Raw genomic sequence first — 72,089 nt, forward strand, 5'->3', positions numbered from 1 at the left:
ATGAGGGTGGAGCCCTGATGAATGAGATTAATGCCCTTCTAAAAAGAGAGATGATTATTCTCTTCACCATGTGAGGATGCAGCAAGAAGGTGGCTGTCTGTAAAGCAGGAAGAGAACCCTCACCAAGAAGCTGACCATGCTGGCACCCTAGGCTTGGACTTCCTGCCTCCAGAACTGTGAAAAAAAACTGTTGTTCAATCCCCCCAGTTTATGGTACCTTGTGCTAGCAGCCCAAATGGATAAAGACACCCCTGTAACTGCTTGTCTACAGTTCACACTGGCTACTCTAGGAGAAAGGTAAAAACAAGTAGGCTAGAGACAGGAAACGTGTTTACCATATTAGGAGGGTCTACAGTGTGCCAAGAACCGTGACTCCCAATTTGTAAACATTGTTCACTTTTCTTTCCAAGAGCTCAGTCTGTAGAGTCGGCCAGATGGAGATTGGAAGCCCAGCCCTGCCTTTTGCTAGGGTGACGGGCAAGTGACTCAGCACTACTAGACCCCTGCTCCTGGGAGAGCCAGCGGGGCCCAGCACACACCCTGTGTCCAAACACCAGGGCTGCGCTCATAAAACCATGTGACCTCGGCGGGCTGCTTCTGGACATGATAAAAGCAGTACTCACAACAATCTGATGGTTGTGAAGCTCAACTGACTTCATATAAGTAAGAGACTTAGAGTAGTAACCAGCTTGAGGTAAAAGCAAGCTATTATTTCACATCTAATTGAAGATTTTTTAAAAATAAATGTGATTTCAGCACAGTGTTCAACAAGAAGCACACAACAAAGTCTAGCTATTATTGAAGTTATTATTATTACTTATTTTGTATTACTTTAATAATATTATTCATTACTATTATTACTTTCAGACATAGAGGTGACAGACTTGGGGTTGTCCCTGCTAAAGTGTTGAAAGGAGAATGACAAAAGAAAAGGCTATAGCTTCTTCTTTTTTTTAAAATTTTTATTTTATATTGGAGTATAAGTGATTAACAATGTTGTGTTAGTTTCAGGGGCACAGCAAAGTGATTCGGTTATACATATACCTGTATCTATTCTTTTTCAAATTCTTTTCCCATTTAGGTTGTTAGGTAATATTGAGCAGAGTTCCCTGTGCTATGCAATTAAGTCCTTGTTGGTTATCCATTTAAAATATAGCGGTGTGTACATGTTAATCCCAAACTCCCTAAATAGCCCTTCCCACCTTCCCACCGGTAACCGTAAGTTTGTTCTCTAAGTCTAAGTCTAAGTGAGTCTGTTTCTGTTTTGTAAATATGTTCATATGTAACATTATTTTTAGATCCCACATATAAGCGATATCATACAATACTTGTCTTTGTCTGACTTACTTCACTCAGTATGATAATCTCTACGTCCACCCATGTTGCTGCAAATGGCATTATTTCATTCTTTTTAATGGCTGAGTAATATTCCATTGTATATATTTACCACATCTTCTTTAGCAATGCCCCTGTCGATGGACATTTAGGTTGCTTCCATGTCTTGGCTATTGTAAACTGTGTTGCAATGAACATTGGGGTGCATGTATCCTTTCAGACCATGTTTTTCTCCGGATATATGCCCAGTACTGTGATTGTGGGATCAGAGGGGAGCTCTATTTTTAGTTTTTTAAGGAACCTCCATACTGTTCTCCACAGTGGCTATACCAATTTACTTTCCCACCAACAGTGTAGGAGAATTCCCTTTTCTCCACACCCTCTCCAGCATTTATTCATTGTGGATTTTTTGATGATAGACTTTCTGACTGGTGTGATGTCATATCTCACTGCAGTTTTGATTTGCATTTCTCTAATAATTAGCAATGTGGAACATCTTTTCCTGTGCCTCTTGGAAAAGGCTGTAGCTTCCTATCACCCAAAGCGTGGACAAGATCCACAGCACGGACATCGCCTTTGACTTTGGTGAAGTTCAGGAGCTCAGACTTCGGCCGCAGACCTACGACTCAGAATCTGCATTTGAAACTAGATCCCAGGTGAGTCAGGGGCATGTTCAAGGTGGAGAGGCACCGCTCCAGTGCGCTGGTCCTCGACTCACTGGAATCACATTTGAAACACACTGCTGTGTAGACCCTCCCCCCAACCTCTCACCACCTCAAAATTGCAGCTCCATTGGCTGCAGTACAAATGCTAAAACTGTTGTGCAGTCATGGTTGACGCCCACTCATCTATCTTCTGGTCCATGGAGAGTTAGTCTGCAGGGATGGATGGGAGCTTAGTTTCTTCAGCAAGTGCCAGTGAGAGGGTTTGTATTTTTTCTCGTCAGGCCCAGTGGAAGGATGGAGGGACATGGAGAGAACACATTCTTCTCTCCCGCCCCTGCCATTCCCCGTCTTCATTCCAACTGTGGACACGTGACAAGGCTCTGTGCAGGCTTCTTGGCCAATGTTTGTTTCTCTGGTTGTGGGTCACAGTGTCCAGGCTGGGCTGGCTGGCAGTCTCTCTGTCAGGCCCGTGTACCTGGGGCTTGGCTTTTGGGCGCTGGGAGTTTGTATTTCCTTGAGATGGGGTTCATCTCCTTCCTTCATCCACTCCTGCCCACTGCTCACAGCACCCAGAGCCTGCTGACATTTCCTGCGAGACCCTTGACCCCTGGTAGAAAATTCCCTTTCCCACCCAGCTCAGGCTGGTTATCTAAGTGACTGTTGCTGTGAGGAGAATGGCTCATGCCCCATCGTAAGGCCAAGGACTCTCCTGGGGGCCAGGCTACTATTGTTTTGTGGGAATGAGCGTCATGGGGTTGTCATTTTCTGAATTTTCCAGAGAAGCTAACAACTTGGGGTTTTATGGGAAAAAAAAATGTAAATGTTGACAGCTAGTTAACAAAAAACTTCCAAGTTCTGATAGGCAAATAAAACATTTCCTCAGCTCAGACTTGCCCCTTGTTCTAAACAGCCCATTGGGATTGCAGAGATTCCACAAGCCATGGAGGCTAATCCAAATGATCTCGCTGGACCTTTGGAGCTGCTAGAAAATGGGAGACACCTGGCATCCCCTAAGCCACATGGCCAAGGGTTTTTAATCCAATGACTTGTTAGTTTGGTAGCCCCTCTGCTGAAGGCACACCTTCCAGAGGCCTAAGCATGGCTGTTTCTGACACTCACCACCTAAGACCTCTGGATGTCCTCCTAGGGGGACAGGGGACCTCTCTGCCTGACCTGGGGCCAGATATGGTAGGACTTGTGCAGGGCAGTCGTATTTCCCTAGGACAGCAGAACGGAAGGAAAGAAAGGACGGTTTACACTCTCCAATCTTCTCCCTCCCCTCTTTTGTGCCCTCCCTGAATGACAGACAGCCCCAGCGTTAGACACAGCCCCTTGTTTAATGGTGCCACGTCTCTGCTAGTGACCGAATGTTTCTCCCTCATTATTTTCTTTATGCAAGAGGACGTGACTTGTGTTTGTTGCTAATATTAGATCTGTAACAGATGCCCTCATTGTTGGGCCAGGGGTCCATGGGCAGCAGGTTAATAAAGCAAAGACAAAGGCCTCAAATACTCAGTGACTTGAAGAGCACAATTTGCTGCAAGGGAAAGGGGCCTTATACTGTGTTGGGCAAGGTGAGGGGACAGGCCTGTGAGAGAGCAGGAATTGAGACCACAGTCTAAATGCCATTGGAATTGTAGGCAGAGCTCTTGGGGTAAATGGGCATGGAGCATAAAGCATCAAGAAGAAGCATCTTCATGTGGAGACAAACAGTAATGTGGTTAAAATGACAGGTCATCTAGTCACCGCTGGTGGAAAAAATTAGGAGACAGGGGAACCAGGTAGCAAGTCTAGGGAGACAGTAGATAGTTCAGTGAACATGGCCAATGTCGTGGTTCTTTATGCTCCTTTCCATTTTTCTCAATAAAGCCTTTGAAGACAGATCAGAGGAGGGTGGTCACCTACCATGTACCTCCTGGGTCTTAGCATGGACCACTGGGACTTTCTTTGCCCCTCCCTCATCTTCTTATTGCAAGATAATTTGTGTTTGTGTTTTATCTTTAATTTATTTTATTGAAGTATAGTGGATTTATTTATTTATTTATTTTTGCTGTGTTGGGTCTTCGTTTCTGTGCGAGGGCTTTCTTTAGTTGTGGCATCGGGGGCCTCTCTTCATTGCGGTGAGTGGGTGTCTCACTATCGCAGCCTCTCTTGCTGTGGAGCACAGGCTCCAGACGTGCAGGCTCAGTAACTGTGGCTCACAGGCCCAGTTGCTCCGTGGCGTGTGGGATCTTCCCTGACCAGGGCTCGAACCCGTGTCCCCTGCATTGGCAGGCAGATTCTCAACCGCTGCGCTACCAGGGAAGCCCAGTATAGTGGATTTATCAATACAATGTTGCATTAATTTTTGCGGTACAAAAAGGTGATTCATTTATATATATATATATATATATATATATATATATATATATATACACACACACACACACATATATATATACATATATATATATATATATATATATGTGTATATATATATATATATATATACATTCTTTTTCATGTTCTTTTCCATTATGGTTTATCCCAGGATATTGAATACGGATCCCTGTGCTGTACAGCAGGACCTTGTTGTTGATCCATTCTATATATAACAGTCAGCATCTGCTAATCCCAAACTCCCAATCCATCCCTCCCTCACCCTGTGTTGTGTTTTTCAATATCTGCTCAACGTGTTTTTTTTTTTTTTCGATATTTTTATTTAGTTGCCTGAACCTTTACGAAGTTACTGCTGCACAGCGAGGTGGAGATCGCGTCTGACTGTCTCGCCTGCTACGTGGACCCACACACAGCAGGCTTTGTCCTAATGAGCACTTTCTGCCCACAGTGATCCCAGCGCTAGTGCCTCGGAAGGCTACCTGAGACTTGGTCAAGGCCAGTGGATCAAGGGATTTTTTGGTCTCTGGAGGGTTGTGCTGCAAAGGTTCTGTGCTGTCTGGATTAGGAATTGGATTGTCAAGGTGAATCCTGCAGCTAACCTGTTTATAATCTGAGTTTAATATTTTTGAAAAGAAAACCAGAGCCCAAAAAATACCTGTCTTATAAATTCCAGATTTTTGTAATTGCATTTTTTTCCCCCTAAAGGAAAGACTGGCCACCTACCTACAGTGAAACTATATGGAAGAAACAAACTAGCGTTTGTTCAGTTTTGCTATAGGTTAAGTGCTTCACATTGTTTAGTTCATTTCATTCTCATGTCAAAAATGTGAGGTAGGTCTTATTATTCCCATTTTACAAATGAGGGATTTAAGGCTCAGAGAGCTCCAAAAGCTGATAAATGGCAGAGCTTAGATATAAATCAAAGTCTCCTGATACCCAAACCTCTGCTTTTCCCATTTATCTGCACTTCTGGAGTTCTTTTGCAATAGCCAGATGCTGTTCTATTCAGACTAAGACAGACACATATAGACAGAGATAAGACTGAATGTTTTCCTTAATATATTTTGCAGTGATAAAAATAAACAGCAATTATTTTAAATTCATAAGTAGTTATAATGGAATAGATACGTAGGCAAATAGATTTCTGAAATAAACGTTTAAGGTTCCGTGTTGAAAATCAAGACGACCTGGTAGAAAGCTGAGATTGTGAGTTCCAGGACAGCTGAGACCATGTTTTACAGACTCTGTGTCTCCAGCAATTAGCACTGAGCCTAGCCCACAGTGGCGAGGAAGGCACTCAGTGTTTGCTGAATGAATAAGTAAGTGTCTGCTCTATCCACATCAATATTTGCAAAAAAAGAGACCATCTACTTAATTTAAATGGTCCTCCTTCACCCACTGAACAGACTGTTGTCTTCAACATTACTGCCATAGACTGAATGTTTGTCTCCCTCCAAAGTTCATGCGTTGAAACTTAACTGATGGTATTTGGAAGTAGAACTTTTGGAAGGTGATTAGGTCATGAGAGTAGAGCCCTGATGAAAGGGATTAGTGCCTCTAGAAAGAGACCAGAGAGAGCTTGCTTGCCCCTTCTGCCATGTGGGTATACAGCAAAAAGACGGCCATCTATGAACCAGGAAGTTGGTTCTCACCAGACACTGACTCTGCTGGCCCCTGGATCTTAGACTTTCCGGCCTCCAGAACAGTGAGAAATAAATGCTTGTTTCTAAGCCACTATGATATTTTGTTATATCATCCTGAAAGGACTCTGAAAATACTAAATAATATTAACAGGGGTTAGGCAAGAGAGCCAAGCCAAGCAGTTTATCCATATCTGGAGAAAGTGGATTTTGGTCACCTTGCTTCATCAGAACCTCCATTTCCTGTTTGTATTATAAAATGACTCAGTGCCTTGGTGATCTATGAACAGCTAGTGAAAATGATATACTCCTGTGAGTTTTTTTAAAATGTATATTTACGAAAGCTACAGTGGTTTCCAAACTTCAACTGAATTTAACACTCTTTGCTTTGAAAAAGAATTTCATTTTTTCTCTTATAAGACAGTTTTTCTGTATAAAATTTTAAATACAGAAAAATAAAACAAAATAATTTTACTTACCTATCGTGCAAAGGCAATATTGAGCTTTTCTCAGTCTTTCATTATCCTTTGCGTATGTTCACACACTGTGACCAAACCATGCATAAGTTTTGTATTCTACTTTTCTAATTATACTTTCTATTATAAACATATTGATAGAATTTTATTTTCCTTTTTTCCTGGAAAGTAAACAAAACTTTCATAATACAAAGGCAATATATGTTTGTTTTAGTTAAATTAAACAATACAGATGAAAGATACACAGATTATTCAAAATGAAGAAAATTTTTAACGTGGGAGTTTAGAACAGAAAGTTCTGCTTTCTCTGGTTGACAGTCGAATATATTTGAAAAGGGAACACGCAATCAGCAAGAAACAAAAGGCCAGGGAAGCTCCTTTTGATCCCCTGTCTAAATACATAACATTCACTCATGTCTGCGTGTCTGCCGTCTGAATAAACGCCTTTTGGGGTCCAGAGTGGAGCTGAATTAAAGTTGGTAGGGGAGGCTTAGGAGTTGTTTATAGAACCAGTCTCCAAGGTTCACTAGAGCATCACAGGAAACTTGCTGGTATTTAGAAAATGTGTTTATTGCATCTTCTCTTAGGGATAGCGGGTTCTGTAATTGGAAAACAAGACTCTCATTAGTCATTTGGGGAATGGCAGTCCAATGATCACTATCCTCCTAAGAAGAGCAGTTGGGTAACTTAGGGCTTTGGATTTGTTCCCTGGTGTGTGCAGCTTTGGGGTGAGAGCTGGATTTCTGAGCCGCACTGTCAGAGATTCTACTTCTCTGCTGGGTCTCACAGGACCAGTCGCTCTAATAAATGATTAGGAAAAGAATGTTGATCTAAAGAGGCATCAAATTTTTCATGTCCAAGGTATCCACATCTCAGTGGGTCTCAGTTCTATCACCTTTCTGAGATCTTGGCTAAGATAAAGGGATGGGTACCAGATGCTTCCACCAACTCCAGGCCAAGTATGAAGAGCAGCTTCTCTCTTTCCTGGGAAATGGGTCAGTCATGTTATCATTTGCCATTGCTATCTTGGACATTTGTTTAAAAATGAGCTATATAGGTTGGCTCTGATGAAGTTAGAAGAGCTATATATATTTTATATCTATATCGTCTATTAAATATTCATTTAGTACTGTTTATGTGCTATGTATTTTTCTAAGCTCTTTGTATCCTGAATTTCATCACATCTAAGATTCCACTGAACATAAGCTACACCATTATTTTTCATATCACTGAGGCAACTAAACTATGCTATTCTCTTGACTGTAAATTGCACCTCAATTTCAGACATGTTAAAATGTGAAAAATGCATGTCTCAGAATCAATGAAACCTGGTATATTAATGCACGTTGTCATAATTAAAAGAACTCTAGGAGGTAGGTTCTATCCTTATCCTCATTTTGTAGATGAGAAAACCGAGACATAGGGAGGTCCCACAATGCACCCAGGATCACACAGCATTTGCACCCAGACAGTCGAACGCCAGGGCCCAGCTCATAACCACCACACTCTTCTCCCTGCAGATAAGGAAAGCCAAAAAAAAAAGTTTCAGAAAAGTTATTTTAAATGTTTCTCTGCATGAGGAGACTCAAAGTTACTCCTGTCTGCAGTTGTCCCCTAACATCTGGACCAATATCCCAAAGCTGAGCACTCCGGAAGTGCTCAGGAGTTCTATGGACCATGTGTCTGTTTTAGTGCAAGCTCATGGGGTGAGAGTGCGCCTGTGGACACATGGCTCCTTCTATGAGGACTGCGGTTGTCTAGCGTTACTTCTAGACACCATCCAAGGTGTAGCTTTGCTAGAAAGAAGACAGTTCTGTCCACAGTTTCAGGACAGCGTGATTCAGCCTCCTGTGGGCTTGGGTGTCAACCACCACTTTGGACTCTGAGGCCTTCTGCTTCTCACTTGAGGGTTGAGCCTGGTATGCTTTCTTAGGTTTAGTCATGATTAGGAAAATAAATCAGGCATCCTCACCCAAATAGGAGCTACTCCTCAGCCTCCTTGCCTCTCCTCATAATCCAAATAGGGTTAATTCCTCCTTACCTGTCAATTTCATACAAGTGTTTGACAATCAACAGAGAGGAGTGACTAAGAAGTAGCTTCAGGGACCTAGAAATTGAATCATTATTGCAGCTTACAAGCCACAATTTCAACATATCTCATCATTAAGTATGATTTTACCCCATTGCTACTGTCTTTCCAGAGCTACTTCTCCCTAGATTAGCTTCAGCGACCCTTCTCTGCCCTCATAGCACGTAGCTCTCTTAAAGAGCACTTCTCACACTGTATCGGAACTCCTTTGTCTGGTCTGTCTGTCTGTCTTCCCTACTACTTCAAGTTCTGTGGTACAAAGTTCTGTATCTGTCTTGCCCTGGGCTAGAGGTGACACAGCATGAAATCTACGTTACAGAACTCACTCGTGGCGTGAAAGTTCCCCAGCGTTGCCCTTCCCGGTCTAAGGCAGAGCATCAGTTGACTTCTGCTTTCTTTTCTGGTTACCCATGGAGCCCTGTGAGGTGCTGGCATGAGAGAGGGACCAAGTCTAACCTTGTTCCTCCCTGAACACTCGGCATCTAGCCAGTGCTAATGGTAGATGTTTTTAAAACATTTTGAAAATGAATGAATGAACTAGAGCCATGAGACTCCAAATGAAATTTCATGGAAGGGATTTTTTCCCTTTCTTTTATTCATTTATTTACTCACTGTATTGAATACTTACTGTATAGCAGGCACTATGTTTATGTCTGAGGAGGAAGGTAGCAATTAGGTACAGGGGAAATACTGGGATTAATATGAACAATCAGGGAATTCTCTTGTGGTCCAGTGATTAGGACTCCATGCTTCCACTGTAGGGGGACTGGGTTCGATCCCTGGTCAGGGAACTAAGATCCCACAAGCTGCAAAAAAGAAAAGGCACAATCAGAAAGGGCCCTTAAGCTCACGTAGAGCAGGAGGAGGGCAAGTGGTGAGTGAGGACATGCTTGTTAGGAAGATGGATACCTGAGGAACTAATGTTTAGCTGGATTGTGTTTAAGAAAAAGAAAAAAAAAAAAGCTCAATGAAAGAGATGAAGGGATGGGAATACATGGTGAGAATTCCAGGCCAAGGGAAGTATTTTATGATGCAAAGTCTCAGGGACACGAGAGAGCACTGTCTGTGGTAGAAAGTGCAAGAAGTTGAATAGTACTGCTCAGAGCATAGACAGCCAGGTAGCACAGGCCACAGGTGAGGCCCAAGAGGGAGGGATCAGATCTCAGTGGTTTTGGGGGTCAGGTAGGGAGCAGGGTTTCATCCTAAGGCAAATGGAGAGCGATTGACGGGCTGTAAGAGTAGGATGATGTCATCAGATTTATTTTAGGAAGTCACTCCAGCAGCAGAATGGATTGGCAAGGATGAAGGGATGAAAAACTGGGTATGAGAGATGAGGACTGCAGGGCTGGAGAAGGGTCGATTTTGACTCATGTCTTCAAACAGCTTGGAACAGAATCAACCAAACCACTGAAATCCAAGTAGAGTGTCATTTTATTCCACATCAGCCATTATTCTTCCCCTTCAGGTCTTTGCTGACAGCTACCGACAGATGTTGGATTGGCATGGGTGTGAGTGCAGAGGCCTAAGAGGATCCGGTTTGAAACCTCGTCCCCAGGAGAAGAGCATCAGTGGCAAAGAAAAGGGACCAGAGGTGATCAAACGGAGACAGTGAATGATCGCTCATAAAGATGCTGTAAAAGACAGGCTTCCCCTGGAATGAGCTGTCAGTAAAAACTTTGATTAGATCAAGGTACTCCCATGACATATTGTGTTCTACAATCTTGGGGTGAGGACCTTTGTAATTTGCAAAAGTAAACTCAGTATCATCATATAACTTATCTTTGGAAAGCAGGGAAACAAAAAGAAACTCTCTTGTCTGTACTATAAACTAAAAGGATCTAAAGTAGACAATATCGCCCTGGCTGTGGGATGTGCAAATGTTCTGTGCTATGTGCGTGTTGGTCACTGACAGGATTCTGGGGAAAAACTAGAATTTGCCGAAGGAGGTGGGAGAGTATTGGCAGAGATAGTTATGCTTATCAAAGGGGGGGGGCAGGGATCAAGAAAGTTTGAAAAACAGTGAATAAAAATCATATAAATGCTTTACTCATAAAAACTGAAAATTTATTTTTATATTCTGCATTTTTTCAAACACAACAGAATCCTCAAATTTGACATCTATTATTCCAGATGCTGTGGTAGCCAATGGGACCCAGAGACTAAGAAGGGACCACCCTGTTTCCTGAAGTACAAGATCTAGTAGAGAAGACAGACAGAGGAATGATTAATACCCTTACATGACAAGTAGCATAATAGAGCATGTATAAAGAACATGAGAAAGAGAGGGATTGATTTCTAGTTGTTTAATTGTGTTTAGAGTTGACAACATGAATCGACATTGGGGAACATGTATAATCCCAGATAGTAAGATAAATATTAAAAAATCCCATGAAAACCATAATCCTCACAGCCTCCCATGGAGGACGTGGCAGAGGTGTACAAGGGTAAGGATAACCTGGCTGAGGGACAAGTACCACGTGACCAGGGTCATCAACTCCAGATCAAAGGGGACTCCAAGTCTAGTTGTTACTGTGACATCACACTGTATGTGTCTTGTTTTTTTTTTTTTTAATTAAGAAATAAATTTAGGTTTCATTTCAGAGGCCAAACGTAGTCAAACTTTTCAGGTATTGAAGCCTCCAAGGAATTGGTTATTAGGCTCCAGAATGTGCTCTTCTGACAATTTCTCTCCTATTTTATAGGCTCACCTCATGGATTTGCTGTGACTTAGAGGAAAGGCCAGGCCTAGGAAGCAGACGGGCCTGCCTCAAATCTGGCTCAGGACTCACTGATTATGCCATCTTGGACAAGCATCTGAATGCTCTGGTCCAGTTCCCCACGTGGCACACTGAGGAAATAAGATTAAATAATAAGATGTGAGTGAAGGCACCCTAGTAGGCACTCTTCTTCTGGCTCAACCACCACCCCACTCCAAGCTACCATCTCTCATCTGGATCTTTATACATGTTTTTCTTCATTCATTCTCGGCCACTCCAGTCTGCCCATTTCTGCCCAGAAAGCAAATGTGATTGTGTCTCCGCCATTGAAAGATCAAAAGCCTCAACATGATTTATAGAATATATCTTTCCAAACTGCAGGACATGAGCGATTCGTGGGTCATAGACACAACTTTTTGGGGTACCAGCAGCGTATTTTTTAAAGGGGAACAAAATAGAACACAACAGAAATACTAGATTGCAATGGCAATTTTAAGCATAAGGATTATTACATGAAGCTTGCTTTCTCAATATGGGTCCGGGTTTTAGTATTTTCTGAGAGATGAAAGAAGTGCACCTGTGAAACAAAAATAAGACAATGGTGGGGGGCAGGGAAGGAAGCTATATACACTTGAAAAAGCTAAGGGGACAGAAATGAGCTGTTAAAAATTAGAAGTTTGATAGGAGAAATGAAAAAGACAATAGAAGCAGGTTTACAAGATAAAGATAAGAAAAAATTTCAGAAGGTAAAGCACAGTCATAAAGGGATATAAAATTGGAAGAAGAAAAGACACAAAAATTGGAGGTCCGGTCCATGAGGTTTGATATCCAAATACAGGAGTTAATGTACAGAGGGAAAAACTAGAGGAAGCTGTCAAAGAAGTAACTAAAAAGCTTTCATAAAACTAAAGAACCAGAATTTTGAGACAGAAAAAATTTAAGAGCACTGGGACAAAGAAAAGCTTTTATAAACTATTAGAGAGGAACACAGCACACTAGGACTAGGAATCATATTTACATCTCCCTTATTCCTCGTACCATACTCACAAAACAATAAAAAAGTTAATAAAACAAACCCAAAACCCCAGTTAGAATTAAAGGTATAATTAAAATCAAAATTAAAAGTACAATTAACCTATAAAAAGGAAAATCCCCATAAGTTAATATTTATCTGTCTCTGGATGGGAAAATAACTTTCTCACTTTCTAAACATAAAGGCCATGAAAGGTATTACAAAGGAAAAGACCGACTCAACATTTTAATATATTAAACGGATATATATATATGAAAAACATTTAAAATTAAAATTAAATATAAATAAAAGAAATGGTAAACTGGGAAAAATCTATGAACAGATTAAACACAGGGTTTAATATGGAAAATATTCACATGAGCAAGTAAAATGTTCATATACTGTATAAAATATGCAGAATACTCACATAATACATAAAATGTTCATGTAAGTAGATGAGAAAAAACACTAGAACCATATTAGAGAAAAATGGGCAAAGGATATGAAGCAATACAAATGGCTAGCATTCATTGAAGAAAAACAAGTCAATCTTAGTTGTAATCTAAGAAGTATAGATTAAACCTGGAGCTACACTTTTTCACCAAAATTTTTCACAATAATTTTCTTACCAAATTATTAAAGATATTTTTTCAGAGTAACGTTAATGGTGAGGATGTAAAGTGATATGTTTCTGGAAAGTTTTGGAAATACATGTTAAGGATTTTAAATGTTTAAATCTTGCAATGCAGTAATTCCATTTCTAGTTATCTAATCCAAGGAATTTCATTATTTAACTAATATGTTACCAAATATACTGATCTAGGTACTGAAATATAGGATATTTTTAAGGGATTAGTAATACTTGTGGAAAAGTAAAAAACAAAATAACTGTCCAATAATAGGGGGAAAGTTGTGTCACGTATCTCCATCCAATAGAATTTATTTAGCCATCAAATATGATGGTTATAATTATTTTCAATAAACGGTAAGTAGACTTTCTAACGTGAGAAGAAATTTATTAAACACAGCATTTAGATATTGGCTGTCAGCAGAAACAATGGCTAACGTCTGAGGCATTCTGTCAACAATCCTCATTTGAAAGAATAGCTTTGAAATATGCACGGAGCATGAAAGACAAGAAGGCTTTCCTGCTGTCCTGAAATTGCTGAGCAATCTGTACAATAAGCAATCGGGACAATGGCCACACTGAGAGGACTTATTACACTTACTTCACTTCTTACCTTCCCCAGTTTAAAACACAGACACACACACACACACACACACACACACACACACACACACACACCAGGAAAGCTTAAAGGAATTATTTTTGAAAGACTCCTAATTTCCAGAAATCCATCAAGTCTAATCATTCTGATAAAAATACTTTTCTTCAATTGTCAGAATTGTCAAGTTTCCTTAGAGGAAGAATTTCTGTGTTACTGGGGATACCAAGAATAAGGGTAAAATGGAAGAGTAACTGAAATGTAAGGGTACTTATTCTCAACTAGTACCTGTGGCTCCAATTGAAAGAAACATGTAGGCAGTTTCACAGTAAAAGCAACCATCTGAGACCCATAGAGAAGACATTTGCCTGGAGCACTGAAGGTTCACCGTAATTGTACCCGGCAAATTCTGAGTTTTGATTTGAGCACAGAGTTACACTTACAAAATCAGAGTGTTTCCTTTGGATGCTCAATATCAGAAGACTAATGTGTATCTAGATTATTTATTTTATATAGATGGTAGCCCGGCCGCATACCTCCTAGGATCCTTAGAAATGTAAAAAGGAAATCATTTAGTTTATAAAACAAATATAGGGGACTTCCCTGGCAGTCCAGTGGTTAGGACTCTGTGCTTCCACTGCAGAGGGACGGGTTTGATCCCTAGTCAGGGAACGAAGATCCCACATGCCACGTGGCAAAGCCAACAAAAACAAAAACAAAAACAAATACTCAACTCAAGGCTTGTTTTAGTTGTTTATTAAGAATTCAATAAGAAATGAGGACCTCTGACAAAGGATTAATCTCCAAGATTTATAAGCAGCTCATGCAGCTCAATAACAAAAAAACAAACAGCCCAATCCAAATATGGGCAGAAAACCTAAATAGACATTTCTCCAAAGAAGATATACAGATTGCCAACAGACACATGAAAGAATGCTCAACATCATTAATCATTAGAGAAATGCAAATCAAAACTACAATGAGATATCATCTCACACCGGTCACAATGGCCATCATCAAAAAATCTAGAAACAATAAATGCTAGAGAGGGTGTGGATAAAAGGGAACACTGTTGCACTGTTGGTGGGAATGTAAATTGATACAGCCACTGTGGAGAACAGTATGGAGATTGCTTAAAAAACTAGAAATAGAACTACCATACGACCCAGCAATCCCACTACTGGGCATATACCCTGAGAAAACCATAATTCAAAAAGAGTCATGTACCAATATGTTCATTGCAGCTCTATTTACAATAGCCAGGACATGGAAGCAACCTAAGTGTCCATCATCAGATGAATGGATAAAGAAGATGTGGCACATATATACAATGGAATATTACTCAGCCATAAAAAGAAATAAAATGGAGTTATTTGTAGTGAGGTGGATGGAGTTAGAGTCTGTCATACAGAGTGAAGTAAGTCAGAAACAGAAAAACAAATACTGTATGCTAACACATATATATGGAATGTAAGGGAAAAAAAAAAAAGGTCATGAAGAACCTAGTGGCAAGACGGGAATAAAGACACAGACCTACTAGAGAATGGACTTGAGGATATGGGGAGGGGGAGGGGTGAGATGTGACAGGGTGAGAGAATGGCATGGACATATATAGACTACCAAATGTAAAATAGATAGCTAGTGGGCAGCAGCCGCATAGCACAGGGAGATCAGCTCGGTGCTTTGTGACCACCTAGAGGGGTGGTATAGGGAGGGTGGGAGGGAGGGAGATGCAAGAGGGAAGAGATATGGGAACATATGTGTATGTATAACTGATTTACTTTGTTATAAAGCAGAAACTAACACACCATTGTAAAGCAATTATACTTCAATAAATATGTTTTAAAAAAAAAAGAATAAAGAAAGAAAAAAAAAAGAAATGAGGGCCTGTGTGATATTCATAATCAGCATTTTAGGGTTCATTAGGGGAAAGACCCTTAGCATAGTATTTAAATTTTTGACATTAATTTTCCTTGAAAATTGTTTCACTCTTCTCTTTTCATTTCTTTAGAGGAAGTTTTCATATAGAATGAAAAATTTGATTATATATTTATATAGTTTTAAATAAAATCATTGTAGAAGAACTTTTAAGATTAAAAATTAGGGTGAGATGGGGAGATTATCACATGATACAGGTGATGGGTACTTGTAGATCCTCAGGGTCTAGCTTGAGTGGTGACAGCTATAAGGAGGAGAGGAAGGCAAGCTGGATACTTGCCTCCTTATATAAGGAAGGAGAGCACAGGAAGCCTCCCTGGGGTATACAGATGTCCCTGGGGCCTCACAGTAGACTGTCGTGGGATCCCATGACATCACCGACTATATGTCTAGGGAGAGGGAGATGTAATAGCCAACGGTAACTAGGATACTGTACTCCCATCGTTAGAAAAAAAGATTTCTAAAGGACGAAGTTAATTTCAGGAGAGAGATGATCAATTTGTACTAAACAAGTTGATTTTCAGGGGATCAGTGGCCAGTCAAGAAGGAAAAGCAAATCAGAAGCGCAGGAGAAAGTCAGTGCTATTAGAGAAAGCTATGGCAATAAATATTATCTTTAAAGAGAGAGAGTGTGATACTAAAGAAAGCCATGAACAGAAAAAGGAGATTGAAAGGGAGAAATAAAAAGAGTTAAAAGAGAGATGAGAATTGAGCTTTGAAATAAGACTGCATTTGTATAGTGGAAAAAGAAGTGGAACCAAGGAGAAAGAAAAGAACCGGAGAAGACTATCAGTACCCTAGAGGTCAGAGACATTTGAGGAGGAAGGAGGTGTTCCATGAATCAATGATGTAGAGAGATAAAGTGTAACCCATGGAGGCGCACTTGGGAGACAATGTGATGATTGACAGAGATCAATTTCAGTGCAGAAGTGGGGTCAGAATCAGAAGATGAGAGAGATGAGGAAATGGTTTTGTAAACGTAGATTTTTTTGTTTATGTTTTGACATGTTCGGTATTGAAAGGAAGGTAAGAGAAAGGATGTAGCTTCAATCAGGAAACAGACTGATGACTGATGATTTAAGTCTTTACAGAGGTGATAGTGATCATTTAATTGACCATAGTTTTGGAATGCATGGGAGGTGTCAATTTAACGAGTTTAAATGGCAAGATTAGCTCTGGAGAGGCGGAGTACCTTCTCTTCCCCTGAGATAGGAGAGTAGGGAGAAAGATGGGGTGTAACCAAAGGAGAGAGGCTGCAGTGTGCGCCAAATGATTTTAGTAACTTATTTTTCTAATAAAAATGTTTGGAGTGTGCACCATCTAGAGTACCAAGATCCCTTGGAAAATATGATGATGAACAAGACCTAGAGAATGCTCTCAAAGTAGTTTTATATGGAAGATAAGACAAGCACAAAAATAACTCTAGAGATTGAGAACACAAGCTATGAAGTTAAATATAAATTTTTCTACACCTCAGTTTCTTCCTCCATACAATGGGAATAATGATAGTACCAGCTATGTTTCAAGCATCCCATTCTCTTGCTAGCTTACATTTCCTAGGGTTCTAATACAAGTATTTCACCTAATGGAGACATTTAGCCTATGAATCGAGCACTGTTTCATTCTCCATCATTGCCCTCATGTTCTCATTTCCTTTTTTAGCCAGGATAAATTTACTGGTCCATCATTGTAATCACTCTCTTATCCCTCCATCCAATCCATCAAGACACTTGTTCCTCTCTCCTTGAGATACACATGGCTGGAAAACCCTAACCCTGATGCAACCTTACTATTTGCTTTCTTCCCATCTTTTGGGTCCCCTTGTCGATGGAGGAAAATTCCACAGAGTCATACAATATGAGTTCAGGAAACACATCAAGACCAAGGCACACATAGGCTCTGCATTTCCTCAGCGTCTACATGGAGAGGCATCCCATGTTGAGGAGGGTTTTGTTCTAGTGGAGGCCCCTTCCCCAGTGCTCTTCCTTCATATAGGGCTTTGAAGACAGCAACCTTATTAGGAAAGGGAGCTTCGGACTGCTTGGGGAATTAAGCGGCCTAGATATCATGCCAGCCATTTACAGGAGCTCTCCGGGAAAGCCAGCAGCCCTGTACGTTAGAAGGCACCTGGGGACCTTGGGCCCTTTTGGATGCTATAGCCCTCCAGTCATGGAAGGAGTCTAGGCTAGCCTATTGTTCAGGCATCTTAGGATGAACATCTAGGGTCATGTTTGAACAATGCTTCTCCTTCATAACAATCTATCCCCAAGACCCTTGAGTGCTCATCAGGTGTTTCTGGAATAGGAAGAGAGAGATTATTTGACTTCCACCCAATCTTTAGAGGCTAAGTGAACTGCATTTGTCACACTCCCTCAAGGATGAACTAGATTGTCAACCACTTCCCCTCCCCACCATTTATTACCAACAAATTCTATAGAAACCTCGAGATTGTTTCTTTGATCCTTTGACATTAAAGTTGGAAAAAGAGAAGAGTGTTTTAATCCTCCCTTACCTACCTTCTGCACGTTCCACGGTGCATGAGGCTCCAGGGCAGAGGTACACAGAGCTACTACCGCTCACTCAAAGGGCCCCTGCCACCAGTCTTCGGGTCTGCAGCAAACATTCCTTTGATGCACTCTTACAAAAGCTACCAGCAGGGGTCACAGAGAGCAAGCCCTTCCTTGGCTATTTTTTTGTCCCTGATCCCAGATCCAAAGGAGAAATGTTTTATGTTGAAGCCCAATTGTGCTGACCTCTTTGGGGAGAGGGGTGGTAGAGGATTGGGCCCCAGCCCCAGCTTCCTCTTGTCTTGAATGGACCCCAGATAAGATATAGGGACCTCGGGCACCTCTTGCAGACCATAGGAGATGTGGGGAGTTTCTATCACTTGGAACAATGGCAGGCAAGCTGATCTTTCGAAGTCTTATTGGGGAGACTACAGGGTGAGGAAGATGAAATGCCTTTGTTCTCTAAAGGCATTTGAGCTCTTCCTCACCGATTTCTGTAGCATGGTTTTCTGCTCCTCTCCCTGGTTCTTGTGCTGACCCAATACTAGTGGTGTTTAATGCACTGACAACTGTGCTAGCTCCTCCCATTCTGGCAGCTTTCCCAGGGAAACCCCTCTGGACCTAAAAGGACCCTGAAATTTGTTTAATAATTTGTCTAAATTAAACAATAATTTGTTTAAATTTGTCTAATATTTAGATCTCATTTATTTTCTTGTAAGAAATCTTAAAGGAAAAATTTCAGGTAAAATACCTGTGTTTTGTGGGCTTATAACTTTAAAAAGGAGGCCTTTTAGTAGACAGTTGGAAGAGCCAGTTGGATTCCATTGTGATGCAATCAGCAATGTTGGAGTTACCATGGCGCTGATGTGAGTATATCTGGAAGAGATACATGGGTACTGACCATCAGTTCAAGTTTCATTTGGAAATGTTTTGTTGAGAGAGTACCTGTTTTCCTGGAAGGAAAATCGTCTCTACTTTTATCCAAAGCAAGACAATCAGAGGAGAGTTCCCTGAAAAGGTGATGTTTGGGCTGAGGCTTGAGAGTTGCCTGGGTGCAAAGACCCTCAGACAAGAGTATACCGGCCTTTTTTGAGACACAGCCAGGAATGTGTTTGGAATGAGAGAGCAAGGAGCAGGGTAGAAAAGGGTGAGGTCAAGAGGTGATGGTGGGCCAGATCACTTAGGGACTTTTCAGACATTCGGAGGATTCTAAGTGGGGTGGAATAGGTGCGCCTGAAGTTTGAGGACAGGGGAAAGTGAGAGAGAATATTTGAATGGTGGAAATTAGGGGAGCTTAAGAGGATTAGGAAACAGTAATAAGGGAGCACTTGAAATTGGGTTAATGAGATAGTTTGCTTTGGTTATTTTTTTGTTTTCTTATTTGTACACATATATTTTCTGTCCTAAATCATTACTATTACATTTGCTCTACACAGTTCAAGTTGAAAGTGGAGTGTACATGGTGAGATTTATTTTTCACATTGTTTTCAATATGTTTTTTCTTTTCACGCACACACACTGTATTTTATTTTTATAAGGGATAAATAAACTGACACCAAGCATTGTAAATGGATGACCACAACAAAAGCAACGATTGCAATTACCCAACACGAAACTCACTCATACTATGTCATAATATTGACATTCAGTCCAGCAATCCTCCACTGTAACAACTCCTTTACTTTGCAGTGGAAATTGATTTGTATATTTTTTGCCTCTGAGTCCTGGTGGGATTTCTTTTTTTTTTAATTCAAACAGAAAGTCACAAAAATTAAATCATCCTCATAAGTTGACTCAGTCCCACCTAATTAATTTTTTTTTCATCTTGATCTTTTGTTAGCACTTTTATGAATTCATCAGTTTTCCATGAGTGTTCTGAACATGCTTATTCATTCAGTTCAGCAGTATAGTCAGTTACCAGAACCTGTACTTGTCAGAGTCTTTTCCATGAATTTCTTGAAGATGAAACCCTTTGATAGGACCGTTTTTGCAAAAGCATCAGAGTACACCCAGAACTGTCTGTAAAGGACAAAAGACTTGAAAATGACCATGGTTAAAGATTGGATGAAAGTTCATAATAATGCAATTGACAAGGAAATTTTGTTATTTCTGAGATATACATTTTAAAGTAATAACTAGAATTATGACTTATAACATTAGACCAGAAGATATAAGATTTCTGGAAATTTCATGTAATGTCTGAAACCTTTATATTAACATATTTCCATACAAATAACCCAAAGAAAGTTTAGTATTAGCTGTTTTTTGTTTGTTTGTTTGTTTGTTTATACTGCAGGTTCTTATTAGTCATCAATTTTATACACCTCAGTGCATACATGTCAATCCCAATCGCCCAATTCAGCACACCACCACCCACACCCCACCGCGGTTTTTCCCCCTTGGTGTCTATACGCTTGTTCTCTACATCTGTGTCTCAACTTCTGCCCTGCAAACCGGTTCATCTGTACCATTTCTCTAGATTCCACATACATGCGTTAATATACGATATTTGTTTTTCTCTTTCTGACTTACCTCACTCTGTATGACAGTCTCTAGATCCATCCACGTCTCAACAAATGACTCAATTTCGTTCCTTTTTATGGCTGAGTAATATTCTATTGTATATATGTACCACCACTTCTTTATCCATTTGTCTGTCGATGGGCATTGAGGTTGCTTCCGTGACCTGGCTATTGTAAATAGTGCTGCAATGAACATTGGGGTGCATGTATTTTTTCAATTATGGTTTTCTCTGTGTATATGCCCAGTAGTGGGATTGCTGGATCATAAGGTAATTCTATTTTTAGCTTCTTAAGGAAACTCTATACTCTTCTCCATAGTGGCTCTATCTATTTACATTCCCACCAACAGTGCAAGAGGGTTCCCTTTTCTCCACACCCTCTCCAGCATTTGTTGTTTGTAGATTTTCTAATGATGCCTATTCTAACTGGTGTGAGGTGATACCTCATTGTAGTTTTGATTTGCATTTCTCTAATAATTAGTGATATTGAGCAGCTTTTCATGCTGATGCACCTCTTTTTCCTAACTTTAATGAGAATGTTACTTTTGTTTCACTGTTAAGAATGATCATTGCTATTTTTTACCTTGAAATTCTTTATCTTACAAAAAAAAGTTTCTCTTGATGCTTTGCAAGTAAGAATTTTAAAATCATGAATGGATTTTCCATTTCATCAAATGCTTTTTTGGTACCTATAAGATGATGATATTTTTCATTTACTTTGTTAATATTCTGAATTATATCATTAAATTTTCCAATGTTCAATCATACTTGCCTTCTATTTGGTCATGATGTATTATTCTTTTACTATATTGCTGCATTTCATTGGATAACATTCCATTTTATGCTTTCCTCTATGCTTATAAACAAAAATGGCCTGTAGCTTTATTTTTTATTGTCCTTTTTTCGTTTGGCTATCAGAGAGCAGAATAGCCTCATCTGAGTAGCTTTCCAACTTTTTCTATACTCTGAAGCAATTTGCACAATAAGAGTTAACTGTTTCTTGAAAGTTTTCTAGATTCACATGCAAAATGATGTGCCTCCTGGACTTTCAGGGGTCATACTTTGAACCAGCTTCTTATACTGGGGTGTTATTCAAGCTTTCTGGTGTTTCTTGCATCCATTTTGGATATGTTTCCTCTCCAGAAATTTATTCTTTTCTCTTGTCTTTTGAAAATGTTGCTGGCAAGTTTCTCCTAAGATTCTCTTTCGAGATTTTAAAAATTCTTTTGTGCACTATTTCATTCCTAGTGGTTTATTTTCCCCTTCTTTCTTATGCTCAGTTACGCCCAGGGTGTATTGCTATCATTAATTTCTTCCAAGAATATTTTTGGTCATCAGTGTTCTGTCTTGTATGTGTTTTCTTTCGTTAATTTTGTCTTTATTCTTTGTTATTTTTTGACTCCTACCCCTTCTTTCTCTTCTTCTATTTTATAGTTTCTTCAATTGAATGTTTAGTTCATATATTTTCAATCACCCTTCTTTTTCCTTTTGGTACAATGAAAGATATCATTCTGTTTTAATGCTTTTCACCCTAAACTATAATTTTAAATTTATTTAAATAATTTAAATAAATTTTAAAAAATTGATTTCATAGAAATTTGTGAAAATCATCATAACTTGAAGAATTATGACAATGAGTCATTCTGATGGCTGTGTAACCAGTACCTGGGTTCACAACAGAATATTCACATTATTCTAGAGACTTCCTCACAGCCCCACTCACAACCTCTCTCTTTCAAAAAGGTAACCACTACTCTGACTTCTAACATAGATTACGTTGGTACCAAAAAATATCGTCATCTTATAGGTACCTTTTTATCTTTATATAAATGGAAGCATAGAATAGGTATTCTTTTGAGTCCGGATAATTTTGCTCAGTATTAGGTTTATAGAATTATTCTTTTATTTTCATGTAGTTTTTGTTGATCTCATTCCTGTATTGTATTCCATTGTATGAATATACTACAATGTACTTATCCATTCTAATGTTGACTGGCATTTGAGTTGTTTCCAGTGTTTGACTACTGAAATCATGTTGTTCTGAACATTCTTGGACTTGACTTTCATTGCACAGACATACACATACCCTAGGCATGAATCATAGCACATGGGTAAGTTCAATTTTAGTGGATACTGTCCAAATAGGTTTTCAAAGTGAATGTAATGATTTCCGTTCTCCTTACTAGAGTACAAGAATTTCCATTGTTCACAACAACACCATTTCTTGTATTGTCAAACTTATGAAATTTTCGCCTTTATTGGAATATGCAATTAAAGTCCATGGTGGTGTTTTCTTTGTAGTTCCCTTGTAACTATTTCCAACCATCAGTTTTCAACCTGTCTCTATTCTTTTTCTTTTTAGGTTTTGCTTTCAATTCTGCCCTGAAGACCCTGCATTTGGGATACCCAGCCAGGGCTGGGTGATTCACTAGATCTCAAGAGGACAGAGCCAAGTGTCAACCAAGGACATCACAGACTTGCAGGCTCAGCCGGCATCAGTCCTGAGCAAGGCTTCTGCCCAGCGTGGAGTCCCCTGGAGAATCAGCAAGCCTAAGAAATATTATCAACTCATTGCATTAAAGTCTACTGCGGGCTCCTGCTGATATACTCCAACCCATTTTTGAAAAAGTAGTGTTTTCCAGCATCCTCACCTGCCCAGAACATACATCAGAACTTGGGAGTTTCCTGCTTATTAATGAAAGCTATGAAGTCTAAGTCCAACTGGGCCCAGAACCCAAGTTGTAGAATAATGGTATTTCATCCAACCAAAGAAGAGTTTAATGATTTCGATAAATACATTGCTTATATGGAATCCCAAGGTGCACACCGAGCAGGCGTGGCGAAGATCATTCCACCCAAGGACTGGAAAGCCAGACAGACCTATGATGATATCAATGACATCTTAATAGCCGCTCCCCTCCAGCAGGTGACTTCTGGGCAGGCAGGTGTGTTTACTCAATACCACAAAAAGAAGAAAGCCATGACCGTGGGTGAGTACCACCACTTAGCAAATAGTGAAAAATACCGGACGCCACCACACTTTGATTTTAAGGACCTGGAGCGAAAATATTGGAAAACACGCCTCTATGATTCACCAGTATATGGTGCGGACGTGAGTGGCTCCTTATTCGATCAAAACACGGAGCAGTGGAACCTTGGACACCTGGGAACCATTCAGGACCTGCTGGAGCAGGAGTGCGGAGTGGTCATCGAGGGCGTCAACACCCCCTACCTGTACTTCGGCATGTGGAAGACCGCCTTCGCCTGGCACACGGAGGACATGGACCTTTACAGCATCAACTACCTGCACTTCGGGGAGCCCAAGACTTGGTACGCGGTGCCCCCGGAGCACGGCCGGCGCCTGGAACGCCTGGCCAGGCAGCTTTTCCCGGGCAGCGCGCGGGGCTGTGAGGCCTTCCTGCGGCACAAGGTGGCTCTCATCTCGCCCACGGTCCTCAAGGACAACGGCATCCCCTTCGATCGGGTCACTCAGGAGGCTGGAGAGTTCATCGTGACCTTTCCCTATGGCTACCACTCTGGCTTCAACCATGGCTTCAACTGCGCGGAGGCCATCAATTTCGCCTGCCCGCGCTGGATCGATTATGGCAAAGTGGCCTCGCAGTGCAGCTGCGGGGAGGCCCGGGTCGCCTTCTCCATGGACGCCTTCGTGCGCATCCTGCAACCGGAGCGCTACGAGCTGTGGAAACGCGGGCAGGAGCGGACCGTGGTGGACCACACGCAGCCCACGGCGCCCGACAGCCAGGTCCTGAACGCCTGGAGGGAGGTCCGCGCGTCCCTGGGAGCCGCTCTCGGCCAGAGGCACCACCTGCCCCGCCGCGCTCTGCGCCCCCGTAGGGCTGTAGCCGCGGGCGCTGGGACCAGCCACCGAGTCCCTGTGCGTGCTGGGTGCCGGCGCCCCTCGCCGGCCCGGGGTTCTTGCTCTGCCGCCCAGTTCGGGGCTGCGGCCACCAGCACCTCCGGCGAGCCCGGCCCGACCCAGCCGCCGACCCCAGGTCCATCCGCCCCAGATCGCCACCCAGCTGGAAGATGTGGCCCTCGTCGTCGTCCTTGGGAACAGGGCCCTCAGGAGCCAGCTGCTCCCCCCAGGGCTAAGAGGAGGCTTTCGTTAGACACAGATCAGGACCCAGAGGCTCCGCCCCTGCCTGTGGAGGCACCCTCGCCGGACAGCGCCGCCCCGCTCAGCCCTGGGCTCCAGCATCCCGCCACGGCTTCTGGCTGTGGTTGTGGCCCCGTCCCCTAAGCCCAGGGGATGCCTTTCTACCCCACTGCTCCTGCGTGGGGATCCTTTGAGACTGGTCATATTTACATTTCAGAGCTTTGGGTATTTGCAGGTCACTAGTCTTGCGTGAGAGTGCCTCCTGTGCTGCCGCTGGACGTGCTGGGTCTGTGGTGTTTACCAAATTCTCCAAAGTTTGTTCTTCCTTCCAGACCCTGGAATCCTTGGACACTGCTAACTCCTGTGTCACAAACTGAGGTTTCATGCACTGGACACTCTAGTGGCTCTGGGAACTAGGTCCTGCTGAGGTCGCCAGAGCCCAATCTACCTCACACTCCCATCCTGTGGGCCAGCTCTGGACGCTGCTGAACTTCTAAAGAACCCTGGGCTTTCATTACCCTCCAGTCTCTCTCCTTTTCCTCTTCCCCCTTCTCTTCCTGCTTTTCTTTCCAAACTAGGCCCTTTTGACCAATTAGGTCAGTAGAGAGTAAGATAATAATTGATAATCTTTCTGAGTCTTTGATGTATTGAAAATGTGTTCTCTGCCAGTATGGTAACTAGAATGTTAAAATCTGAGTTTATTAAATATATTAAAAGTAACCAGAATGTTAAAATTGACTTTATTTTTTGTGTTGTTCAGTCAGTCAACTGAGGGGTGGTCGTTTTTTCTGCACTTTTCTTAATAATTATATCAAAACATTTCAAGCAAAACTTATTTTTATGAGCTTGTTGCCTTGTGTGATGTTGGTGAGTGAGTTTGGGGTTGATTGTTGGGTTCCAGCTGGCTGGCTGGGTTGGGGGATTTGGTTTGCAGGCCTATCTGAAGGATGACTTGGTGGAAATCACCTGGCACTTGCCTGATCCAAGTTTCTAGGAGAGATGAGCAAACAGAGGACAAAAAGTGCCAGCATGTGAAAATCTTCTCTGCAAGTCTCCACTGCCTTCTCAATGCTTTATGTATATTTCACATGGTTAAGTCATTGATACATCCCAATAAACGAATCCATAAATAAAGGAACAAGACAATTTCAAGTGGGCATATGTTCTGTGAAGAGATTAAAGGGGATGGGATGCTAGTGCAGAATGGGCAGTGTGGTTCCGGTGGGCAGGGAATACTTCATAGAGCAGCAGACCTTTCTGAGTCCCAAATGACAAGAAGGAAGGTCCAGAGCTGACTTCCACTTGGATGAAACAACAAGTGTAACAGCCCTAACATAGAGCTTGGTGTTTTTGTGTGGATAGAGAGGAAGCTCATTTGTGTCTGGGGCACTGAGAAGGGAGAGGCAGGGTCCAGGGAATGTAGGACCTTGTAGCTCATGTTTAATATTTGAGTTTCTTTCAACTTGAAATGAGAAGGCATTGGAAGTTTAAAACAGCACTTGACATGATATAATCTGCATATTTAACTAATCACCTTAATTGTTCTGTGAACCCCTTGGGGGCAGGAGAAGTAGTTAGAACATCTAAGTAATACAGGTGAGAATTGATGGTTACTGATTTAGGCCACAGTGTTGAAGATGCACAGAAGTGGCCAAACTCAGAATAAAGTTTGGAAATTGAAAATGATAGTTTGGATGCAGAAGGAACATGTGACTCCAAGGCTAGTTGTTACTGTGACATCACACTGTATGTGTCTTGTTTTTTTTTTTCTTTAAGAAATAAATTTAGGTTTCATTTCAGAGGCCAAACATAGTCAACCTTTTCAGGTATTGAAGCCTCCAAGGAATTGGTTCTTAGGCTCCAGAATGTGCTCTTCTGACAATTTCTCTCCTATTTTATAGGCTCACCTCATGGATTTGCTGTGACTTAGAGGAAAGGCCAGGCTTAGGAAGCAGACGGGCCTAGCTCAAATCTGGCTCAGGATATGCCATCTTGGACAAGCATCTGAACGCTCTGGTCCAGTTCCCCACATGGCACACTGAGGAAATAAGATTAAATAAGAAGATGTGAGTGAAGGCACCTTAGTAGGCACTCTGCTTCTGTCTCTACCACCACCCCAGTCCAAGCTACCATCTCTCATCTGGATCTTTATACATGTTTTTCTTCATTCATTCTGGGCCACTCCAATCTGCCCATTTCTGCCCAGAAAGCAAATGTGATTGTGTCTCCGCCATTGAAATATCAAAATCCTCATCATGATTTATATAATATATCTTTTCACACTGCAGGACATGAGCCATTAGTGGGTCATAGAAACAACTTTGTGGGTTACCAGCAGCATATTTTTTAAAGGAGAACAAAATAGAACACAACAGAAATACTAGATTGCAATGTCAATTTTAAGCATAAGGATTATTACATGAAGCTTGTTTTCTCAATAGGGTCCGGGTCCTGCTGAAAAATGTTTGATGGCCTGTAGCCTATGATCCCTGGAATTCTGTGTCTCCCGCCTCCTTCAGCCCTATTTCTCATAATCTTCTCCCAGGTCTCTGTTCTCTACCCACACCCACCTTCCTTAAATTCCCCCAACATATCACGTTCCCTTCTGCAGGGAGACCCCTTAGCACATGCTGCTTTCCTCTTTGCCTAGTTCATGTCAACCTCTTGGTCTCAGTCCAGACAACACTCTTCAGGCAAACAACTCTGAATCCCCGGAAGGGCAGGTTCTCACAGCTCCACGTTCAGTGTGTGTCATTATTCCTTTAATAGCCTGCTTCTTTGATTAACGACAAGCTTTCCCACTAGGTTTCGTCTGCAGGACCGCAGGGACCCTATTCTTGTTTACCACTGTACCCAGTCGCAGAACCCATGTTGGCCGATAGGCACTCAAGAAAGAAATAATGAATCAACCAACCTACCAACCAGTGATGTTGGCCGGTCTCGTTTCTTTCTTGGTTTTGGTTTTGATTCTAAGCCTCGCAGTACCAAGTAAACCACAAGAGCTGTCCTATTTCCCTAGGTTAGGAATTTCCTAGAAGAGGATTTTTAACTTGGGTCTCCTGGCTTCTGATCTGCTGAAACTTCATCAAAGTTGTGTCCGTGTATTGGCGGATGAGCATTTCGTTGGGAAGGGGAAGACTGATTTCCGTCGGATGTCACTGGGTCTCCCTGCCCATCAGACCCAAAGAGCCACAGTTCTGAGGGCATCTCACGCCGCCTCTTTGCATCCTTGAGGATCCCTGGGGCGCGCTGGCGCAGGAGGCTTCTAGGCTCCCAACCCCGGGGACGGTTCTTTCCCGTTTCCTCCGATTAAGCCGACCCGGTTCATACCTTTTAGTCTTGGGAGCGCGCGTCCCCGAGCCTCCGACCGCAGACTGCAGAAACCAGGCGGTGCAAGTTCGGGCGCATCCCCGCGCCCGGCCCCGGGCCTGCGCAGCCATCTTCAGGGAGGAGGGTGCGAGGGAGGCGCGGCCTCGGGACGCGGACCCGCCCCCGTCGCCGGGGCCGCCCAGCCCGGCCCGCAGAGCGCTAGCTCAGCCGCGCCGCCCCCGGCTTCCGACTCCGCCGCGGCCCCGCTCGGCGGCCTCGCGCTCTCCCGGCCCGGCCCGCAGACGCGCCATGGGCCCCGCGCGCTGCTTGGCGCTGGGCGGCCTCCTCGCTCTGGCCGGGCTGTTGGAGGGCCGACTCGTGCGCGAGCAGGAAGCCGGCTTCGGCGAATGCGACCGATTCTTCTACGCTGGGACCCCGCCCGCGGGGCTGGCGGCCGCTGCCCACGTGAAGATCTGTCAGCGCTCCGAGGGCGCCGAGCGCTTCGCCACCCTGTACAGCACCCGGGACCGTATCCCCGTGTACTCGGCGTTCCGCGCCGCGCGCCCCGCGCCCCTGGGCGCCGCCGAGCAGCGCTGGCTGGTGGAGCCGCAGGTAAGCGAGGCGCTTCCCAAGCCCGGCCTTTGGGCTGGCCTCCCAGGGCGCTTTGCAGCCACCGTGAGCGGTAGGGCGGGGAAGGGCAGCCCCAGCCTTCGGTGCCAGGGTCGGGAAACCCGGGTTTCCACCCGCCCCACCGCGCCCCCGGAGTTACAGACCGCCTCGTCCCCTGTCAAAGCCACGGCCAGAGCTGGGAGATTTGCGACCCTTCGCGTAAGCCTCGGGGCTCCGAGGCCCCCAGTGGGAGGTGGTTCTCTCTGCACTTCAGAGTAGACATCTGCAGTGTCTCATTCACTTCCTGAATAATGAGGACTGTGAGACGGAGACCCAAGAGACCACTCAGATCTTCGGGACGCCTAGGCTGGGAGCTCACAGGTCGTTGCCACAATTCTGTGGGATGGGTGGGTGAGTGGGCATTTTCATGCCCATTTTACAGAAGAGGAGATCAAGGCTCAGCGGGGCGATGAGACTGGCATAAAGATGGGGCAGGTCTTTTGGCTAGAAGTTCACTGCCCTTCCTACTAGGGAAAAGCTTTTCTTCTGCAGAGGCCACCTGAGCCTGAAAAGCCTTCCCTTCTGCACAGGACATTGAGTAAATTCGATCTGAAGTTAATGTTGGGTTAGGACAATGAAATAAAGGTATGGATTTTTAGAAATGCGATGGGATAGTTACAAATAGTAGGGACATTGACTACCTCCTACTAATGGGAAGAACAAACTTGTTTCTCCTGGCTCTTCATATCTACATTATTAGACCACTTGGAAATCGTGTCATCTCTCAGGGTTTTCTGTTCTGTCTGGTGAGAGTGACCAAACACTCCAAGAGGCTCCCAGAGGTCCTGCTGAACCTGCCGTCACACACCCTGCCCTAGGTCTGCTCAGCCAGCCTCCCGTGGAGAACACCGTGCCAGGCTCCCCTTTCCCAGCGACCAAGGACACCCGATCTGGGGGAGGAGCTGAACACTCAGCCCACCCATTCTTTTTTTTTTTAGAACTGGTTGACCTTGATCTTTTTTTTGTTTTACTTTTTTTAACTGAAGTATAGTTGACTTACATCAGCCTGCCCATTCTTGATGGCGACAGCTGCCTAGGCATTGTGAGCAGGGGACTGGCTTTCAGCTGTTTTATTCAGAGCCCTGGGTTGTAATTTCTATAATATCATTCAGTTATTTCTGGCTCTAAGACCTTGACCAGATCTCAGGCCATCTGCACCTCTGTCTCTTTACCTTCCCCACAGCCTGTTGATGTCAGGACCTATGAGATCAGGCATGTGAAAAAGCCTTTGTAAAGTATACACGCTTAAGGCATATATTAACCTAAGGTTAGTTTGCCCCCATCTGCACCCCTAGAGCTCTCTGTGTTTCCCCCAGTTCCCCAGTATGCATGTGATTGCAGACCTGTGAGGAAAATAGATGACCTGGTCCTTTCTCACCGAGGATCTCATGGATGGCTTGGGGAGACAGAACATACCTGTGAGGAAGACGTGGGATGCATGCTGAACAAATTTCAGTTAAATCCAGAACTACCACATTTAGTAGTCACCCACTGTGTGCCAGGCACTTGGGGTGCCAGGGGAAGAGAGTGGAGCTCTGGGACTCAAAGGCTTCCTGGTCTGCTGGGTGAAGAGGTGGCAACACCTCTGATTAGAGCCACGCTGCGTGGGTTTAAGCCTCAGTTCTTCCACTGACTTGCTGTAACCTTGGGCTGGTGGTCTTAGAGGTAATAACAGGGTGATTTTGAGGATTGAATGAATTACTCCATATAAGGTTCTCGTGCCTGGCATATCGGTCCTAGCTGTTATTATGACATAAGCAAAACATCCTCAGTTTAAAAAGGTAGAAGAAGTCTTATTAGATTTAATCCGTCTTGGAGGTGACGGGGTAAGCCTTTGGATCAGGGTGACATTTGTGCTTTGCCTGGAAGGATGAGGCAGAGTTCAGAAGGGAGACAAGGACGAAGACATTCCCAGCAGAGGGGACATGCTGCGTGAGAAACGCATGGCCGAGTCAGGGATTAGTGTGTGGGGCGTGGTTGGAGCAGCTAAACCAGTACAAGTGAGTAGATGACTCAGTGAGTAGATGACTCAAGTGCTCAAAATAAAGAGGAGTGATGGAAGGGAGGGGTCGGGTACGGAGGAGTGATCAAGGAAGGTTTGGGGCAGGGGTGTGGAGCAGAGCCATTTATGCGGTTATTGAAGGAGCCCAAAGGAGCATGACTCATTCAGCAGAGAGGAAATGGACAGAACCTTCACATAGGCAGTGGAGACCGTGGGCCCTGGTAATGAGGGATAGGACTGGAGAGGTAAAATAGGATGGGGAAGGAGGAAGGAGCTGGTGGGGTGGGAGGGAATAATTCCAAATGGCAGCTTGAGAGGTGAGAGGTGCAGTGGTTCAGAAAAGCACAGGAGGCCCGAGTTCCCGACTGGGGAGGTGGGAAGGGTCCAGTGGCTGAGCACAGCTGGAAGGATGCTTTTCTCTGCAAGACAGCCTTGTGCTGCCTGTCCCTCCCCACCCCAGTGTCCAGTCAAGTCAGCCAGGAGCCAGGGGCTATTAGGAAGGAGGCAAGGAAGGAGAGAGGGGGGAGAAGCTGCCAGATTGCCATGCTGGCAGGCTCTGGAGCACACTGCAGCAAACCTGCCCCCCTGAGGCCTGCCTCCCAGCCAGTGTGCCCACTGCAGAAAGATGCTCAGTGCTCAGCGTGGACTTCTGGCTGCTTCCAAGCACTCTGTAATGCTGAGTCACCTTGTGCCCACATCACCTCTTTAGGAGGTTAGTGTTACCAAGAGCCCCAGCAGATAGAGGAGGAAGAGGCAGGGGAGCAAAGGAGCTGGGTGCTTGCCTTCGGTAGTTAATCAGGTAGGGCTGTTCTGACCCTGAGGCTCCTGAAGCTCAATTCAGCAGCTCGCAAGGCTGTCCTGCAGTTTGCCTTTGGGAAAAAATAAAAACAACCGAAAACCTCCTAAATCGAAGATGATAGAAACTTAGTCACTCGTGCTTAAAACCTTTAGGGTGTTTTAAGCACTCTTGTGCTTAAAAACACAGGGACCCAGAATTCCACCCTACAGAATGCAGTTTACAAGGGCCCCGTGCCCTGGCTCCTGTCTTTAGCTCCGGTCTGTCTCCTACCCTTCCCCACCCTCATGTACTGTTCTAGCATTATCTAGCTGCCTGGAGTGCCTCTCATAAACCATTCTGTTGGTCACATTTGTCCCTTTGCTCATGCTGATTCCTTTTGTCCCAAATGCCCTTTCTACACTGCCCCCCTCTTGCCCCTCTCTGCCTCCCTACTCCATCCTTTAAGACTGCCGAGGTGTCACCTCCTCCAGAAAGAACAGCCCACCTGAGTGAGGTCCACTTCCTGAGTTAGGTCCACCCCACAGTGCTCCCTGTAATTTCTCTATTTTTGTACTTACCACATTGTTTTATAACTACCTGCTTGTGGGTCCGTCTCTCCAGTGGAGAGACTGAGGGCTTGCATTTCTAGTGCCTAGGACATAGAAAGCACTCAGTAAGTGTTGAATAAAATCATTTGATGTTCGGAGGTTCAATCAGGCAGCAGTGGGTGAGATATTCTGCTTGAGCTTTCTTGGTGGAGAGCTGCCTGCTTTAGAAGCTTGCTTCTCAGCTAGCCAGCAGTCACTGTTCCAAACGTATTCCATATGCAGAGCTGGAACCTTCCTCTAAATCCACCCCACCTGTTCTAGCTCCGGCCTTTGGAACTACCCCAGATGATTTCGATCTCTTTAGCATCAGATGACAGGATCCCTCATCTGAGGGGCCTTCTGAAGGACATAATGAGAACTTTAAAAGGAAGCAGAGGGACTTCCCTGGAGGTCCAGTGGTTAAGACTTTGCCTTCCAGTGCGGGGGGTGCAGGTTCGATCCCTGGTCGGGGAGCTAAGATCCCACATGCCTCCTGACCAAAAAACCAAAACATAAAACAGAAGCAATATTGTAACAAATTCAATCAAGACTTTAAAAATGGTCCACATCAAAAAAAATTTTTAAAAGAAGGAAACAGAGAAGACAGAGGGGATGTTGTGGGTTTTATGTGGAATGTGGTCACCTTTAAATTGAGAATGGGGAGAAGGCAAGAAAGAGACGAGACAGTGTGTCCCTATTAGCAGGACAGAGATGGTCCGGAGGGTTTGCAGTCAAAATTGAGAACTGGGTTCTGGTTTAGTACAGGGAGCCTCAAACCTTTTAGTTGCTCAGCTCATTTCCGTTTAATGGAAGAAATTTTGGATAAGGTACTAGTGATGCCTTTGCAAAGGATGTTGTCTATTCACTCTAGAAGCCAACGTATAAGACCCTGTCATGTCATTTAAAAAAAACAATTTTTTTTTTTTGGCCATGCCACGTGGCATGTGGGATCTTAGTATCCCGACCAGAGATCAAACCCGTGCCCCCTGCAGTGGGAGTGCAGAGTCTTAACCACTGGACCGCCATGGAAGTCCTCAAGACCCTGTCATTTTGTAAACGTGAATATTGGAAGGAACTGGTTTTATATTCTGCTTACACTTCTTTAGTCTTACAAAAATACTGTGAGGTAGATCTTATTCTCTTCATTGTAGAAATGAGGAAACTGGCTCAGAGAGGTTAATTGTTGTGCCCAAGGCCACACAGCTTGGATTTGAACTCATGACTAGTTGCTCCTAGTCCGGAGCAATTTTGATGAACCATGGAGATCTTTGACTTCCCATGGATCCACTGCATTAATGGTCATAGGACTTCAATTCTCATCTTTTATATGGAAATCTTAATTTCTACTCCATTTCTCTTTCCCAGCAGTCGTAGGACAAGTCAGAGCACATATTTTTCTCTGGAGCAAGTTAGGGTACTTGCCCTGTATCGGCAGAACATTTTAGTGATGTTTTGTCCTGGAACAGTCTAGTGGTGATGGAGCTGTGCACCATTCTTTCAGTCCAGACTTAAATTTGGACAATCCAGGAAAGGAACTGTCATTTACTGATCCCTTACTATGTGCAAAGATCTTCACAAATTAACTCATTCACAGAACAGCTCTAGGTCCTATGACCCATGGTTTATAGTTTAGGAAACTGAGGTTCAACGTCGTTAAATAACTTATCCAAGGTCACACAGCTGCTACATGGCAAAGTCTGGATTGGAGCTTATGGCTGTCCCACTCCAGAGCTCTTAGCTCTCTTTCTGCTGTACCATGCTGCTTTCCACTGACAACGTCAGTATTTTCTCTCCGGATTCCAAATTGACTGATTTGTTATCATATTTTTATTTTACTGAACTAATCCAGTTCTTTGGATGATGTCTGGCTTGGCTTCTAACACACCATTCTGGAAATCTCAGTTATAGCTCATGGTGATTGAATGGAGCTTTCCTTGAGGAATAAAGATTTTATTCGTTGGGTTTTAATTCCTCTTCCTTTTAAACTGTCAGCTCTACAAGTGGAAATATGAGAAAATAAGTCCTCCCGTTTGCCAGTAGCTTTCACTGCCAGTGATCTGATCTTGCTCCTAGAATTCCTGTTAGTTCAAAAATGTTTTTCCTTCATGTTGTGTATCTTGTCTCCTGAGTGGTCACGTACCCTTTTGGTTAGTAGAACTTGACAACTATGTCAGCAATAATTCATTGCCTGCTGACATATCTATTTGGCCACTGAAAGGAAGGAGAAATAAAAAAGAAACCAACTCGTAGGGTGAACCCAAAATAGAAGCACCATTTAGTATTCCAGTCATGCTTTTATTTACCCAGTGCCTGACAGATGTGTGGCTCATTCAAAGGAGGTCAAATGAGGGCATTTAATATATATTTATTTATTTTTTAAACTCATTTGCAGTTTTTTAAAATATTTATTTATTTATTTATTTAATTTTGGCTGTGTTGGGTCTTCGTTTCTGTGCGAGGGCTTTCTCTAGTTGCGGGAAGCGGGAGCCACTCTTCGTCGCGGTGCGCGGGCCTCTCACTATCGTGGCCTCTCTTGTTGCGGGGCACAGGCTCCAGACGCGCAGGCTCAGTAGTTGTGGCTCACGGGCCCAGTTGCTCCGCGGCATGTGGGATCTTCCCAGACCAGGGCTCGAACCCGTGTCCCCTGCATTGGCAGGCAGACTCTCAACCACTGCGCCACCAGGGAAGCCCCGGGCATTTAATATTTTTAATCAAAACTGAAAATATGAGTACTTCTCCTTTTGCAGAGTAAATAGTTGGATGAAGTAGGATTTGAAAACGTAAATTAGATTACATGTTCCAGTTGACTTGCACCTTCATTTTAGGGGTGGTTGAATTGCCCAGGACGCATGATTGAACAGGGACCGTGTAAGGAAAAGGCCACGGTTTATGTGTCTGAAAGACTGGGCATCCATCATAGCCTCAGGACACACGGAAGCACAGGGAAAGGAAAGCTGGGCTTATGAACCATAAAAAGGTCTTTTGTCATTCTTGGGTATTTCTATTGTATCTGGAACCATGGAACCCATGATAACATTGGACACCTCCTTCACAGCCAAGTGGACCGTTTGGAATGGTTGATGGTCTTGCTTCTGCACCTCAGTTGACAGACTTCACCCGTCTAATCCCTACCATCTGCACCCTGAGGTCCAAGCTGCGACCATCTTCATCCAGGCCTCTGCAAAACAGCTTCCTGACTGGCGAACCCATCCCACCTGGGTCTCCTTTAGCCTTTCTCCACGTGGAAGCCAGAGAAATTCAAAACATTCATCTCATTGTATCTCCAGTGGCCTCACTGGAAACCCTTCAGGGCTCCCCATTTCTCTTCAGATAAAGACAAGTCCTTATCAGGGTCTCCAGAGTCCTGCGTGGTTGGTCTCCCGTTCCCCTCCCGGCCTTATCTGGCGTCACACATTGCCAGGCCTTAACCTCCGGCCACTTTGGCTTCTTTCTATTTTGTTTTTGTTTTTGTTGTTTTTTATTTCTATGTTCTCGCCCATCATAGGACCTTTGTACCCACTGGGCTTTTTTGTCTTCCGTGATATTCCCACCTAGGTCAACTGCCCATAATACTCTCTAGTGGCACCAAACACACCTTTCTTTGCTAGTGTGGTACAATTATACATTTGTTTGTGTGACTAATTGAGTGACCCCGATTAGACTGTAAGTTCCATGAGGGCAGGGCTCAGGCCTATCATACTCACCATCGAATCCTCATTGCTTAACACACTGGCCAGCAACCTTTTCTGTAAAGGGCCAAATAGTAAATAGTTTAGACTTTTGGGCCATATGGTCTCTTTTGCAACTATTCAACTCAGCTGTTCTAGCACAAAAGCAGCCACAGACAATGCATAAATGAGTAGGTGTGGCTATGTTCCAAGAAAACTTTATTTATGAAACAGGTGGTGGGTCGGATTTGGTGCACAGGCTGTAGTTTGCCAACTCCTGGTCTAGCATGATGCCAGCACTGATTAAGTGCTTAATAAATGTTGAATTGTGAGCATCCAGCAGATACGGGTTGAACACCAGCAGTGAAATTTGAAAGCTGTGCAGTCTTCTTCCTGTTATGGCATGGCAGCCTTAGATCTAGACCTACGGACAATTTCCATGAACCTTTTTAATGGGGTGCTGGTGGCGGTTCTTTATCATATTTAGGGTTTTTTTAGGATTATAAAAGTAATATGTGCTTATGGTAAAAAGATTCTTCTGAGCATTTTGGAAGTATATAAAGAAAAAGATCCGCTTTTCACGGATAACCAGTCTTCACAGTTTGTGTGTATGGGTGTATGTGTGTGCGTAACATTCCAGAAATTTCCAGTACATATAGAGAGACATGTGTACTCTCACATCCTTTATTCTAGTCAAGGCTTAGCACCCTTTTGGACTCTGTGAAGCCACATCTAATGAGCCTCTCAAACAGTCAGCACACTTTTCGATGAGCAAATCTGCACGGAAACATAAACAATTTGTCTCATTAAGCATTTTTGCTAGAAATAGAAGGCCTGGAGACTTGAAATGCAAAGTCTATTGCATCACCTTTTTCTTTCAAGTCTGTATCGTGTATAACTGACTGATGGCCTGAAATAATCCTGCTTTCTTCCCCCTCCCCTCATTCCTGAGCACAGGACGTGTTATCCTCCTCTTATAGAAGAGACAGGGGCCCGGAGAGTCACTGGTCTGCCCGAAGTCACAAGGCCAGTAAGTGACAGAGCTGACAGATCTCCTCATTTCCAATCTGGTGTTCTGTTCGGTCACTAAACCCTGCTGCCAAGTAGTCTCACCTTTAGAGGAACTTGAAAAGCTCACAAAACCCAAGAGAAGAGGTCAAAGAAATGGAAATGATTTTGCCTGCGGGCAGATTTACTAGCCTCAGAGGATATATGTGACACAACATTGAGAAGCAGATGATGTCTTTTTTGTGCTAAAGACAAGAGGTCTTAAGCTTCAACAGCTTGAGGAGGGTTGAGGTTGGATGCAAATAAATCATTTCCTGACATGAGAGCTATGATGCTGTGGAAATGGGTCCAAGGACTATCAAGTCCCCTTCTCTAATGATCTTTAAGATGAAGGGTACATTTTGCCTGTTGGCTTTGGAGAAGGGCCATCTCTTATAGTTAGTTACAATCTTGTGTGGAGATCGGCTATGCGCCTTCCCCAGTTTTCAGATGAGGGTGATGCATAATTGAGTTGATAGTGGTACCTCATAGGCCGCCGTTCTGCACCCAGGGAGCTCTTTGACCAGGCTTGTCACTGCTCTTGCTTTTCTGCTTCCATATTGGATGCCCTTCTGCTCCTGGGGCCTCCTGTTCCAGGCCAGTCAGAGCCTAGGAGTTTCCTCTCACTCATTTACGTAATACATGTGGTCACAGCCAATCAGCAACAAGAGTTTATCATCAATTTGTTCTCTTCTCTGTCAACGAATTGGGGTTTAAGAGGTAGGCGTGTAATTAGAGGGATCTTCAGTGGCAGAAACAAGCTCACCCTGTTTATTATCTGTTCATCCCTTTATTCATTCCTGGGCAGCAGGGGGAGAATGTTAGCGTTGAAAAGGCTGAGTCCCCAGACCTCGGCTGCTGGTTGATCCTTTTATCAGTGTTTTTATTGTCGTCAGCATCACAACCATTTATTGAGTTCTTGGGTCTAAGCCCAGAAACAGGAGCCCAGAAATATGTGCCCTGCCCTCAGGTGTCTTGTTAACTTAGTCGGGAAGGCAGATCAGGCATAAAAAGTGGTTTACTTAACTCTCTTAACTCTCTACCAGACTCTTAGGCCTGAAGGGGCAAGGATTGGGCATACGGAGCTGTTAAGAAGATTGGTTTTGTAGTGAGACAAAACTGGGCTGAGTGCCAGCTCTGTCAGTTACCAGCTGGTTGACCTTGGAAATGTTACTGAATCTCAAGGACCCCCAGTCCTCATCTGTGGCCCGGAGCTCATAAATCATCCCTACCCTATGGACGAGTTAGGGAGGCTCAGTATGACCGCGTTGTGTCTACACTCTCAATACGTGTATGTTAAGCATGTGGAATGAATAAGTAACCTTTGCTTCCCAGCCCATGCCTGCCTTGGAGACAACCAGGATGAGGGTTACCGTGCCCTTAGGTCTGACCCAGTGTTATTGCTGAAATGCCCTTACTTCCCCCGTATTCCTGCTTCATTGCCGCCTTGCCTGTGACGGGTCTCCGCTTTTTCTGAGTTCAGCTGCTCCAGCACTGTCCTCTGTGTTCCTTTGCCCATTGATCCTCTCCTCTGTTGAAGAATTTAGTAGAAGTGCCTTCTCTCAGTCCCCGGGTGCCCCTCTGATCTGTTCGAGATCTTCTGCAACCAAGGCACACGTGTCTCTTCCTTTGTGCCCGAGATTTAATCCAGGTGTCTAGACGGTTCGGTTCCTGGCCTGCAAAGTCCCTGCCCCGATTCACTTGAGTTCTCATAAGAGTAAGACTCCTGAGGTTTCAGGCTTTTTGATACATGAATCCTAAGCTTACCCAGGCTTATTTAGGTGAAGGGCAGGACTGTTGTACAAGATCACTGGTAAATTCACAGGCACAAGAACAGGCCTCAAAGGATCCAGAACAGGGAAGCTTCTAGAAATCAAACAGTCCCACAGAGTCTTCAGGATCTTTCTCCCACCCTCCTCTGTCCTTTCTCTCTTAACCAGTTCTTCTGCTTTCCCATGGGTCAGGCTGGCTGCCAGTCCTAACGCCCATCTAGCAACCTTCACACCCTGACTGTTGTCAGGCTTTGAGCTTCTTGGATCGAGAACCCAAGAGAGCCATCTGGTAGGCTGCTGTCCCTACCAGGCTGGCTGTCCCTTGGTTATGCCTGGCAAGGAGGAGGGTAGGAGAGGGTCATGTGCTAAGAAATACCACTCTTTTAGAGATAGTGTCAGAAGTACTTGGTTAATTCAGAAGTAGGGGTTGAATGTGGTGCATTGGCTGACAGGGTTGGTATACCCGGTGGTTGGCTGGGAGAGCCCAGAGTGGGCAGCCAGATTAGACTACTCAAGGGACTCTCACTACTCAATAGAACTCATTCTGCGTACCAACCACGTGTGTAATTCATGCTACAAAAGGCCCCGAGGTGGGTGTGATCTCCTAGGACCGTGTGAGCTGGGGTCTTGGGAAGGATCTTACTGAGGCTATATCAGCCAGGGTCTGGGAAGGAAACAGGTGGAACTCTCAGAGTAGTTTAACTGACAGAATTGAATGAAGAAACTATTTGCAGAGAATTAAGGGAGTCAACAAGATATGGTGAAGTACCCAGGGCCTAGCCATCGCAGGAAGCTGTCACCATCCCAGGCCTGTGGGGTCAGCGGGGAGCCTGGGGAGAGCTGTGACTGCAGAGGAACTCAGCCAGAGCCAGGACCACAGTAACCAGGTGGGGAGGGAGCAAGGGAATACATCCTCTCTCTTCCCCCTCTCCCACTGGCTGCCCCAGTCAGAAGCCAGAGGGCAAGAGAGCTCAGATGATGTGGTCCCTAGAAATCAGCCTCCTGGGACACAGAGCAGAGCACAGGAGAGAGTGGAGAGTGGATCTGGGGGGCCAAAGGAGACCACCCAACACAGGAGCGGTGAGGTTGGAGCTGGGCCCGGGCACCCAGCTAGGATATAAGTAGCGGAGGGGAATGGAGAAGGCCCCCCTCCACCAGTGTTGACATGGGCGGCAGTACAGAGGGAAGCAGGGCATCATTTACATCACAACCATGTAACTGACTCGGTTGGGGGACAGGGATTGTCCTTTTCTGGTTGAAGGTAAGGGAAGACTTGAGAGAGGAGGTTGGAGAAATTGGGGGTGGGGGGAGTCATGACTGTGCTAGTTTGGCATTTAACCCGGAAGTATAGGATGCTACTGAAGATATTAGAAAGAGTAGTGAGATATGACTCCAAAAGTATAAATAAGCAAAAAGAGACTTCTCACTTCACATATGAATAAGGCAGGAAATTCATGTTTATCCATTTGGGGGATCAGAATATTAGCTGCTCTGATGGGTGGAGGATCCGAATGGCCCTATAGTACTTTATTCTCTTTCTTGGCATTATCATTCCAGCTCTTGTGGTTTGTGGATAATACCTCTTGGAAAGTATTAATAGCGTGTGAATAAATTAAGCCCAGCTGGGCCGCTACCAGAAATGATGCAGTAAGCGATTGTGTTTCGCTGCTGTCCGTGGACCCCCTGCATCAGCATCACTTGGGGTGGTGGTTAAAAATGCACTTTGGGGGCTTCCCTGGTGGAGCAGTGGTTAAGAATCCACGTGCCAATGCAGGCGACACGGGTTCGAGCCCTGGTCCAGGAAGATCCCACATGCCGCGGAGCAACTAAGCCCGCGAGCCACAACTACTGAGCCTGTGTGCCACAACTACTGAACCCTGCGTGCCTAGAGCCCGTGCTCCGCAACAAGCGAAGCCACCGCAGTGAGAAGCCCGTGCACGGCAACAAAGAGTAGCCCCCGCTTGCCGCAACCAGAGAAAAGCCCGTGCGCACCAACGAAGACCCACCACAGCCAAAAATAAAATAAATAAAAATAAAAAATTTAAAAAAAAAATGAACTTTTGAGGCCCACCCCAGGCCTACAGAATACACCTCTGGTGTGAAGCACACAAATCTACGTTTTTAAATGATTTATTTTTTTAATTTTTTGGCTGCGCTGCGCAGCATGAGAGATCTTAGTTCTCCGACCAGGGACCAAGTTGCTTCTAATACAGACTGAATTTGGAGAACTCTAGATTTAAGGAAATATCACTAATTTCTTGTAATAGCTGTCCAGGCAGGGGCTTAATTCCACCAGTGACAAAGGAGAATGTGATAGGGACACAGCCCAGGGGTTCTCCATTTAGAATTACCTGGAAAACTTTAAAAAAAAAATCCCGTGCTGATCTCCAAGCACTAACCCCCCCACTCAAGCTTTTTAAAGCTTCCAGGTGATTCTAAGAACCTCTGATCTCTGAACACAGAAGGTGGAAAAAATTAGAAATGGAGATGTCTCAATTTAACTGACTTGTTTGAATTCTGTAACACATTGTCAAATGCTAAGAATAATTGCTCTGGAAAAGAAAACAAGAGCACAGAATGGAAAACTGGCTTCAGTGAGTAAAGAGGAAGATGACCAGGGGTGTTGTAACTTGAGAAGGTACCGGAGGTCTGGAGAGGTCTTAAAGGCGCCGGCGCACTTTCTCAGGCTCCTGGGAGGGAGGAGCAACCGGAGGAGTTCCACGGGAATTTGTTTGCTCTCCAGGCCACCCCCTGGCCTCTTCTCAGGCCTCCCTTGCCCGTACCCAGTGCCAGTTTAGGATTGGGGCATTTTTTTTTTGAACGTCCCCCCTTTCATTTTTATTTTTTCAAATTCTGAAGACAAAGGAAGGTCTGAAATGGAAGTGGAGCATCGTTTCATTCCCTCCTCTGTTCCACCACCTTCCGACTTAGGAGGAGAGAACTCTTAGGCCGTTTGTCTCCCTTCTGCACGGTTCACCCCACGCTGTCTGTGCCGCGCGCCTACGATGTGCACGGCACAAGGACAGCTGGAGATGCTTGCTCCTCCCCAAAAGCAGGGAGGTGTGTGGGCAGCGTGGTGAGCCCAAAGGAAGGGTGATTCAGGGGGAGGAAGGCTGTTCAGGAAATGGAAAGCCCTGCATTTCTCATTCCTTAAAAAAAAAAAAAAAGGAAAAAGCATCCTTCTAATTCTTCTAAAGCTGTTTCTGTTCCCAAGAGGATAAAGAATATTTTAGATGCCAAGCAGGGAGGATTTTTTTTTTTTTTTTTTTTTTTTTTCTTGAATGGGTGGGTCAGAACTCTGTTTATGCCTTTCCTGAGAGCTGAAAGGCCTGGTGGTTTATTCCTCCCCAGACGTCCTTCCGTGGCTCTTGTGGCCCCTCTGGCCTCCTGCTTCTTTTCTGAAAGGCAGCTCTTTCCCAAGCTGGGTATTTTTCCTGGTGGGTCCTCAGATCTAGTTCATTCTGACTTGTGGGAGTGTGCAGAGGGCCTGTCTGCAGCGACCAGCTCCAGCTCTGATAAGATTATCTGATGTTCCGATTTCAGCTGCAGTTTTAGTTCGTTATAAGGGGGGGCCCTCTGACCCACCTGGTGATGGGCAACAGGATGACAGCAACTCTTTAATATCTGTGTGTGTGTGTGTGTGTGTGTGTGTATCATAGTTCACACAGCAGAAACAAAATTGGAACACCCACTGTTCAACTTGTCTAATGATTTAACTCTTGTTGAAAAATAAAACAAACCCCAAAGGAAATAGCCTCTCTGTCCCCACAGAGTTAGATAGGAGCTCACTAGGTCTCCCCCATCACAGGATCTTGTCTGAATCATTCCCAGCATGTGCTTATCTAGCTTCAGCCTAAGCTTCTGCTGAGGAAGGAAACTCCACCCTTCCCAGGGCGAATCAGTGCAAAGTTTCACCACCATTTTGATCATCCTTCTCGAGGACCAACTTTCCCAGGGGGAAAGCCTGGAGCAGAACTAGAGGACAGTTCGTTTTCTCTGGAGCCCCTCTTTTCTTGTCTGCAAATTGGAGGACATCCTATGTGCACGTGTAGGTTATTGTGGAGCTCAAGGGAGATCATTCTTTCAATGTGTCGAAATTAGCTCACTGGTGTAAAGGGCAGACCCCCACCTTGTCTTTGGAGATCAGCCTGCCCAGCGGGATGGTTCCCTCACGTTCCACAATCCTCAGCACTGTCCACACTCCTGGCAGCAGCTCAGCAGCAGCAGGGCCACCCCTGACCCCTCCACCTGCCAGCTGCTGGCACAACGCACCCAGTCTTCTCCCCATCCCCACGTGCCCCAAGCCAACCTTGCTCCTCACTGCACTTGCTTAGTCCCCTCACATCAGCAGGGCCGTTAGCTGTCACCTGCAAGCCTTGGCCCCGTCCCATCCGGACACTGACAAGTGCCGAAGCTTCGTGTTTGTGTCCTGCAGACCACTGCCCCTGTCCCCAGCATCTCCTCCTTACCCCCCCACCCCGCGCCCCAACCAGTGACCAATTCCCCCATGGCAAATCTGTACCAGGTGACATTGGTCCCTGAGGTGTGCGTGGATTTCACAGCCCAGGAACCCTCAGGGACAGGGGCTTCTGTTCACTGCCCACCCCCCCCCCGCCCCTCCAGCCCGTCACCTTGTCATCGTCCCCGTGAGATGCTCTCAAGCCCCAAGGTGCTCCCTTGTACGGAGACCTAGGTAGCCCCACCCTCCCAATGCCCCCTCTTCCTTGGATGCAGGTGGGGGGCTGCAGGACAATCTTTGCTTAAACCTGTAAGCCCTGCTTCTCCAGCTAAGGCTGTGTTCCTCTCCTGCCTTTATGTAAAAACTTCTCAAACGGAGGTCTGTCTGCAGCCTCCTCTTGCCCATATCCACTCACTTCCACCACCTGTCTTCCTTCCTGAGCCCCCTGTGGAAATCGCCCTTTGAAGCCTCACTAAGGACTCTTTAATCATCAAAGCCCTCAGGCTTTGTCTCCATCCTATCCTTTCCTCTCCGAGCAGGTGCCACACACTGTGATCCTCCTCTAGGAGAAGCTTTGTCCTCCCTTGACTTTGATGTGACACTAGAAGATTAATTCTCCTAGGCTCCATCAGTTGCCCAGTTGCCCCTTCATCCCCTCCCTCCCCTCTCCCCCATCCTCTAGCGTGACTTCACTGTGGCTTTTGGCCTCCCTTCCTCACCTAGAGGCATGGGCAGGGCTAGGAGCTTTTGATTCTGCGATGCTGGGCGTAGGCTTGGCTGTGCCACTTATGAATTGGGTGAGCTTGTAGCTGTCACTTACCTGAGTTTTAATTTTCCCGTGTGTAAAATGGAGATGATGATAATACTTACCCGGTAGGGTTGTATGAAGAGCCAATGGGATGCAGCAGTGCAGTGTTTTCTAAATGATAGTCATTTGCAGACCTGCTTCACAAGAGTCCACCTATACTACTATTGACTTGAAATTTGGTCTTTGCATTGACTTTAAATCAACTTATTGGAAAATAAATTTAGTCTTATCCTAAATAATCATATCCATGAAATCATGTGTAGGAAATGCTGGTTATATCTTCCCAGAACATGTTAAACATAAATGCATAACTATTAAAATAGCAATAGAAGCATCCAGTGGTTCACTTCTCTTTGTCCACAAGGCACCACGGGGTTACATGCACTGCAGTGCAAGTCTTTTTTTTTTTTTTTTTTAAGATTTATTTATTTTTATCCATTTATTTATTTTGGCTGTGCTAGGTCTTAGTTGTGGCACGTGGGATCTTTGTTGAGGCACACGGGATTTTTTTTTTTTGGCTGCATTGGGTCTTCGTTGTTATGTGCGGGCTTTCTCTAGTTGCGGTGAGCGGGGGCTACTCTTCGTTACGGTTCTCGGGCTCTAGGGGCACGGGCTTCAGTAGTTGTGGCACGCTGGCTCAGTAGTTGTGGCTCTTGGGCTTTGTTGCTCTGCGGTATGTGGGATCTTCCCGGACCAGGGTTCGAACCCGTGTCCCCCTGCATGGGCAGGCAGATTCTTAACCACTGTGCCACCAGGGAAGTCCCACATGGGATCTTTTAGTTGCAGCATGCAGACTTCTTAGTTGTGGCATGTGGACTCTTAGTTGTGTCATGCGGGATCTAGTTCCCCGACCAGGGATCGAACCCAGGCCCCTTGCATTGGGAGTGTGGAGTCTTACCCACTAGACCACCAGGGAAGTCCCCTGCAGTGCAAATCTTATGTGAGTTACACCACAGTGCCCGGACCCCAGAAAGTGTGTGCACCAGGTTGAGCCTTTGTTACTCCTCTGTGGCCAACCTCGCCTTTGTGCCCAAGCTCCAGTTCTGTATCTCCAGCTGCTATCAAATATTTCTGCCTGTCAATGTAGTCTCCTCTAAAGATCAGCCTGTCCAGTTTCCCTCCACTGCCCCTCATTTCTGGGTGACCTCGGCTCCAGCCTTGGACATCATCTTTTACCTTCCAGGGACCCTCCTGCATCAGCCTTCACATCCCGACGCTCCTTCCTTCCAGAATCTCGCACATGTCCTTCCCTATTCATTCCCCCAGCTGCCCTGTGGTCCAGGCTTTCCTGGCCAGTGCCGGCAGGTGTATATTTCCCTGGAATTTTACATCCCTAATGACGTTCCAGCCTCAGAAGCCATCAGGGAATGTACCCTGTGTACAGGTCAAATTTAGACTTGGAAGCATAGCATTGAAAACACCCAGAAAGCAGAATGGAGCAGTAGTGCGTTAAGGTCGCTGAAGTCACACCACGTGGGTTCGCGACCTCACCCTCCCTCACCGACAGTGTGACATCCGCACGCTACTCAACGACTGAGCCTCAGTTACATCTTCTACAAAGGAGGTAATAGGGATCCTGTTAGGATTTAAAAAGATACGTTCTGTAAAACACTTACCATGGTGCCTGCTACATAGAGAGTGTTCAGTGAGTCGCAGTTATAATTATTCTATGATTAGTTATCTGTATGTCAGATCATTCATAGTCTGGCCCCCTGCTATCCCTTCCAATTAAACCTTTCACTTTTCCTTACTCAGAGTCGCATTTTCACAGGCTGCTTGTCTCTGCCCTCAAGCCTTTGTGTAGACATCTCGTTAAGCCTTACTGACCTTTCTGTTTTTCTAAGTTTATCAAAATCTTGCACATCCTTCTAACCCTGCCTCAGCTTTTGTTTTCTCCAAAAAGTAAGATATCTTCTCTGACCTCATTTATTGTGCCCTTCCTTCCTCTGGATCCGATTGCTCTTTTTCTTCATCACATTTATTTGGCAGTTAACTTTATCTGCATTGCACTGTTGTTTTTTCTTGGTTTCCTATTTAACTTTGTATGTATCCGTATCTTGTTTCCCTAAGTTGCTCGTGAGTTTCTTGATGTAGAGGCCTATTTTGAGGCATATGAAACAGTGATTAAGAGCTGCAGCTGTGGGGATGGACTTCCTGAGTTCATGCCGTGACATCACCACTCACTAACTGTGTGACCTTGAGTAAGCTACTTAATCTTCACGTGCCTCAGTTTCTCTACCTGTCAAAATGTGATAATAAAAGTACCTAGTTTTCTTGAGTTTAGATGAGTGAATACTTAGTGCAGCCACTTACTGATTTAGTACAAGTGAAATTCTTAGAATAGGGCCTGGCATGTAGTACTTGATAAGTGTTGGTGGTGTTATTATTACCAGTCCTACTGCTTTCTCCTACAGTAGTGATCACACATAAATATGCTTAATACATATTGTTGAATGGGTGCCTATTTTCCCTCCAGCTCTCCTCAATTTTCTATTGGTCTACTTTTCTTACATGCATATTAGCAGGAAAATTGAAAGTCTCCTTTCATTTAATTCCAAAGCAAAAAAAGAAATCCCATGGGTTTAAATAGCTTTGGCTGTCTGGTTAAAGGAAACAGACCAACTCGTTGAGAGAGAGAAACAGTTTTTTTTTTTTTTTTTTGGTACTAAATTTGAAGAGGAATTTTTTTATAAGATTATTTATGGGGCAGGATGCTGGTGGTTGGGGAGCACTCATTCTTCTAAAACCTACCTAGCATGTTGTGATTAGGAAAAAAAATTTTCCATTAAACCCAGGAACTGTATCAAATTATATCAGCAGCCCAGGAGGACTAGGTCAACAGGGAGGTGGATTACACAGAGAGCTTTGTGCCTGTCCCTTCATCCAGCGATTCCGCTGGGAAACCAAAGAGAAAGATTAGTGGTGCTTGCAAAAGGGCAAGTGCAACCCAGAAATTGTAATCTGAAATTACATCTTACATCATAGTTGTATTTTTGTCTTTAGGGAGCAGTGTTGTCGGTAATTTACTGTAATTACTATAACCAGATCATTAAACTATGTCTACAGAGAGCATGGAAAAAAACACCTGCCCTTTGTGTGACAGTGTCTCAAAGAATATATTAGACTTTTAAATCAAATATTCTTATTATTTTTAGTACAGTGTTCCATACACGAATCAGGTGTTTTAGTTACAGACACACTTTGCCATTCCTTCAGAAAGTGAGAGCCTACCAAGACATAATGGTTGTTTTGTAGAGTTAGGAAGCATGATGATGAGGGGGAGCTGTTATACCAATTTTATTTAGATTTTCAGATGACTCTTTAACAAATGACATTAGAACATTAGTCATCTTGAGATCAAAAGAAAGTTTTGTCATAAGTTAAAAAACTGGTTTTAAGACAGGAAGTAGAAATCATCATGGGCATTTCTCTCAGTGGAGATTAGCAGACTATTATAAGGGCCTGGGATTTAATATGTTTTATAAATTATATGGTAAAGTGATTTCATAATGGAATATCCATTTTTTTAATGACTCTAAGTTGCAAATACAAAATTAATGGAAATAAATTTCAGCAAGACAGAAATGCCTACATGAACAGACAAGAGAATTATAGGTGATAGATAATGCAAAGGAATTGGTAAAAATAAACAAACAAAAACCAGACAGAATCAGATTGTTTGTAAGCTGGCTGATGTGATTTGGCAAAGGTCTGGGAGTCCCTATATCCTATTCTTAGTGAGAGATTTCAGCCTGTAAAGTTCTTGACACATCAGTAAAGGTGTTGGAAGATACTGTTCTACTTACACCAAACAGGTATCCAGTAGGTGGTCTAAATAGAAAAAAGGAGAATTAAGCAAAGTAAGTAAATTTGGGGATGATAAATCCATAATAAGTTATAAACGGGAACAAGGCATACTTTAGGAGAAACTTTATAAACCCTAGACGGGGAAAAACAAAGTTTCTGGGCAGATGTGGAATGCCTCTCCTTCCACTACAAACACATAGAAATGTTGTATTAAAAAATACTATATATATGTATTTAAATTAAATTCATATTTCAGCAAAAAAGTAAGAAGAATTTTCAGGTGCCAGAAATATATAAGAAATCAATAGCCAAATCTGTGTGTGGGAAGCCACAGGGATGGTAGGGGCTAGGGCTCTAACCTGCCTGGGGACAGGAATCAAGATTACATAACCTATTCATGACATGGGTCTGGAACTAGGCTCACCAGGTTAAGCTGGGGGCTGGCAAACTGTTGCAGCACTGGTGAACCAGGCAGGAAAACTACCTGCAAGTTGTTATAGGAAGTAGATGCCCACATCATGTCATTAGTGGAAATAGTCACCCTCCAGAAATAAGCTTAAAGACATCATCTTTCTTTTGTATGGGTCCAAATGTGCACTGCTTTCTCCACGTGGAAACCCTGAACTGAGAAAATAACTCAGAAACTAGTCCAGAATCATTGAACTCTTTAGGGCTCTGGCAGAGGCAACTGTGAAAGCAATCCTATTAGATTTGTTTTTGTTTTCATTTTTGCCTTTTTTTTTTTTTTTCAACAAAACATCATGGACCTCTTATGAAGACAAGCTTATGAGCAAAAACTGCAAAGCACTTAAGTATACACACCACCTTGAAGTCAACCAATAGGAGCAACAAAATAAACTGAAAACCCAAATAAAATAGACAGATCTTAAACGGACTTTAAGAATGTCTAAACTATTGAAAGACAAAAAAGAATTCCTCAAGAGAGGAAAAAATAAATAAAAAAGGAGACTATGAAATAGAACCAAATAGAAATGCTAGAAAAGAAAAAAAGATTCATTGAAATGGAAAACAAAAAGAAAAAAGAAAAACATCTCAACAAAGTAGGCAGTAAACTAAACATAGCTAAAGAGAGATTTAGTGAATTGGAAGATAGATCTAGGGACTCACCTGGAATGCAATATAGAAAGTTAATAAGGTATAAAGTATGAAAAAGAACATAAGTCACAAAAAGGATAGAAGGAGAGGCTTTGATGTAATTGAATCCTCAAAGGAGAGGATAGAGGGTTCATTGAAGATCAGTATGTGGTCTCATAAAACATTCTTTGGTATCTTTGTCAGAGATTTAAGACTGTATTAGATAAGCCTTGGGAAATTTCTCTATTATTTATTTTATGTTTTAATTTTGACTGGTAGCATCCATATTAATTTTATACATTATATACATTAGTGTATTGAACTACGGCCAGACAAGACAAGCCTAGAATGCCTGACACAGTCTTCCTCCATGAAGTTTTGCTGTGTTTACTGTTCTCTGTTACAGCTGCTGATGTAGAGAAAAAAAAGCGAGTAGCCAAGTGAGGTGCTAATAGGAACAGTGCTTCTGGGGGAACCAGCCAGATGACCAGTTTCTAAGGGTAGTAGTACTCTGGAAACTACTCTGGCCAGTTGCCTGCTGCCTGTGCTGCCACATTTCTGAGACTGTGAAGCTAGAGGCTCAGCCTCCATGTGCTCTGGGCAAAGGCAGAAAGGAAGCATGAGGGCCAGCCTGTACGTGTACCATTTTACCTTCTCCTTTCCACTCTCTTTCCATTCTGGGGACTGCAACCCCAGGGGCTCAGACATCAGCTTCTCTCCCTGCAACCTTAAGGAACTTCATTTATTCTGTGACACGGAGAGAAAAGGAGACTTCAGTGTTTTTTTTTTCTCTCTGGTGGAGAAAACTGGTACAGCAGTGTCCTTTAAGATGGGAGAAAATATGGTTTAGTAATAAAGAACATGTGCCTTAAGAATAAAAAGACTGACTTCAGTTCAGATACTGTCCTGCTTATTATTGGATATCTTTGGCAAAGTTACTTCATCTTTCCGTGTTTTAGTTTCCCCGTTTGTAAAATCAGATAAAAAATACCTTCTGTAGGATGTTATATTGAAAGCATTTACTTGGCAGTTAAAAAAAAAATTAGTTCTTGACCTCCTGTTATATCACTATGTAGGTACAGAATTCAGGCATTCTGTCTTGATTTCAAACACTACAGTCTACCTTATCGTCAAACGATAGGGCCAAATTTGGGGTTCATAAGAATACAGTGACCATGGATATGGGGTTCTGAAGAAAGCAAGGGGAAGGGGAGGGAAGATGTGCTCTCTTCTGCCTGCACATCCAGAGCATATTGTTTAGTTTCGGCTTTGCCTAGGGAGGCTCAGGGCAGGGAGGTACACAGGGCCCATTGTGGAATTGGGCCCTGGCCTTCCAACCCCTTCACTTCATACTGGCCCATTTCCCATGTACCTGTGAACTGTGGGCAGAAAAGGCTTAAACACGGCAGCCCCCTTAACTCAAGTGGCATGAGAAGATGCAGAAGCAACCAGCTCAGTCTCCTCTGACCTTGGCAGCTGGGAGACCATGCTCTGAAGTTTGGGAGTAAATCAACCCACAGTCCTGGTTTCTGCCTAAGAGCAGGATATTGTGTTGTCTCTTACACACACACACACACACACACACACACAAGTCTCTCTCTCTTTCTTTTTGTCTTCCCCCTGTCTTTTTCCCCTCCCCTTTTCTCTTCCTGCCTGGCTCTCTTTTGTTCCTTCCCCTTGCTCATCCAAGAATCTCTTTTCTCGTGTTCCAGCCTGCCTTCTGTCCTTGTAGGCATTATTTAATCCCTGGGTGGCTCTCGGGCAGAAGACGAACCACTGTGTTGACCTGTGCTCTGTCACACAGCTACCAATTAAAAAACCAGCTCCAGACTTCCGCTGGCTGGGATAAAGCAGCTACACCAGGCTAAATGCAGACACAGTTCCCTGGTAACCATGGAGAAACATGCATCCTAAAATTCCTGACCTTCCACCCAAGACTCCACAATCTTGGCTCTGCCATATCTTATCTCATGATTCAGGAATGAAGTTGATATTTCCATGGGGTGTATCTTTCAGCTATAGAAGAGCAGCGGCAGCAGCTCTACAAAATGAATGTGCTTCTTATTTCTGTCCTGTGAGGATGTGGTAGGAGTGGAGAACATCCAGGAGCATTTCTAATTCTAAGACTGGGGGAAGGGACAGAACAACCTTGAAGGGTGAGGCTATGGCTTACTTCATCATTAGACTTCAGTGAATATTCCTGCTTTCATACGAACTTGCTCATCTGTTGCCCTGCTAACCCTACACATACATGCATGAGCATGCCTACATTTGCCATTGCAGAGCTGGAGAAATGCAGAGTTGGTTGCCCTCTTGACAGGAGGTGCAACTATCACATGACCTTGACTCCCTTGGGTTTAGAGACAGGTTTAGCGAGTCTAAACCTAGGGAATCAATTAGTAAGAATTTACTTACTTTAATTAGTTTCTTTTTTGTTTTTTCCTTTTGAAAATAACATATAAATAATTTGTGGGTTGATGTGGGTAGGAGAGGTACAGGGAGAGAAACAAGAAAATAGAGGGAAAAAAAGGTATCACTTGCACCCTCGGGAGTCAAACAACCATTGTGGACATTTTCATGTGTTTCCTTCCAAAGTTTTTTCATGCCTATTTTTAGAATTTAAAAAATCGTTATCATTTAATTTTATAATCTGCCTTTTCCTTTCAACATTATAACACATATTTCCCCATTATTACAAGTGCTTTTTAATGGCTTTGAGATATTTCTTTAATGGATATAACACCATTTATTTAACTGTTCCCAGTTTTTGAAAATGTAGGTTGATTCAACTTCCTGCTATTATAAATACTGCAGTGATGACCATCTCAGATTAACAAGAGTGCCTTGAGATTCTAGTATGTGTCAGTCCTTGACTGGGTCCTATATACAGGGTCCCTGGTGTCAAGGAATTTACAGTCTAGTTTGGGAGCAAAAAATAGAGTTCTGAGTTAATCCTGAGCTCCTTCCTTTCATCTTTTCAGATTGGCAAAGTGAAAGTATGTATTATACTGCTGAATTTAAAAAGAAAAGAAAAAAACCAGAACCAAGAGGGATGTATATATTGATCATTATTGATATATAACACATAGCTAGATTGGCCTGGACAGAAAATGCGTTGTTAATGATAGCAAATATTATGAGGAGATGAAATTCGAAGAGAAGTTGGTCAAATTTTAGCTTGGCCTGGGAAGTATCTAATAACTGACAATAATCTATACATTTTCCCCTGTTTGGTTTATTTATTTATTTTAAAAATTTATTTATTTTTTAATTTATTTATTTTTGACTGCTTTGGGTCTTTGTTGCTGCGCACGGGCTTCCTCTAGTTGCGGCGAGCGGGGGCTACTCTTCATTGTGGTGCGTGGGCTTCTCATTGCGGTGGCTTCTCTTGTTGCGGAGCACAGGCTCTAGGTGTGCAGGCTCAGTAGCTGTGTTTCGCGGGCTCTAGAGGGCAGGCTCAGTAGTTGTGGCGCACGAGCTTAGTTGCTCCGTGGCATGTGGGATCTTCCCGGACCAAGGCTCGAACCCGTGTCCCCTGCATTGGTAGGCGGATTCTTAACCACTGCGCCACCAGGGAAGCCCACGCCCCCCTGCATTTGATTTAAATGCTCTGATAAGAGTTGAATGTTTTTCGTATATCCCAAAGTATGTAAATTTCATTTAGGAATATGTTCTTTAAATTGCAGCTAACATTGGTGGCTGATTATCTGAATTAGTTACGATTTTTATGAGCCTGCTGAGATTTACTTTTCCCCTTGTTTTCATTTTTAAAATCAATTTGAATCTCATGGAAAAATATTCCCAAAAAGGGCTATGAAATTTATAGAACCACAGCGGACGAAAACCAATGTCCTGATGGTATATTTGTGAGTGTGTGATAGGGTATTACTGCAGGGCAGGAGTGGAGTGTACACAGAGAGTGAAATAGGAAACAACCTATTTGAAAGATGCTTTCAGACACCAGGATTGTGGGATTACAATGAAGTGTGTGTACACTTCCAAACCTAAGCCTTGGAAGTGTTGGTGTAATAAGGACTTTGCTCGAGTCTTGGCGGAATGATCCAAGGACACCCTGTCTGCTGTGAACGGGGACGCATCTCAACCTTGCTTTCTTCTTTCAGATTGATGACCCCAACAGCAGCCTTGAGGAGGTGATGGATGAGGCTGATGCCATCAGCTCTGTGAACAATCTGGGAAGCAAGCAAGCCTTGCATGCAGATTACCTGGGTTCTGATTACCAGACAGGACAGCTGTACCCGTTCTCCCTCAGCAGTGACCCCGACACGGCCACGTTCACTCTCACAAATGCAGCTCCAATGACCCCATCCTTCCTGAAACGGTGGTACGTGAATCTCAACAGCCTAATGGACCGGGCCCTGACCCCACAGTGTGGCGATGGGGAAGAGCTCTACATCATCACAGGTGCTGTGCCCTCAGACCTCAAGGTCAAAGACAAAGTGACCATCCCGGAGTTTGTTTGGCTGGCAGCCTGTTGTGCTGTCCCTGGAGGAGGCTGGGCCATGGGCTTTGTCAAGCACACCCGGGACCGGGAGGTCATAGAAGATGTGATGGTGAAAGAACTTGAGAAACTGCTTCCATTCAAGCCTCAGCTGTTCCAGAACAACTGTGGGGAAAGTGAACAAGACACAGAGAAGATGAAAAAAATCCTGGAAATGGTCAACCAAGTCCAGGATGAGGAGCGGAGGGTAGACTCTGAAGGGGACTCTGGGACCCTCTCCAGCACAAGGAGTACCAGGTCCACTCTGCTGCCTCCAGAGGCATCTGGGGAAAAGAGTAGCCTTTTGGGAAAACTCTTGGGCTTCACTGCTACCCCATTCATCAAGCTTTGCCAATTAATTTATTTCCTGGCAGTCAGAATCCTGAAGTACCTTGTGTATTTCCTGTGGTATGTCACCAAACAGGTGACTCATGGTCTAGAAAGTTGTCTTTACCGCCTGGGGTCAACCACCGTCTCCTACTTCTTGGCCATCGGGGAGGAGTTGGCCAGCATTCCCTGGAAGGTACTCAAAGTCACGGTCAGGATCACCAGGGCCATTCTCCGGATCCTTTGTTGCCTGCTGAAGGTTGTTTGCCGTATCGTGGGCATCCCTGTCCGAGTCCTTGTGGATGTGGCCACTTTTCCTGTGTACACCATAGGCGCAGTTCCAATTGTGTGCAGGGACATTGCAACGGGCCTTGGTGGCATCATCTCTCTGTTCTTTGACACTGCTTTTGGCACCATGGGTGGCCTATTTAAGGTCATTTTTAATGTCGGCAAGCAGATTGGCTACAAGATTACTTTCGACAATCCTGGGGAGTTATAGAAAAAAAACTGAGTGCCCAGTCACAATGAATTTGATTTTTTTCTTTTCTTTTTTTTTAAATAGAGAAAGCTGGAATATTTTGCCTATATAATGGGTTTCTGTTCACTGTCAGTTATCGTAATATTTTGGCCTTTGGTGGGGGGGTGTCTGCCTGTTTTTGCAAAGGAAGATGATACAATTTTGACTTCACCCAAGAGGAAGTGTTCAAGGTGAGATTATGTGTAGGTCGCCTGCTGTGATGTGGGTGAACTTCCAAGCCATCACCTTCAGTTATTCACTCTGATACAGGTGACCATGTGAGAGACTCAGGTGTTCATTTGTGATAATTAAAAATTACAGGAAAGGAGGACAACTTTAAACCAAAGGCTTTCCAAGAAAAGTAGAAAGGAGTCTTGTTCCTCCTATTACTCTCTGAGACTTAAGGCAAAACTGATATAAATACTCCTGGCCAATTTGTTATCATTTTGCTTCTTTTTCTCCCCAACTCAGCTGACTTGGTGAGGTAAAGACATGCTTCCCTGTTGAAATAACTTTCTTAGGACATAGAATCTGCTATATCCCTTAGCTTTCCATGGCTCCCAAGGACCTGTAAGGTTGTTTTGTATTTTTTCTTCAAAGTTGAATTTTGCTGCATTTTTTTCTTTTAGGTAATGATAAGCATTTTATGGCAAATGTGGAATAACAAATTCTGAATGCAAGGACTAAGATTGTTTGCCCCTTGAATGCTATAGTACAGTCCTCCCAGGTAAAAAAAAAAGGGAGTGCACAGGTCAGACCCCTGCTCTGAGTAGGTGCTGTAGGTCCAAGGATATCCTTAGCCAAGCTTGGATTAACTTGACATATATTAAATCTCTGGCTGAGAAGACAGAGCTCAAAGACCTACATGTTAAGCTAATATGAAAATTCATATTCTGCAACATACTAGATCATTCTTTCTTACACTTCAAACAAGTACCCAATACCAAAAGTAGAAAGTAGTATAACACTCTGACTTCTGTCCTTAAATGATTGCTTTGGTATAAAGGTATAAAAAAGAGCCCCCAAATAAAAACTCTTCTGGCCATCTCGGAAAAAAAAATCCATATACATATATATAACTTTACATATGGATAACCTTGATTCAGAATCATTATCTCAGGAAATTATTTTTTAGTGTGTTTGAGGCTAGAAAACATAACTCTCCCATTAATTCAAGTTCTATGTGAGAGCTAATCCCCAATTTTTTGATCAAGCACTTGTCATTTTTTTTTCTTTTTTTTTTTTTTCTTTTTCTCTTTTTATTTTAAAACAACTTTATCAAGGTATAATTGGCATACAATAAAGTACATATATTTAAGTATAATTGGCATACAATAAAGTACATATATTTAAGTGTATAGTTTTGACATATGTATACATCTGAAGCACTTGTCATTTTAAATCTTGCACTGAAAATGATTAACAGGAGGAAGCTGAAGGTCCCAGACTTTGCTCTGCCTTCCACAGCTGAGATGGAATCACCTGGATTTTTCTGAGTTTTCTAAAGAATTGTTGTGGGGTATAATAGAAAAGGACCAAGGGTAAACTACTGATTTGGGGATTGCAGGCCACCATGCATCTGAAAGTTTGATGCAGAAACTTGGGGTCCAGAAAGGCAACAAAGAGAGAAGGGTGGGTCAACCATTTGCATCAAGTTGGTGGACAAGAAATGTGAGTGTAATGAGAGTTACATTTTGTAGAAAAATAATTGAATTGGATCCAGAGTGGAAGAGCAGCCAGCAAGCTGCCATCCTGATCAATTTGTGACGCAAGGTAGGGTAGTATGACACCAGACTGCGAACGTGTCATGGGGAGCTATGCACCAGATTACCTAAGACTCTTAAGCAGTATTTTACCAACACTTCTGTTAGCATAAAAATCTGTAGTCGGGCTTTCCTTCGTTTTAGCAGCATGAAAGTACATGGAGGAGCAAGGGTTTGCCTTGGTACTGATGGGTCAAGAATCCTGCTGGATGAAAGAAAGGGAATTTCAGAAGGGACCAGCGAGATGGTCTGACCAAAGCCTTATTTGATGAGGAAGCTGAGGCCTGATGCTAGCTGATGGCATGTCAGGAGCCAAGGTCTTCTGCATATGTCCCGTCACACCTGGGATGTCAGATCTGTGGTCCAGCTGCCTCCCTGGACCAGGGCAGAGTTTTCTCCCTCATCCATCAAACAGACTAGGCTCTGAAGAATCAGATGGGTTTGGCCTATATGATGAAACAGCTAGCCATCCGTGCATAAGATCATGCTTACTGCCTCCCATGGACTCGATATCCCCTCAGAGTACTTACTTGCATACTGAAAGACCCAAAGAGGGCATCCATGGTAGCTTGAGTCCCTTGGCACCATGGAAGGAGCAAGGTATTTGAATTGCTGCTTGAGAACCATTTGAAAATGTCTTCCTTTTCAGTTCCAGTTGTTTAGCGTCTTATTTATTTATTATGGTGTGGCCTTTTTTGAAATCTGGAAAGGAAAAAATATCCCTAAGTTTAGGTGGCTGAGACCTTTTGCTCTGGACCACTGGTATTGGCTGTGCCTCTGGTTCACTGGCTCCAGCAGGTGGCTGGACTGCTGGCCTGTTCCCGATGATCTACTTTGGGCTTTTGGGTGGGAGTTTGGGTTGATGAGCCCCATCTCTGGCTTGAAGATTTTTCTGTGGCTCTATTATAGTCTCAGGCCTCTGGGGACGTCAGCCAACTCTTCATCACTGTGGAGCTGATTTTCTAGTCTGGATCAGACATGTCTTTGGACACTTTTCTTTTCCATTGTGCCTTTTGAGTGTTTGCTTCTCAGCGTCAGCACTTGCCCCTAAATGCAGACGACGGTGTCAGGAGAAGGAACTAGAGCGAAACACTGGTCATTCATTCAGTCATTCATCCATCAAACGTGTATTTGAACAGCAGAGTTGCAGAGGTCGACGATATATGGACCCCATGTTTGAGGAGTTCAAACATCTAGTGGTGAGGACATGGTGCAGTTAGTTGATCCATGTACCACATCATGGTAAGCCTGCAATGGTACTAGCAGCATGAGCCCTGGAGCACAGCAGGAAAAACCACGAAACCATGGACATTGGGGAATCCTTTACAGAGGGTGTGACAAAAGTCAATTTGACATTTTAAAGCTATATACAATGCTGTGCACCTTGCAATGCTCAATCAAGTAATTGTTGACAATGCATCAACCATTCTGGAAAATATCTAAAGGGGGAGAATCCTGATGGTTGCAATGAGGTTTGGGGGGTTATCTGTGATTTTAATTTTTTTCCCATTTTCTTCTTGATCGACATTAACTCAAGCTGTTTCCACGCCCATCTGGATTTTTTTTTTTTATTTTGAATCACATGTGAGAAAACAGAGAAGGTTAGATCAGTGAAACAGGCCCTGGAACTTCTTTTCCATATTGTTTCTCTGAAAAGCTATTTGGGACATGAAATATTTGAAGCACCCAGGGCTTATTGCTTCACTGACTCTGAATCACATAGCAAGTTATAGAAACACTCTGATTTGTTTATTCATTAGGACCCCCCCCCCCCACAGTGTGAGAAATGACAAGCAGTCTCTGGAGGGAGGTGGTCCTCTCTGTGGCCTTTATTAGGGCACCCAACCCTGGGGTGGAGGTGGAAGGAATTCTTGGCTGCCTTCCCAGTGTGGGCAGGGTCTTATGTGTGATTCTGTGTCTTGTTCAGCATTTCTCCTAAACTCATCACACAGTACGAGCTTTTCACAATGTTACACTATGAGCCATATAGTGTGGACTCCTTGACCTTTATAAATGGGTTCTCAGACAGAATTCTCATTGTCTCTTTCTGTTGTTATTTACTCCCAGATTATGGCTTGATTTCTAATAATTACACTCCAAACCTATTGCTTTTAAGCTTAAATTTCAACAAAGAAAGCACTCATGACCACTTGTCCTCATTGATTGTGTGCAGTGAGTAGGAGTTCACAGAGAGATGCTCTCAGGAGGGGATCAAGGTCACTCCTGGAGGCCGTGTTGCCTAATGGTTAAGAGCGCAGGCTCTGGAGTCCAAATGACTTAGGCTTGAATCCTGGCTTCACTGCTTAACAACCATGTGATATTGGGCAAGTTACCACCCAAAGCTTTAGCTTCCTCGTCTATGCAATGGGGCTAATTATTAGTACCTACCTCAGAGAGTTGTTATGAAAATTCAATGAGTTAATGAAGATAAAACATTTATCCCCATGCCTGTCACGTAGTGAGTGCCCAGTAAATGTTAATTATTGTCGATATAGCTATTGGTCATAATATCCATACATCTTGGATGAAATGATGAAGTTGCCTTAGACCTCAGAATGATTCTAGATCAGAGCTGGAAGGGTTAAAGTACGGTCTGGGAGTTGAGGTTATGAATGAAAATGAAGGAATCCAGAGCCTCATCAGTGGTGTCAAGATACCTGAAGAGACAGGCGACGGCTGGACCTAGAGTCTAGAGAAAGGAGATTCTGAGAGCAGGAACTCTGTATGTTTTTTAGCACCTATTCAGGAAGGGAGGCATGAGCGTTTCTGGTCTGTCTCTGGAGTAGAGAAGCATTTCCCCTCCAGACCTTTCCTTGCTAAGTCCATAGTTTTATAACAGATTCAGCTTCCCAAGAACCCTATTACTTGGAAGAGAGTTAACTAGACAGAGAGCATGTACACATTAGCGGCTGAAAAGGATGATGACCCTCCCTGTAAATAGTCAATACTATTTATTCTTCAGCCTCTTATGAGTTGAGACATTATGAATTAGTGCCCGAAGACTAACTGATCCTCAGTATTGATTAGATAGAATTTCTGGGCCCTCATAGTTAATCCTTAGACCTTGCACTAGAATGACCACCCTCCTTCCTCCACCAACTTGCTCTCACCAGGTACAGCCTCCAAGAGGCCCTGCCCGTCAGCCTCAGTGCCATCCTTGGGTGATTTCAGCCCATCCAAAGCAGATGCTGACAACACATTTGTACTTTGGAGGCTTGAGTAGGATATAAAACTGCATGCTCTCTCTGAAGATGGCATACCTTTCAAAAATGAGATTATTTTTCCAAAGAAGAATCCATACTAATCAAATGAACCAAAAGATAATTTTGGTAAATAATTAAGAAATTATAAGAGGTCTACTTATTCTCTGTGTCCTAACATGGCCCACTTAATGGATCACTCTGGTTCAAACATTAAAATTAGAAGGGTCATGTTGGCAGATGCCCAGAGCTTGTGGACTTAGCTCCTGAACCACCCTTTTCATTGGCAAGTTCCACCCCTCTTCTTGACCACTTTGCCAGGTATCTTTTCATCCCTCTGCCTCCTGCTGTAACTGATGCACGTATTAGGTACCTTGCGAGTTTCTAAGATTTGACCCTTCAGGACCAGTCTTGATTCATTTTATCTTGACCTAGTTACATCCCCAGAGAGATCACTTTTCCAACCAGAGCGCCTTCCGATGGACAGTTCCTCAGGCAGCCCTAGCCAGGAGGGGTCCTGCCTCATGGGCACTTACACAACCTGAAGGCTCCTGGGCAGTGGGAGAGGTTCATGAGGGTAACAAAAGGACTTTGGCTCATGCAACAACCCAGAGCTAAACTTATATGAGTCTACCTGGCCTGACACCCTTCTCCAGGGAAGACCTGTGAACCTGAGCCAGAGGGCTGGTGTACACTTGTTTACTCTGTAAGCAAGAGGAGGAGAATGTGTGATGTATAGTGGAACCTTGTACAGGATAAATAATAGCTTTGAAAAATAGGAAAAATTATAGAAAAAGTATAGAAAAATGTAATTCATGCTTAATGAAAAGGGCTTTGAGAGTAAAATAATTTGTTGGCGGTTGGGATAAGGTGATACCTAGAGATGTTTCAGACCAGCTCTCATTAAGATTCTCATATATGTCTATAAGTCCTTCCTAAATACAAGTTTGGACACTCCTTGCCCATCTAAACAAGTTTATTGGTTTTCTTTTCATCTGAAGGTGGCAGACTCACTTACATAGAACCCTAGAGTTTGCAGCAGTACTTTCATCTGCAGGGATTCATCTGATCTTCCCAAACATTGCATACACTGGAGTATTGACAGGTGTACCCACAGTCGTCTAGACTTTGACAGCAGGAGTCTAGAGTTCCTTAGGGAGTATTTCTTTCTCTTTTGGATAGGAAAGGGCACACTTGCTAAGATGGAACAATATTCAGTTAAAAAAAAAAGGTTCTTAAGTTTATTTATTTACTTACTTTTTACTTTGTGGGTGCAGAGAGAAGTTCCATCCAGTACTGTGTGTATCAGTGCTACTCTGATTTGGAACGTCACTATCTAGAACCATCCTGAAGACTCTGTGTTATAGGAGAGGCCATGTCCTAACAAGAGCTTCCAGGATTTCAGGCATCTTTGGAAGAAAAAAAAGGAGTTCAAGATCAAATTTGCCCTGAATTCTGCACTTCAGTGCTTCTACAAAGAGTTATGGTATAGGGCTTGGGGTTGGTTTTGTTTGTTGTTTGTTTGTAAGCCTGCACTCTGGATTCTGTAGACCCGGGTTCAACTTTTAGTTCTCCTATGACACTTTTGGGAAAGTCTCCAAACTTCTGTGAAATTTAATGGCTTATCTATAAAATGTGGTTAATAATAATATCAACCTCAAAAGGTTTATGTAAGAACCAAATGAGGGGAATTCCCTTGTGGTCCAGGGGTTAGGACTTGGTGCTTTCACTGCCGAGGGCTGGGATTTAAGCCCTGGTCCGGGAACTAAGATCTTTGCAAGCCGTGAGGCAAGGCCAAAAAAAAAAAAAAAGAATCAAAAGAATCAAATGGGATAATATGCTTTGTAAACTATAAAGTATCACAGAAATATAAAGATTTATTATTATAGAAGGCTCCAGGTTTGGTTCTTTTTTCTGAAAAATCAGTGCATAGTTCTTTTTTAAAAAAGGTGAGTAGACACAAAAGAAAATTAAAGCAGTTATCCAGAAAGTGTACATGACTTAGCCAAAAATTGTTTTTTTTTTTTTTTTTTTTTTTTTTCACACACACACACTGTATTTTCAAAAATTGGGTTTGACGGTAAGCATTGTACACTATGCCCTGAAAAGGCTCTGAACTTCAGGTCCTCAGAATTCTGCCTCTTGTCTATCCTTAAGTCCTATGTTCTTCTTCTTTTTTTTTAATTTACTTATGTTATTTATTTATTTTTGGCTGCATTGGGTCTTCGTTGCTGCGCACGGGCTTTCTCTAGTTGCCGTGAGCGGGGGCTACTCTTCATTGCGGTGCGCGGGCTTCTCAGTGCAGTGGCTTCTCTTGTGGCAGAGCATGCGCAAGCTTCAGTAGTTGTGGCACGTGGTTCAGTAGTTGTGGCTCTCAGGCTCTAGAGCACAGGCTAAGTAGTTGTGGCACAGGGGCTTAGTTGCTCCGCGGCATGTGGGATCTTCCTGGACCAGGGCTTGAACCCGTGTCCCCTGCATTGGCAGGCGGATTCTTAACCACTGCGCCACCAGGGAAGCCCAAGTCCCATGTTCTTAAAGTCAGTGAAATCCGCCTTCAGTAGACTGCTCTGCACTCACCTCATGCCTGTTTTCTTTCCTTCCATATGAATCAGCCGAGTCCCTCACATATTAGGCATTAAAAAGAAGACACCATATGAGTAATAACTAATAAATAATAAGTAATATATAATAAGCGCTGAACAAGAAATGGGTGCCAAGGGAGTCTCTGAGAACCGGCGGAAACACCCAGACCTCCCCTGGCAGCCTGCCAACCGGAGGCCAGCCTGGGCCTGCCACTGTCACTGTCCCCAAGACACCAGACAGCAGCTCCTGGGATTATGATTCTGGAGGTTGTCTCAAGTCTCTGATTCGCCAAGCTATTTGTTAATGAGGCATATCCAGGTGTATCCTGTTCATGGCATTTAGAAGGAAACTTCCAGGGAAGTGAAAGTTCCAGGAGTGAGGAATCAGCAGGCTGGTCAAAGGGTAGGGTGCTCCTGGGACCCAGGAGATCTGAGTTTACTTCCTGTGAGTCACGGCGCCTTTTCTGGATGCCATCACAGGACCGTCTTTAGGATCTTGCCAAATTGCAAGTAATAAATCTTTGCTTTTCAACAAGTACTTTCACGTCAATGAGTCACAGAGATTAAGTTTTAACAATTTCTCTCTCCTATTTGAGGGTTCCCCAAAAGTCAGAGAAATCTCCTGGGACATTATTGGGATGACAGCAGAATATCATCAACATCGTCATCATTATCACCGTCATCATTATTATGATTGTCATCAGTTCTTCCCCGACTTGCAAAATTGATGAGCAGGGTTACACTTAGGTGGCAGCCAACCTGAGAGCATTTAAGAAATGTCATAACACTCATGCTCTCAAATAACCACCCTGCTCCCTCCCCCAGCAGCCTGCAGTATTGCCAGAAATCTCCCCCCTTGTCTCCCTTCCCTTAGGCTGTCTCTTTCCTATGAAAATACAAAGAGCAGCCTATTGTGTTAATACTAGCAACTTAGAATAAATGATCCTATGAAATCCTTCCCACTAGCTGGATCAACTCCCACAGGCAGTAATTGTTTTGCCAGGTGAGAGGCGTGGTGGGAAGCACTGTGCTGAGAGGGTCAGGAAGTGCCTTAGACCAGCTTCCCACGGGGCTGGAGCCTGGCCTAGGCGAGCCCTGTATTGTGAGGGCTAGGGACAAAGTGAGGTGTCCTCTAAGATCTTAGAAATAATGCCAACAAATTGCTCTCTACTTGTCAAATAGAAGATCAGCCCATAATAGATCAAAGTAGAAATATACACCTGAAAGAAGGCTCATCACCTGTAGTGTGCTAGTTAATGGTGAACAACCAGCTTGCTGAGGGGAAAAAAAGACCCTGATTTGTAATGTTTGCCAATTTCTCTGGTATAAACACCCTCACCATGCCTGATTTCCAGCTGCCAATGTAACATCACTGAAAGCAGAGTGGGGAAGAACACAGTCTGCTCTCTGGAGCTGGCCACACACACCACAACTCCAGAATCCAACTGAGGGCATTACAACATGTATAGAAAAAGCGTTTTCAGCACAAAAGGAGGTGCTCAGTCATCGTATGGCAGGGAAAGAAAATTTGCCGAGACAGACACTGACTCTGCCCAGATGAGTACTCTCCAGGAGAGAACAAGGCTTGGCAATTTGAGCTTTGGATATTTCCAAATCCAAAGACTACATAACCTGCCCTGCAAAATGAATGCATCATTATTTTTGGCTCAACGCCATTAAACTTCGACCTACCTAACACCTCTTTTTCTATCCCATTCCCACCAAAGAAACTTTTGATTGTGACCTGGCTTCGGATGATGGTTTGCCTCCAAGGCGAGTGTACACCGAACACATTGACTTCAACCCCCCTCGACAATGCTTTATTTCAGCAAAGTTTTTACAAAGTGGCTTTGAATTATGTTTCTATTTCTAGTGTAGCTTAAGAACATAATGTATTAAGATGCTGATGGAAGTGTTCCAGTCTACAAATCAGTTCTATTTTTCAGTGTAAATTAATAAAATATCATAGTGGTGTCCCACTCAATCTCTCATGTGTCCTAGTGTAAATCCCTTTCTAAAAGCCCATCACTTCTGGAAGCTCATTAGAGCCCACATCTGAGCTTTCAAATATGAGAAAATACCTCAGGGTGCAGTGTCCAAACCAACAAAGAGAATTCTACACAGCCCTGGTTAGCTTCCCCTGAAACACCATGGCCACCTTTCCATCTCCTTCCTCAAGACTCACTTCTTAGCACTGTATCCTCTCTCCATGAATCAGATATCCTGAGGATGTATTGAAAATCAGTGAAAACTCATTTGCTGCCATTGTACTTCAAGATGGCAAAATGCATTTGTCAGGATCCTTTTGTTGCATGCAACAGAAATCTCTTTGAAGCTAGCCCAGTCCCAGATTTACTGGATCATGTAACAGAAGCTTGGAGAGGGTCTTTTGATATCAGGGACTCACATGATGACAGAATTCTATCACACTATGTCGTCCTTATTCTCCCCTAGAGTAGATGGTCTTTCTTTGTACAGCATGGAGCATGGTCACAGGCAGCTCTGGATATTTATCCTTATGGCCGCATATCTAGAGAGGGAAGGAAGCTTCTCTATTAGCTCTGACTAGGAAAATCCCCAGGGTGTTATTTTTTTCTTTTTATTTTTTTTGCCCAGTTGGGTACATTCTTTCTTGGGCCAATCACTGTGGCCAGGAAGACAGGATAAGATGATTGACCCAGTCTGGGTCATGAACCGTGTGATGTTGGTGGTACTTGTCATAAGAAAGATGAAGGAGGGGGTGTAGGACAGACACCTACAATAGACCCACATGGACTGACTCACAGCTTGATTTAAGACAGAGTGATGCCCTTTCAATATATAAGGTGCGCTGTGATTTATAAGGTCCTTTCACATTTATCAGTGGACATCTGAACCACACCTATTTTGATTTCTGACTTCTCTTAAAAAAATAGAAGCTCTGGTAACTCTGGGCCAGCATTTTTCTAAGGCCATAATCATCTAGAGCTGATTAGACAGTTTGTCATGAACCCCATTTTTTCTTGATCACCTCTCTGAACCACTTTGCTCATTTAAGTTACTTGCTTTAGCTTCTATAGCCACCTGGGTTTGCTAATCCCTAACGTCATCTCATTTCATTTATATTTATCCTGTGAGCGCTAATTATCCAAATTGTATAGATTTTAAACCAAGAGTCAGAGATTCAACTGACTTTCCTAGGATAACACAGTTAGAAGGTGAGATTCAGAACCTAGATCTTAGATTTAAGGTTGTTCAGGATTACCATATAAGGTTGTACAGGTTGTGCACTGCACATTGTGTCTATGTGAATGGAGTCCTCTAGAGTTGTGTAGTTAACACTATATGTGGAAGCCCTAAGACTATTTTCCCTTTCATTTCACCACAGGTATAGTACTGTCAAATATTTGGTTAAAAGAAGTCAATTGTCAATTCCTTCAAATGTGTATTATAGAACAAATACTCAGATGACTAAGAGAAATGATGAATGATCAGCTTGGAACAAAGACCAGCAAGTCTTGACATGGATAGATACTTCATCCAACTTATGGAAATGATGCAGTTAAGTCTGCAATGAAGAGCTTGCTCCCTAATGGCCATAATTGTGTTAAGGGTGATTTCTCTGTCTTGCAATTTCCCTTACTTTACAAGTAATCCAATCTCTCCCCAGATTTCAGTTTCCACATAATTAAAATGAAAGATTTGTACTCAATTTTTCAGAAAGACAGTAGTGCTTAATCCCGACTGAACATTAGAATCACCAGGGATCTTTTATTTACTTTTAACAGATGCTTAGCTCCCATCCCTAAAGATTTGAACAGAAACTTGACCAAAAAAGATATACATATGTTGGGATTTCCCTGGCGGTGCAGTGGTTAAGAATCCACCTGCCAACGCAGGGGACACGGGTTTGAGCCCTGGTCCAGGAAGATCCCACATGCCACGGAGCAGCTAAGCCTGTGAGCCACAACTACTGAGCCCGCAATCCTAGAGCCCATGCTCTGCAACAAGAGAAGCCACCACAATGAGAAACCCGTGCACCGCAACAAAGAGTAGCCCCAGCTTGCTGCAACTAGAGAAAGCCCGCGTGCAGCAACAAAGACCCAATGCAGCCAAAAATAAATAAATAAATAAATTTATTTTAAAAAAAAGTTCTACGTATGTCAAAAAAGGAAAAAAGCACATGAAATATGCTCTCAACATCATTAGTCATTATAGAAATTCAAATTAAAATCACAATGAAATGTATTATACACCCACACCCACAAGAATGGTGAGGATGTAGGGCAACTGGAACTCTCATTAACTGTTGATGGAAACGTAAACTGGTACAAGCACTTGCAAAACTGTTTGGCAACATCTTAAGATGTTAAACATATACCCACTCTATGATTCAGTCACTCCACTCCTAAATATTTACCCAAGAGAAAAGAAAACATACATCCATACAAAGACTTGTACATGGGTGTTCAGAGCAGCTTTGTTTATAATAGTCCCAAACTGGAAACAACTCAAATGTTCAGTGACAGGTGAATAGATAAAGAAATTGAGATATATCCACACAAAGGAATGGAATACTACTCAGCAGTGAAAGAGGATTGACACACAACCACATGGGTAGATCTCAAAATAATTCTGAGTTAATGAAGCCAGACCGAAGAAAAAGAAAATACCATATGATTACATTTGCATAAAATTCTTGAAAATGGAAACTAATCTATAGCAACAGAAAGCAGATCAATGTCTGCCTGGTGGTGGGATGGGAGAGGATTACACAGGGCATGAGGAAACTTTAGGTGGTGGTGATGTCTGTATTCATTATCTTGATTGCGGTGATGTATACTTATGCTGACAAATTGTTTATTATATACCAATAAGATAACGTATACAATACAATGTATATCAATACAACTACAAAAATACTGATACCTGGATCTCAGGTGCAAGATTCTGATTGAATTGGTCTAGGCATAGGTATTTATTAAAAACTTCATATACAATTCTGTTGTACAGCCAGGGTTGGTTTTATGATTTTAGGTCATTACAGTTGTCCTGTGCCAGGTACTTTGAGAGAGTCCTTCCCTACTTTGTGGACTAGGGACAAAGGAAGGGTCCCACCAGAGCTGATTCTCATCCAAAAGGATGCAAAGTGCTCAAATCCATTGCCTCAGTGCCCAGGGGTCAGGTCTGGCTGCTTGGAAGCTGGAGCTACCTTGGACTTTCACAGAATAGAAACATCCCTTCACCCCCAATGTTTATCCATCTCCTCCAGGCAGCCTGATGCCTTCTTGTGACTTCCTTTCCTTTCAAAGCTGCCTTGGGTGAGAATGTTGATGGTATTTAATGTAGATAAAGATGTCAGTTGGGAGGGCTTGTATGTGTAGGAACGGTGTGATTTGCCCCAGCAAGCTGCCTTCTAGTAACACTTGTCGGTACAACCTTGGGCAGGATGAGAGGCTGATACCAGATGCTTAGGCTTCAAAGCTAAGGCAGCAAAGTGTGGATCCAGAATCCCAGGAAGCGGAGGAGAAATCCCACCCCCCTCCCAGCCCGATGCTCCCAGTGATGGCAGCGAAACTTGGCCAGTGGCATAGACCAGCGAACATGGTAGTCAGGAACTCAAACTAGGGGGGTGATGTTTTGCCAAGGCTCTTTCTACTCAGCCCAGAGACACAGTGAGAAAGATATTGCTTTAAGTCCCATTCTATTCTATATTTAGTATTAGTTTGGGAAAGTCATTTAACCTCTTTTTGCCTCACCTGTAAAATGGAGATAACAAGGTCTTTCTCATTTACTTCCACAGAGATATTGTGGGGACCAAATAAGAACACGGATGTGATCATGCCTTATAAGCACAAAGGGATGATTATTTACATGCTTATCTCATTGTTTTATAGAACGGAGAAGCAAAGGCATAGACTCAATTGGTAGGAAACTGGATAAACCTGAGGAATGACATCACTGCACAGTTTCCAGAAACTAGATTTGCTGTGTACATGACATGCCGGTACTGAAATCATAACATAACAATAATAGCTAAAATTCATTGAACACTTACACTCTAGACATTCTGCTGATGTGCACATCTATTTTTTACAAAGGAATTTTACAAAGGAAGGCACTGAGGATTAGGGAGGTTAACACCTTGTCCAAGGTCACACAGCCAGGAGTGAACTTGGGTCTTGACATGCCACAGTCCAGCTTCAGAGCCCATAGTTAGAACCAGCTAAGCTTTCTCCCCCAAGGGGATGTCTCTCTGCTCAATATTTTAATAAATGTCTCAGGTGCCCTCTGCAGACATTCTCTCTCAATCCCAAATCAGGCAGGGCTGTGCCAGGAATCAGGAGACAATGGGTCTTTGTTCTAGAATTTTCTGTGCTATCTGGAGATGAGACTGGATGTTTGTGATAGGGTTTTCAAAACAGATATTTTCCCTCAGCATCTGAAAATAAGCCTAATGAAAAAAGATTAGGGTTTTCAGATAGGTTGCAAAATGTAGGGTGATCTGCCTTTAGAGTTTCTGGTTAATATTCATCTGTTGAATACTTCACGTCCTCTAGGATGTTTCTTTGGCATGGAGGGTAGACCAAAAATACAGCTGTGTATTTGTACGCCTTACAGTACATGTTGGTCGGGGAGAGGGGGAGAAGACTGATAAATGTAACATGGCAAACAGCAAACATCCTTAACATGTACATATTACAAAAATGCCTAAGAAGAACATTGTTGCCAAAGTTTCGTTGTTATATAAAGTCACAGTTTGGGCTTCCCCAGTGGTGCAGTGGTTAAGAATCTGCCTGTCAACGCAGGGGACACAGGTTCGAGCCCTGGTGTGGGAAGACTCTACATGCCGCGAAGCAACTAAGCCCGTACACCACAAGTACCGAGCCTGCGCTCTAGAGCCCGCGAGCCACAACTACTAAGCCTGCGTGCCACAAGTACTGAAGCCCGCGCACCTAGAGCCCGTGCTCCTGAACAAGAGAAGCCACCGCAATGAGAAGCCCGCGCACTGCAATGAAGAGGAGCCCCCGCTCGCAGCAACTAGAGAAAGCCCACTCGCAGCAACGAAGACCCAACGCAACCAAAAATAAATAAATAAAATAAATTAAAAAAAATAAAGTCACAGTTTATCTTTTTGTAAGGAATGAGTTTATAGAAAGGCAAATTAGGAATGCAATCTTTCCCAAATGACATCTTTTACTGATATGTATTTTTACTGTCAACATTTTCTTAAATGGGTAAAGGATTTCAAAATAACATAAGTTCCCATTTTGAGAAGGGAAATGATTTTGTAATGCAAAATTATTACCAAAGAACTTATCTTTAAGAGGGGACGCAGATTTACAAATGCCTTCAGCCACTCTGACTAGAGGTGAGGTTGTAGAACAGGGGGCCTGCCCATTTCATCCCCCATTTGAACAGGTGCTTAACTCTGGCCTTCCCTGAGCAATTCCAGCCCCTACATTTGAGTTCTTTGATTTCAAAAGACTGTGAAGAGTCATCTGCAGGCAAACCAAGATTGAGTAGTGCTGATCATAAGAACTGTGGGGACCCTGAAAATATTAGGGCTGTGTTCCATCAAAGAGAGGATGTGCCCAGGTAGTCTTGGGGAATCTCATAGCCTTGCCAGTTTGCAGCAAAATGGTCCAGATGGAAAATTCAGAGAAATCTCGGAGAAAATCCAATCTTCCTTTGAGAAGGATGAAGGATTTTGGCTCTACTGCTAGCCCATGCTGCCTCCTAAGCCCCTCTTGCTCCCTTCAGCCTGTTTAACCTGCCCAGAAACTGTCCTCTGAGTCTTCCAGGGCCTTGGTCTGCAGGAATAAAATTGAGTCACATGAGGAATCCATCCTTAAGGAACTCACGGTCAGGTTGACCCTCTGATCCGTCAGTTCATCAAGTGCCCTTGCCTCCCAGCTTGTTTACTTACGTGTTCCCAGAACAATGTGACCCTGGAGAATTATTCATTTATTACCAGCTAGTATTGTGTTGTGAGTGAGAAAATAGATGAAAAGCACTTGACCCACTGATGGGCACATAGAAGGTGCTTCCAAAACAGCCTCTGTTACACCAGCAGTGTGGTGAGCAATCGTGTCTTCCTTCCTAACTCCACGGCAGGCAGTGGAGGCCAGATGTGAAGTCCAGCTTCGGATTTCTGATACTGTTGCAGGCGCTCGCATGCCAAAGCCCCAGAGCCATGTTCTTCTTGGGAGAGGTGTTTCATGCTGCTCCGTGCAGGGCTCCAACTTCCAAGCTGCTGGGGTGAACAAAGAAGATAAGGAAGGTGATCTGACCATCAACACACCTCTCTCACCAGGACACTTACATTAGGACTGAACCGCAGAATCACTCACTTAGAGAAACTAGATATTCTGTAGGCACTTCTCCAAACGTTAACATTATGTAAGGGCACACTATTGCTTTCTTTCCAAGGCAAAATAAAAACAACTTTAAGAGGTTGGCTTAGACTGAGTCAGTGAAAAGAGTAAAGAAGAAATCAACTTTCAGTAATGAGCAACTATGTCCACCCCTATCCACTCCTACTGAGGGAGGTAGTGTTTTAATGAAAACGCACTGAACGGTGAAGAAACTCTAGGACCTCTTTAGATTTAATTACTGAAAAATGTAAACAGATCTTATCCCTGAAAATGATTTTATTCCTAACCCTCATCACACAAATATTCTTTATCTTGAGTGAGTATCCCAGTCAATCAATTGGACAATGACCTAATATCTAGTCAGGCTTAGCTGGATGTAGGTAAACACTGTGATCATGGCTAAACATTTTTTTTTAAACTGGAGTAGAGTTGATGTACAATGTTGTGTTAATTTCTGCTGTACAGCAAAGTGATTCAGTTATACGTATATATGCATTCTTTCTAAAAATATTCTTTTCCATTCTGGTTTATCGTAGGATATTGAATAAAGTTCCCTGTGCTATACAGTCGGACCTTGTTGTTTATCCATTCTATATATAATAGCTTACATCTGCTAATCCTAAACTGCCACTCCATCCCTCCCCCAATACCCTCCCCCTTGGCAGCCACAAGTCTGTTCTCTATATCCCTGAGTCTGTTTCTGTTTCGTAGATAGGTTGTTTGGATCGCGGCTAAACTTGACCCCATTATATGCATTGCTTAACAAAATAGAGGTGATCCTCTTAGGGACTAGTGAAGTGTTTCCTGAAGCCCTGAGGCTCCTAGTGGAGCCCCACCCTGCTGCATTTCCCTCAGGGCTCTCTAGAAGATCATCTTGCTCTGGGACTTAACACCCTCCGGTGTGGTTTCTCCTCCTTGCCCGTTAAAGCTCAGGAGCCCGACATGCTACCACCCTGGGCAGGGCTCTACTACTCTCAGCAGTCATGCATTTGAAGTGTCACTTTTACCTAAGAGATCTTTGCAATCTTTCAGTTGCAAGTGTTGCAAAAAGCAGCTGAAGCCTGGCAGGGCCAGTGGGAGGAAGATGAAGGTTGTGCACCATGATGTGAGTTGATCATGATGTGAGCTATCTTTACCACTAAACTGGGAAAGGAGAAAGAGGAAGATGATGGAGACTCGCTTGAGGGGTATGAGACAGATGGGAAAACAGATGGAGGCCTTTTGGACCAATGCCAAATGGAAGCAAGAATGAAGGTCTGACTTTTCATAGGCTTTCTTGTCCGGACTCCGTGGATCCATCTCTCTCTAGCAGGGATGCAATGATTTCCCAGATCCTTCTCATTCTAGAAGGGCTCAGCAAAATATCTCAGACCCATCTCACTCAAGGGGTGGTCCATCATGACCCTCCAGACACATCGCAGTCTAAGAGGGCTCTTGACTCCTCAGGAACAATGCAAACTAGGAGAACATATCAACATTCCCCAGATGCAACTCTTCCTAGGAGAGCTCATCATGACTTCCCAGATCGATCTCTCTCCAGGAAGACCTGTCATACCGACCAGACACATCTCAATCCAGGAGGGCTTTTGACTCCTCAGACACTTCTTTGCAACCCAGGAGGACCTGTCATGATTCCCCAGTTTTGGCTTTTCATGTCCATTACTTCCTGCCCCAAACCAAAAGAAGTAGTGAGATACTAGAAAGAGCCTCCAGCAAGTCTTTTCCATGTAGGATGAGCTGAGGACTCTCTCATCAGTCATTTTCAAAGGACAGTAAATATAAATATAATTTAGACGCTCTTCTCCATGAAAAAAGAAAGCAAGCAAAATCCTATTCTGGAAGTAAGAAGCTTCATGACTTCAAAGGCTCTTTTCCCAGCCATAGGGAATTTCAGATAAACTTTATCTGGAAGTTATGGCTTGGGATCTACTTCCCACTGGAATGAAAGCAGGGTGGCCTCTGACCCAGACCTATCTTCCTTGTAGGATAGACCTTGACCATGGAGCTTTGATTCTGACTCCAAAGGAAACAGGAGACCAGCTTTTCTGATTCAAATCTGACCTCACTCATTCTGGATGGGTCAACCTCCTGGAAATAAGGCTGAGTACAGGCTTTCTGGGGCTCAAAGAGACTTGGTATTAACTGACACACAGTGAGAATCATAGAACCTTAGGAAGTGAAATGAAGGAATCATGGAATTTGAAGATGAATTCTAAAATGCC

The 72,089-nt window shown here is 43.6% G+C and overlaps 1 protein-coding gene, 2 long non-coding RNA genes and 1 pseudogene across 4 annotated transcripts; 2 read left to right on the forward strand and 2 right to left on the reverse strand.

The window, feature by feature from the left end:
* Window positions 1-9,026: 9,026 nt before the first annotated feature.
* Window positions 9,027-35,015, reverse strand: LOC309604966. The gene is made up of 3 exons (XR_014231181.1): window positions 29,266-35,015; window positions 11,293-11,432; window positions 9,027-9,390 (listed from the first exon to the last, which is right to left on the reverse strand). It is a non-coding gene; the product is annotated as an uncharacterized lncRNA (long non-coding RNA).
* LOC309604957 lies at window positions 18,754-28,065 on the reverse strand. Its single transcript, XR_014231172.1, has 3 exons — window positions 27,953-28,065; window positions 26,530-26,660; window positions 18,754-18,860 (listed from the first exon to the last, which is right to left on the reverse strand). It is a non-coding gene; the product is annotated as an uncharacterized lncRNA (long non-coding RNA).
* Window positions 21,796-26,530, forward strand: LOC309604899 (lysine-specific demethylase 4D pseudogene; annotated as a pseudogene). The gene has a single exon. The product of its transcript is annotated as a lysine-specific demethylase 4D pseudogene (transcript).
* On the forward strand, window positions 28,052-57,145 carry ENDOD1 (endonuclease domain containing 1). The gene is made up of 2 exons (XM_082339973.1): window positions 28,052-28,543; window positions 52,745-57,145. Exons 1-2 carry the CDS (start codon window positions 28,241-28,243, stop codon window positions 53,945-53,947), a joined length of 1,506 nt encoding a protein of 501 aa, XP_082196099.1. The 5' UTR covers window positions 28,052-28,240; the 3' UTR covers window positions 53,948-57,145.
* The last annotated feature ends 14,944 nt before the right edge of the window (window positions 57,146-72,089 follow it).

The sequence above is a fragment of the Balaenoptera borealis genome (assembly GCF_965194805.1).
Source record: "Balaenoptera borealis genome assembly, chromosome: 11".
Taxonomy (NCBI): domain Eukaryota; kingdom Metazoa; phylum Chordata; class Mammalia; order Artiodactyla; family Balaenopteridae; genus Balaenoptera; species Balaenoptera borealis.

Excerpts from the sequence above, each read along its gene's own strand:
- ENDOD1 (XM_082339973.1), top strand. The coding sequence starts at position 28,241 with ATGGGCCCCGCGCGCTGCTTGGCGCTGGGCGGCCTCCTCGCTCTGGCC. Across the intron at positions 28,544-52,744 it reads GCTGGCTGGTGGAGCCGCAG|ATTGATGACCCCAACAGCAG; the intron begins GTAAGCGAGGCG and ends TTCTTCTTTCAG.